This window comes from Oryctolagus cuniculus, chromosome 2 (genome assembly GCF_964237555.1).
Source record: "Oryctolagus cuniculus chromosome 2, mOryCun1.1, whole genome shotgun sequence".
Classification (NCBI taxonomy): domain Eukaryota; kingdom Metazoa; phylum Chordata; class Mammalia; order Lagomorpha; family Leporidae; genus Oryctolagus; species Oryctolagus cuniculus.
This window is the reverse complement of record NC_091433.1, coordinates 86,496,324-86,568,412: the sequence shown is the minus strand read 5'-3', so window position 1 is coordinate 86,568,412 and position 72,089 is coordinate 86,496,324.

The window sequence follows — 72,089 nt, the reverse complement described above, 5'->3', positions numbered from 1 at the left end:
CTGTGTCACCACCTGTAGCAGATCTTATAGCTGACGATCTGCGTCTCTTCCCCTCTGCTCACCTGAGGTTGCTGCCCGCTGAGTGAACAGCTCCCAGCCCGTGATGGCTTCCCAGCTGGAGAATCTGGCTGCTCATCTCCTCTGCTCAAGGGATCTCTCTGGCATTAAAGGAGCAATTTCCTTGGGGAAACACCACAACAAATGGGGAACAGACAAGTATGGTGAGCACGGGCTCCTACTTCTATGTCCATTGTAAGATAATTGTGAGGCATATTCCACCTGGTTTCTCCAAGGGTGTGGTTCCAGTTTCCTACAGCACCTGTTTCCTATCACATGACCTTCTATAATACCGCAGTTTTCACTTCAAGGTCAGCAGAATTTCTCTGCTGCTTCTGATCTCTGATCTCCCCTATTCATGATTTACAGGCACAAAGTTACAGGGTTCATGTGGTTACCTCATGCCCACCTGGCTGAGCTTCCTTTTTTTTTTAATTTAAGGTCAGCTATGGAGTAAATTTAATCTCGTTCCAAAGATCCATTTTGCTCTTTCAGGTGATGCAAACACAGAAGTCATACCCTGTCACATTCATATGATCTGCCCACATTCAAGGGGAGAGAATTCTATGAGGCACACACACAAGGGTACAAGTGGATGCATCTTGATGGCCACCTTGGAATTTTGCCTATCACAGGAAGGCACAGGCTTGTGTTCCTTTTCAAGCATCATTTTCTTATTAATGCCAAGATCCACTTTTTGAAAAAGTGACTTGTGTTCCTTTTCAGCACTCTATGTGGGACATAGTACAACCACTCAGCATGAGTGTCAGATGACTAGAACAGCAAGGTCAGCCCAACAGTCCAGGTGCTTCCAGGACTGTGATCCCATGCGGTCAGGAGCCCCTGGCGGCTGGGAGCATGGACTCCCACAGTCATAATGAGAAGACAGGTCCTGAGAACACAGTGGGGATTCTGAGTGTTTCCATCTTCACAGTTGGATTTGACAACCTAGGTCCTTGACATCAAGGATTACAAAACGAATTTCAAGTGATTGTTTCCTGTGTTAAAAACGCAAGTCTCTTTGTGTTCTGAACCGCCTACACATGAGGGGGGGTGTCTCTTTCTTACTTTGCCTGAGTGTTTGTAGAGAAATTATACTTGAGAAAAGACTTGAGGAGCTATCGGGAAGTTGGAGTCATCAGATTCTCTCCAGAGCTTATCTGAAGTCACTCTATAGAGGTAGTACTGAGAGCATTACAGGAGGGCAGTGGGACTTAAGAAATTGCTCAACCCTCTGGCATTATCTCCGTGCCTTTCAAAAGAGCCGGTGAACTCACCTAGCATTTGTTTAGCTGATCTGGGCTGTCCAAAAATCACCATCTTCTCCACTTAGCGACAAGAGGCATCTCCTTGGATAGCTTGTGCTGACAATTTCCTGTCAGACATTTGCAAAGACAGGAGCCTTTGGCAGAACAAGGGTGACATTTCAAAGAAAGAATGATGATAGGGTGCCTAACAGCACATTCTAGAAATAAACACCTTTGAAAGGTACAGCGGAAATTTCAGAGCATCAGCTGGTATTTCACCGTGGAGTGCTATCCACGGAGCCCTTTCATGTAGCACAACATGAGCTAAATTATGTAGAAGTTGCAAATGCCAAATCAGAGAAAGGTGGATTTAAAATTCTTACTTTACAGCTTTGAATTAGTATGGACATTTCCCATCAAGAAGGACATTTGTTTCACTTGAGTTCTTGGCACAAATATTGCTCTTTTATGAATGAATTGCAGCTGGAAAAATGATGTTCCCCACAGGTGGAAGGAAGGCATTGCTTTTACATTCTCAATAACTAAATGAATATGTATTCGTGATAGCCGTTTTAGAAATGCCTTCCTCTCTGGGCGTTAGGAACTATAGTTACCACTATTTGAAATCGTGGGCCTTAAGTACTGGGAAATCACTTGCCCTTTCTATAATATAGAAAGGAGCAGGAAAGTAAGATGCTGTTAGTGGCTAGATTGCCAGTTTGAGAGGTGCGCTGTAGTGTGATTAAACTCAATGCAGGCAAAGCAGAGCTTTTCGGCTGTTTTCTTCACACCAGAGTGTGGTTCTTTCAGAAGGGCTCCAGCATAGTGTTGGCACTTCCATACTTAAGGATCTTGGTTGCAGGAGCCTTGTTTACCTACTTCCAGGCTGGGGTGAATTCAGGCACAGTGAGCTGACTGTGCCTTGTTCGTTCACGTCAGGAGGTAAATTAGAACTTTGCTCTCAGTCCCAGGTTCAATCTTTGGGAATGTCTCAACTCCCCTGAGACTCAGTTCTTTAACCAGCAAACTCAATTAGTTCCCGTGTCTTATCATTCAGTGCCCCTCCTGCAAATGCCTGTCCTTCTCAGAGTTGAAGCTGAAGCTCTTTGAAGTGCCCTTTAGGGCAAGGTCAGGCCCCGTGTCACTCCAAGTGCACTGCTCCTGGCGTCCTCACTGCCAGCATGTTGGTCTTCCTGCCCTGTTTCCCCTGTGCCCTTCTCCACCCTCTAAAAGCCCTTGTTCATTCACACTGCTTAAAATTACAGCTCCTCTCTGTCTTGCACTCTTTCTCTCTGAAGTCTTTGCTTTATTTTTCTCTCTGAGACTTACTTACCTGGCACAATATCTGCTCTGTATTTTACTTATTTATCTACATGCATGTGCACAAACACACACAGGCATGTGCCAAGATCCTGACTTTATGAGCCATATTCAGAAAGTTCATGTGAAATGCGTGCTATGAAAAAAAAGTGTGTATTTTTGCAGTAAAACTTATCTTCCAGTTCCATTAGAATCCACGTATTCCCTTCCCTCCATATTGACTTTAATAAGCATAAGCTCAAGTGTATGTCCCATGTCCACTGACTCATCCTGGGAAGCAAACTCAAAACCCAAAAAGGGCAGGGGGAAGATTATGGTGGATAGGGAGAGGAGATAAAGGAATTTTCTCAAGAAGTGCCAGCCAGCCATTCTCATCCTCAGCTGTGCCGTTTTCTCAGGGGCATAAGCCCCTGGGGTTGTTGTGTGTCCCTCTGCCATGTCCTAGTAGATATGAGTATCTCTCATGGTGCCAACATGGACCAATACGGGCACTGAGCTGACTGTCTATGTTGCCCTGTGTCCTGTTTCACAAGTCTGTCTCACGTCAGCACTGCTGAAACTCAGGATATGCTTTGATGCTTCTCAGTGGGGAAACAGAAATATTCAGCAATCAATGAATCATTCTGTTGGCTAGTGTGCATTAATCAACACGGATTTAGGGGCCAGCGCTATGGCATAGCAGGTAAAGCTACAATTTGAGTCCTGGCTGCTCCACTTCCAATCCAGCTCCCTGCCAATGAGCCTAGGAAAGCAGTGCAAGGTGGCCCAAATCTTTGGGCCCGTGCACCTGCAAGGGAGACCCAGAGGAAGCTCCTGGATCCTGGCTTTGGATTCGTTCAGCTCCTGCTGTTGCAGTCATCTGGGGAGGGAATTAGCGGATGGAAGACCTCTCTCTCTCGCTCTCTCTGCCTCTGCCTCTCTAACTCTAACTATTTATTTCAAATAAATAAATCTTTTTTAAAGATTTTATTTTATTTTATTCGAGAAGTAGAGCTGCAGACAGTGAGAGGGAGAGACAGAGAGAAAGGTCTTCCTTCCATTGGTTCACTCTCCAAATGGCCGCAATAGCTGGAGCTGCGCCGATCCGAAGCCAGGAGTCAGGCACTTCTTTCTGGTCTCCCACGTGGGTGCAGAAGCACAAGGACTTGGGCCATCTTCTACTGCTTTCCCAGGCCATAGCAGAGAGCTGGACTGGAAGTGGAGCAGCCGGGACTAGAACTGGCACACATATGGAATGCTGGGGCCGCAGGTGGAGGATTAACCTACTGTGCCACGGCACCGGCCCCTCAAATAAATAAATCTTTAAAAAATAAATAAAAACAAGGGATGAGGGTGAGGGCAGACACCATGTTAGGCACTTGGAGTTGCAAAGGAAATAGCGCACTTTACTACTAGAATATAAAATATATTTGAAAATAGCTCCAACTCTATAGCCGCTAAACACTGCAACACGAGATCTGTTTTATAGAAGAAGACCTGGTGTGAGTTCTCTGTGCTCTCCCAACTCCCAAGTACGCGCTTGCTACTTCTGTTTGTTGCCCATACCAACCTGGAACAAAGAACGTGGCACCTCTTTGGTTCTCTCCTCCAAATTCACTCAGTTATCTCAATGAGAAATGCAGGATTATTACAGAGGAAGAAGATGAAGGGTTTGTACCTGACACCCTTCAGCACACAGTGTGAAGACCCAGGGCAGACAGTATTCATTGTGCAGGTTTTTGTGGCTGCGTGTAGCTGACACCACGTCTGGTGTATGGTGGAAGAGTCTCAGTAATACTGATGGATACATGAGCCGCTTAGTAAGTGCATAAATGACTAGAATATGAAAGCGATGTTTCAAATAAATAAATTTTTCCTAAATTTCATTTTTTTTTAAAAATATATATTTATAGATTTGAAAGTCAGAGTTATGGGGCCAGCACTGTGGCACAGCGGGTTAACGCCCTGGCCTGAAGCACCGGCATCACATATGGGCGTCACCCGGCTGCTCCACCTCCAATCTAGCTCTCCGCTATGGCCTGGGAAAGCACCCGCATGGGAGACTGGGAGGAAGCTCCTGGCTCCTGGCTCTGGATCGGTGCAGTTCCAGCTGTTGCAGCCAATTGGGGAGTGAACCAGCAAAGGGAAGACCTCTCTCTCTCACTCTCTGCCTCTCATCTCTCTGTGTGTAACTCTGACTTTCAAATAAATAAATAAATAAATCTTTTAAAAAAAGTCAGAGTTAGAGAGAGAGAGAGGGAGAGAGAGAATCTTCCATCCACTCGTTCACTCTCCAGATGGCTGCAGTGGCTGGGGTTGGGCCAGGCTGAAGCCGGGAGCCAGGAGCTTCTTTCAGGTCTCCTGCATGAGCAGCAGGGCCCCAGGCACTTGAATTATCTTCTGTTGCTTTCTCCAGGCCATTAGCAGGGAGTTGGATCAGAAGGGGCAGCCAGGGCACAAAACGGCCTTGCAGCAGGTGGTTTTATGTGCTATGCCATAACGCTGGCCACAGTTTCCTAAGTTTCTTTGCCTTGATTAATAGAAAAGACTTTTCTTGGGGCTGGCACTGCTGTGTAGAGGGTAAAGCTGCTGCCTGTGGTGTCAGCATCCCATATGGGCTAAAGTTCATGTCCCTGTTGCGCCACTTCCAATCCAGCTCTCTGCTATGGCCTGGGAAAGCAGAAGATAGCTCAAGTACTTGGGCCCTTGAAGCCATGTGGAGACCTGGAAGAAGCTTTTGACTCCTGACTTTGGATTAGCACAACTCCAGCCATTGTGGGAATTTGTGGAGTGAACCAACAGATGGAAGACTCTCGCTCTCTCTCTCTCTTGCTTTCGCTCTCACTTGCAAATTAATTAATTAATTTAATAAAATAGTTTTCTGTATGCAAATCTGAACTTTTAAAAGTCAATATTGGGGCTAGTGCCGTGGCTCACTAGGTTATCCCTCCACCTGTGGCGCCGGCATCCCATGTGGGTGCCGGTTCTAGTCCCAGCTGCTCTTCTTCCAGTCTAGCTCTCTGTTGTGGCCCAGGAGGGCAGTGGAGGATGGCCCAAGTGCTTGGGCTCCTGCACCCACATGGGAGACCAGGAGGAAGCACCTGACTCCTGGCTTCGGATCAGCGCAGCTCGCCGGCCGTAGTGGCCATTTAGGGGGTGAACCAATGTTAGGAAGACCTTTCTCTGTGTCTCTGTCTCACTGTCTATAACTCTACCTGTCAAAAAAAGTAAATATTTAAAATTGTTTTATTTATTTATTTATTTATTTTTGACAGGCAGAGTTAGACAGTGTCAGAGAGAGAGAGAGACAGAGAGAAAGGTCTTCCTTCCATTGGTTCATCCCCAAAATGGCCACTACAGCCGGTGTGCTGCACCAATCCGAAGCCAGGAGCCAGGTGCTTCTCCTGGTCTCCCATGCGGGTGCAGGGCCCAAGGACTTGGGCCATCTTCCACTGCCCTCCCAGGCCACAGCAGAGAGCTGGACTGGAAGAGGAGCAACCGGGACAGAACCGGTGCCCCACCCGGGACTAGAACCCGGAGTACCTATGCCAGAGGTGGAGGATTAGCATTAGCCTAGTGAGCCGTGCGCCGGCCTATTTTTAAATAACTGAAGGAATCCTCTATTAAATTACTTGAAAACCTGATACTTTTTTTTTTAAATAAATATTTAACACTGTTGCATCAATTTAACCAGCTTTTGTGTATTTGGATTTCCTTATATTGGTTGTGTTTGAGGTTAAATTCATATGCATATGATTCATGATCTTACATATCTTCTTAGTTTACAAAGCAAGGTCATACCTCCTTATAAACAGGAAGTGAATTTCTAATGGAAAAGTTCAGGCAGGGGGAAGGAGCCAAGAGTCACAGGGTGAAGAATAACTTTCCCTGTTCTATCAGAGGAACTCTTAGAGCCAGGTATTGATCCCAACACACTGAAAATATGCCCAGAAATTTAATTTGACATTTACAATCAATAGCACCAAGATGTCACTGGAGCACAGGGTGGAACAAAAGATGACTTTAAAATTACAGTCATGAATTTATAATTACATTAATGAATAGAAGCAATTCCTTGAATTAACATTTCCAGCGTCTAAAGAAAACCAGCAGGTTGCTGAAGGAACAGTGTGGCAGGGTCTTGTTTCTCCCAGAGCAGTCTTCACTAACCCATCTGTACCCGGCTCCCTGACTTTTGTCTTCACCTGCTGATGCATGGTCATTTTTTGCTGACACATTAACCATGGCATGCTAAGATCGTGCGCAAGATGAGCTGTGATGGGACTCAGGTCTCATAAAATGGAGCCTGCGCCTGTGTCCACTATTTCTTCCTTCTCCAAAAGTCCTAGAGAAAATGCACTTTGGGTTTTGCCAGATAAATGCTTTGGCAGAGGAATAAAAATCGTGGCACATTGTAGGTGTTAAGGGATCTGTAGTGATGAATGCATGAATCAACCAGGAGTAAGCAGCATCGATAGTGTCTGTGTGAGAGGGCGGTCCACACCGTCATACAGCACACAAAACTGAACACAAAAACATATCCCTAAAGCAAAACAGCTATAATGATGGATTGGAGCTCCTTCAGTTTGCTGGGTTCTTCCTTTCCTTCATAGCACGCTTCTTTTTCTACACTGATTCCCTTGATTTAACTGTCCCCAGAGTTTCAAGCCCTAACCCTTTACTGATGTTCAGCATTACATCTCTGTCTGTGGACTCTTGCTCCCACTTTAATTAATTAGTTTGAGAGAAAAAAAAAAAGAGTAGGGGGTAAGGTGGAGAGAGGAGAGAGAGAGAGAGAAAGAGCTTTTATCTGCTGGTTCATTCCCCCAAATGCCGTAATAACAGGGAGGGCCAAGTTGAAGCTGGGAACCAAGAACTAACTCCAGATCCCCCACATGACTGGCAGGAACGTAATTACTTGAAGCATCATCTGCTGTCTCCCTGGGTATGCAATGGCAGCTGGAATTGAGAGGGGAGCTTGGACTTGAACCAAGGTACTCCTATGAAAGATGTGAGCATCTTAACCAGCAGCTTAAATGCTGAGCCAAGTGCCCATCTCTTTTCCACAAACTTTGAACGTCTCTTTCCTCATGTCTCTGTATCTCTACATCTTTAGACTCCTCATATTTGACATTCCTCAAACCATAGTTGGTGATCCTCCCTTCTCTGAAGTTGCTCCTTTATTCAGTTAAGGAGAACTCCATCCTTAAGACAGATCCATCATTGACTCCCCTCTTGTATCATAAATTACACACAATCTAAAACAATTCTTGAAATCAATATACATGAGTGTAAAAAATCTAGCTAATATTTGCATTTCCTTCTTGCTTGATGCTTTGAGCCATCACCTTTCATTAGAACGGATACAATGACTTCTCTCCTGGTGACCCTATTTCTGCCCTTCCCAATGGTCAAACCTACTCAACTCCATAGTCAAAGCTCCCTTTATAATGCAGGGGGAACCATGCCTCTCCTCTGTGGTGTTTGTGGCTCTCAAAATAAAAGCCAAATCTGTATGATGGTCCATTGGGGCCTCCTTGAGCTGGTTTATCTGTAACTTCTACCATTGTGTCTCTTCAACTCTTTCCCCTTTGGCATTCAATTCTGATTAAACTAATCTCCTTTCTATCATTTGAAAATGCTAAGCATACTCCCAACTCAGGGTATTAGTTCATGCTGCCTCTGCTGCCAGTAAGCCCTCCACCCCCACAGATAATTTGGATTCATTGCTTGGTTCTTTCAGTTTTCTGATCAGGTTTCATTTAATCAGTGAGGTCTGGCCCGAAAGCCCTGCATGGAATGGAAATCACAGGGGCCGCTTCCTCGGCTTCTCACCTCTGTGCTCCTTGTGCGTCTTCGCTGTCTACTTCTCCCAAGCATGGATCGCCATCTGATTTACTCTTTATGGACCTGTTTCACTCATGGTTCATATTTCCCCACTGGAATACAAATCCCATGAGGACAGAAACATCTCAGCTGTTTGCTTTTGTAGCAGGGTATCCAGTGTGTGGATTAACGCTTCAACAAATATCTTGGGGTGAATTTAATGAATTACAGTTATCCTTAAATGCTCAGAGATCTCCTTTTGTCATATTGGCTTGAAGTTGGTTAACATAAACTGCTGATCTTAGATAAAGCAGGAAATATACCCCATTTCTTTTTTTTTTTTTTTTTCTGGAAGACCTGCTGATGTTTTTAGTAAAGAACCCATAAGAGCAGACAGGTGCTAGTTGGTTTCTGCTTCTGAGAAAAGAATGAGATTAGAAATGGGTGATATTCTGTTGCGCTCAGCACTCCATCTGGAATGATGCCAAAAATTTTATAGACAGACAGGTTCAGATGAGGGACACCTGTCCCTTCTGGTCGTAAGCCATTTTGGCTCTTATTCCATCGAGGCTGCTAGAGGGCCTATGGTCAATATCCTGCATCAGGTCTTCCCCAGTACTGAATGAAAACACACAGGAACATCCATGATAGGGGTTCACCTGTTCATGTGTCCCAAATGGAAGTCTGCATAGGTTTGAAGTCCTTGATCCCAAAAAGAAGGTATTTAAACATAGAACATATTTCTAATTCCAGACCAAATATATCTTAAAATATTTATTTATTTAATTGAAAGGCAGAGTTACAGAGAAACAGAGGCAGAGTCAGAGAATGAGAAGTCTTCCATCAGCTGGTTCATTCCCTAAATGGCTGCAACAGCTGGGTCTGGGCCAGACCAAAGTCAAGAGCCAAGAGCTTCATCCAGGTCCCCCATCTTCCACTGTGGGCCATATTCCACTGCTTTCCCAGGCCATTAGCAGGGAGCTGGATTGGAAGTGGAGCAGCCAGGAATAGACCTGGTGCCCATATGGGATGTTGGCCCATATGGGACTAACGTGGCAGCTTAATCCACTATGCCACAGCACTATCCCACACATTTTTTTCTGTACAGAATCATGGTAAAATGTGAGTCAGATTCTTATAAAGGAACACTGAATTTTAGAATCACAGAGGTTTGTCCTTTGCTTGGGTGGCTTGACAATGAAAATTCTCTTTTTATACTTATGTCAATCAAGACCCCTCATCAGCCTCTGCTCCAGGTGCAATGGAAGGTCTACACATGCTCTGTCTTGTCCTATGTTGACTTCACTGAGGATCTCTGACGTTCTCAACACCTTAAGTGTCCTGTTCTTGCAATCCTGACTGCTGGAAAGTCTTTTCACACTGCATAGTACAACCCAGATACTGCCTTGTCCTTAATAGTCTCCCCATTTCCCCTAAAATGAAAAGGAAATTAATTTTTAGCTTCCTTGGACTCCCAGGTTTATCTGTGCCTCTGAGTGATGTTCTATAAGTGTAATTTCTCAACCCTTCTGAATGTGTGAGATCATGGCTGTTAGAGACCACCCATTCTCTCGATTTCCCACTCTCTGCCTACATCCCCCATCCCCGGTGTCCCTCAACAATGCTCTTCAGCTTCTGCTCCTAGCTTAGTGGTTCTCAAACCTCCCAAGGCAGCCTGCTCCATTGTGTGGATTTGTCGCTCTACTGACAACAACTTGAACCGGGCAGAATGTTCCCTCTCCAGTATCAGCACTGTAGCAGGCTTTTGCTTTGTCTGATTTGTTAAAAAAAAAAAAAATTTTGGTCTAACAATAGGAGAGTGATGTCCCACAAAAGGATTTTTTTGTTGACAATTGAGGGAGAAAATGTGCAGCAATTACCAGGAGCCCCGGGGAAGATTAGATGGTTGAGATGATGTTTCAAGAGATTAAAGGATTTTTTAAAATCATCTTTTCTTTTTCAGGATTTGGAAGAGCTTAGCTGCAGTAAACAGGTTTTCTAGAGGTGTTTCTGGGGAAATGGCTGTGGGGCTTAAATCCCAAATCTGTTTTTTGGTGAGTCCTTGGCTCTTTGCTCCAATTGACCTGGGACCCCCCCCCCCTTTCTTTTTAACATCAACCATGCTTTGCTGTAGTCACTTGTTCAATGTTTCTCCAATGCTGACCTATGAACATGGCGAGGTCAGTACCAAGGTTGTCTCGTCAATTACTGTGTTCCCAGGGCCAGCAATTATTTGCAGACTGGATAAAAGCTGGGAGTGAGAACAGTATAAAGTGGACAACTTGGTATTTGGGGAATTAGTGTGTTCGTTTTAAAATGTCTACTCACCAAGATACAAGGTACTCAAGTAAAATTTTATGAGAAAGAATGTTCCTTTTCTGTAAGGTGGACATTCGTAATGCTACAACATAAACTTCATTTGGGGGCTGCTGGTGTGATACAGCAGGCTAAGCCAGCCCTTGCAATGCCAACATCCCATATGGGAGTGTCCATTCAAGTCCTGGCTACTCTACTTCTGATCCAGCTCCCTACAAATGTGCCTGCAGAAGCAGGGGAATGTGGCCCAAGTCCTTGGACCACTGCCACTCACGTGGGAGATCCAGATGGAGTTTCAGGAACCTGGTTTCCACCTGTCCCAGCCATATTGGCCATCTGGGGAGTGAACCATTGGATGGAAGGCTTCTCACTCTTCTCTCACTGTCTCTCCCTCTATCCCTCTGCCTTTCAAATAAAGAAATAGATCTTTTAAAACAAAACACAAAGCCCTTATTTTACAACTTCTGCAGCTATGTTAGAATGAACAAAAGCTTGAGACAGAATGTCCAGAGCTAAAATCGTAGGAAATGGAAGCTGGGGGGAGGCAGTGGTGAGCACTGGGGGAGACGTTCACTAGACGTTAATCTTCTAAATGCTTGCTCATGTTCTCCTGGAACACCATGAGGGAATAGACACAAGCACAATGCTGACAGAAGCCATGGTTTTGGAAAGCTCAATGACGTAATTCATTGCTATCCTACATGGCTGATGGAGAGATTGAATTGCTTGGAGTAACACACAGGTATATGCTGATAATGAAAATACTTTGAATCATTGATGGTGTGAAATGATTAAACAAATATAGATTACTATTAAGCTAACCATCTTCATAACGGACTTATATGGATTAATTGATTTTGTTTTCCCAGATATCTAAGCATTTTTATTTTCATTTTATAGTTGAACAAATTAGAGATTGATTATGTTAAGTGATCGGTGAAAGATCACATAGCTAGTAATTCACAGAACTGCTGTTTGAATTCACTTATGATTTATCCAAAACCTAAGTGTATTTTTATAAATAAAAATATATTTTATTTATTTGAAAGGAAAAAAGGTAGAGAGAGAGACAGAGACAGACAAGCAGACACATGCACACAAATGCAGAGATCTTCCATCTACTGGTTCACTCCCCAAATACCCACAATATCCAGCCCTGGGCTGGGCCAAGATGGCCAGGAACCACAACTCAGCCCCTGTCTCTCACATGGTTGGTAGGGATCACCTAGATGAGCCATAACTTGCTGCCTCCCAGGGTGCACATAACTAGGAATCTGGATCAGAAGTGAAGTGGAGACTAAACCAGCAACTCCCAAGAATGGTACTCAAGTGTCCCAAGGAACATCTTAAGGCTGCACTGATTGCCTGCCCTCTAAATGTATTTTATCTTATCATGCTGGAAATGGACAAGAAACGAATATGTATAAAAACTGAGAGGAAGGCCTGTTTGAAACACAGGAAGATATTTGGTTCTGAAAGTGACAATGGGAGAGAGTGGTAATGAGTATTGAGTAATGAGACAGGCAAAAGAGGTTTCAAACATCTCTCTACGTGGGATACTTTGGTTTTAATGTAGGGAAGGGAAGCTGCTCCTTGAAATGATTGGTGAACAGGATTCCTGCTGAAGATGATTCCTGCTGCAATGTGGGTAACAGGAGACATGATAAGAGGTAGGAGATGCTGAAAGCTCACACAGTGCTGGAGAGGAGGAGAAAGATTCCAGAGACATTTTAGAAATGGCTGGAGAACTACCTCATATTCTTTAGAATTATTAGTACAACAGGGTAGGAAGAAATCTCACCTCCTTCCATGCCAACCAACTATATCACCATGGCACATGGAGGCCACACGGAAACTCGAAGTGATGACCAGATAGCTCTCTGTCTAGAATTTCTAGGTGACCCATGGTGCTGAACCTAAATAAACCATCAGAAGTCACGTAATGCAGCAAAATATGGACGTAAAACACTAACACCTTCAAGAATCCTTCCAGTGGAACCACAGGGTCTTGATAAACTCTGTGTAATTTGGTGTCTAACCAATTTAAAGATTATGGCTTGAGAAGAGAAAATGAAGGAACTTGAATAACTTTAAATATAAATCAACTTGAGAAGCAGGCAACATTTTTCTAACTATAATTGATATGTCACTGAATGCATTCTTTTCAAATAAAGGAACATTTTAAAAATCATCCAATTAATATAAGAACATAATCTTTGTTGTACAAACTGTACAAAGAATTGTATAAGACAAAAAGCTAAAATGTCTCTCCCTTCCCCTCCGCTCATTAACACCAAGATAAACAGGAAATATGGCTTATATTTATTTGAATTTCATCTTTTAGTTTCTTTCTATATAGTAGTCTGCAAGTATATAAAATATCTTTTTAACAATTGCAAGGTGTTCCATAGAAACAATGCATTATAATTTAGTTAACCTCTTCTTTATTGATGGGTGGTTAGGTAATTTCCATTTTCTTGCAGTTTCTAATATTACTATAATAAATATTACTGTATTCCCATCTTTGAATTCATGTATTGATATAAGCAAACACAGAAAAACAAATTTTTCTGGTGAATTCCCACATGTGAATTTCTTGGATAAAATGGTGCCCATATTTTAAGTTTCAATTGAAATAGAAGAGTTGCTTCCCAAATTGATTTCAACTATAAATGTACTAACAAAAAATACATGAAAATACTTCTATCTTCCTACTCTCCAATATTTCTTTAGCAGTGTAAACATTCAAAAATACACAAAAAATTTTGAGAATTGAAACACTATACATAGCACACATAGCATGAACTGTCTGATATTTCCTTATGCCAGCTTCCTCCCTCCCCTAATAGAGATGGCTAACTGTTAAATTTTGTGTCTTAACATTTCAGGCCTGGAAAGCCAAGACACTGTGGCAAAAAATGTCCTATATGGAAGATCTCTGTGAGTGAGATCCCAGCAGAAAGAAGTGGCCATCAAAGAAGAATGTACTTTTCTCTAAAAGGAAGAGAGAACTTACAGTTTGCTCATGGCCTTGTCTAAATACTGACAGAGCTTGTGGATTCAAAGGGCTTCTATAGCATAGGCAGCTCATGTCAAGAGCTTCGGGTGGTCACTGATGTCATACATAAGAGGGTTAATCATTAATTTAACAGCAAGAGTCACTGTGCACGAACTCCCCATGCAGGACCTCTGTCCTCAATGAGTTGTACTATGAGAGTAACTGTAAAACTAGTTCTCAAACAGGTTTTTTTTTTGGTGTGTGTGTGTATGTGTATGCAAATTGTTGAAATCTTTACTAAGTATAGAGTTGGTCTTCTGTGTATAAAGTTAATTGAAAATACATCTTAATGGAGAATGAGACGGGGAAGGAAAGAGAGAGGAAGAGGAGGGGAAGGAGTATGGGAAGGAAGGCAGGTATGGTGGGAAGAATCACTTTATTCCTAAAGTTGTACTTATGAAATTTGTATTCCTAAAAAAAAATAAAAAGAGTTTAAAAAAAGTTTGTGTCTCTATGCATAGAGGGGGGCGGAGCCAAGATGGCGGAATAGTGAGGGCGCGCACCGATATTCCGGGAAAATTTAGTTTAATAAAAGGGGAGTTACGGTAGCCGCAGAAAATAGAACCAAAAAATTGCAGGGGAAACCCTTCTGGATGGAGCAGGCGTGAATCGGAGGACCTGCTGGGAGAACAAGGTCGCCCACCTCGCGGAAGCCAAGTCGCGGGACCCAGCCGCAGAAGCCCCAGGGTCTACGCGACAGTGCTCCAAGGGGAGTGCATGCCAACCAGACAACAGCGGGCAGACTTGGGACGCTCAGGGCTCCGAGTCCACACATCGGCGCTGGAAGGGGAGGTGAGCTCAATAACCCGAGACATTGGTGGGGAAACGGGGGTCAGAATCTAGAGGGGGGCCGGAAAGTGCAGCAAACTCACTACCGGAAAGAAGGAAAAAAAAAAGCTTCCGGGTTTCTCTTCCCCCTAACCTTGCAAAGGTTACAAGGCGGCAAGGCTTGAAGAATTCCCAAGAGACAAAGAGCAGGCCTCCTCTTTGGATTTACATATCAATGGGGGAGAGTTAAGGAACTGAGTCACTACAATTCAGTAGCCTAGGCAACCCAGTGGGAGTCCAGAGGAGCCAAAGACTGGAAGCTAAATACCATCAATGCTGCACAGCCCTGCCCTGCGGTGTTACTTACCCTCTGAATAAATAAAATAAATAAATAAATAAAAAGAGAGAGATTTACCACGCAGAACCTAAGGGTGTCACCTTTGCACACCCTTAACCAGGAAGAACCAGGCAGAGCTCTCAGGCCGCACCCATCTCAAGCCTCCAAGGCTCCTCCAACAGCAGGCAGTCCACTTAACAGGGACACAGTATAAAAAAAAAAAAAAAGAAAAAAAAACGCACAGTGACGCAAGAAGAATTAACTATGCCGAGTAACAAACACAGAAATAGAGGGAGCAAGATCAACGATGACACTATGATGCCTCCAAATAAGCAAAACACCCCAAGCCAAGAGTATGAAGATGATGAGATAGAAGAAATGCAAGATACGGATTTCAAAAAATTTATGATAAGAACATTTAGAAGTTTTCAAAAGCAAATCCTTGAACTACAGAAATCCTTAACGGACAAGATTGAAAATCTCTCTCGTGAAAATGAAATTTTAAGGAAGAGTCAAAATGAAACTCAGAAACTAGTAGAACAGGAAAGTGTAATAGTCAAGAGAAATCAAAATGAAATGAAGAGCTCAATAGATCAAATGACAAACACATTAGAAAGCCTTAAAAACAGAATGGGTGAAGCAGAAGAGAGAATATCGGACTTAGAAGATAGAGCACAGGAAAACATACAGTCAAACCAAAGAAAAGAAGAGGAAATTAGAAACCTAAAAAATATTGTTGGGAATCTACAGGATACTATTAAAAAAACCAACATTCGAGTTCTAGGAGTTCCTGAAGGCATGGAGAGAGAGAAAGGATTGGAAGGTCTTTTTAGTGAGATACTAGCAGAGAACTTTCCAGGTTTGGAGAAGGACAGAGATATCCTAGTACAGGAAGCTCATAGAACCCCCAATAAACATGACCAAAAGAGATCCTCACCACGACACGTGGTAATTAAACTTACCACAGTGAAACATAAAGAAAAGATCCTAAAATGTGCAAGAGAGAAACGTCAGATTACTCTCAGAGGATCTCCAATCAGACTCACAGCTGACTTCTCATCAGAAACCCTACAAGCTAGGAGGGAATGGCGAGACAGGTGCTAAGAGAGAAAAATTGCCAGCCCAGAATATTATATCCTGCCAAGCTCTCATTTGTGAATGAAGGTGAAATAAAGACCTTTCATAGCAAACAGAAATTGAAAGACTTTGTGGCCACTCGTCCAGCCCTGCAAAAGATACTTAAAGATGTGCTACACTCAGAAACACAGAAACATGGCCATCAATATGAAAGAAGGGAAAGGAAGAACACCTACCAGTAAAAGAGCATGGGAAGCTCAAAGCATATACTAGAAAATATTTCCGGGAAAATGGCAGGGCAAAGTCACTACGTATCAATAGTCACATTGAACATTAATGGTCTGAATTCTTCAGTTAAAAGACACCGTTTGGCTGACTGGCTCACAGAACACAACCCAACTATTTGTTGCCTACAAGAAACACATCTCTCTAACAAAGAGGCATGCAGACTGAAAGTGAAAGGTTGGAAAAAGATATTCCATGCCAACAGAAACCAAAAAAAAGCAGGTGTAGCCATATTAATATCAGACAAAATAAACTTTAATACAAAAACTGTTAAGAGAGACAAAGAGGGACACTATATAATGATTAAGGGTTCAATTCAACAGGAAGATGTAACTATTATAAATGTATATGCACCTAATTACAGGGCACCGGTCTATTTAAAAGATATGTTAAGGGACTTAAAGGGAGATTTAGATTCCAATACAATAGTACTGGGGGACTTCAATACTCCACTCTCAGAAATAGACAGATCATCCGGCAGAAGATCAACAAGGAAACAGCAGATTTAATTGACACTATTGCCCAAATGGATCTAACAGATATCTACAGAACTTTCAACCCTACATCTACAGACTTCACATTCTTCTCAGCAGCGCATGGAACCTTCTCTAGGATTGATCACATACTAGGCCATAAAGCAAGTCTCAGCAAATTTAAAAGAATTAGAATCATACCATGCAGCTTCTCAGACCACAGCGGGATGAAGCTGGAAATTAGCAACTCAGGAAACCCCAGAAAGTATGCAAACACATGGAGACTGAACAACATGCTCCTGAATGAACACTGGGTCATTCAAGAAATCAAAAGAGAAATCAAAAACTTTATGGAAGTAAATGAAGACAACAACACAACATATCAAAACTTATGGGATACAGCAAAAGCAGTATTGAGAGGCAAATTTATAGCAATAGGTGCCTATATCAAGAAATTGGAAAGGTACCAAATAAATGAGCTTTCAGCGCACCTCAAGGACCTAGAAAAACTGCAGCAAACCAAACCCAAATCTAGTAGGAGAAGAGAAATAATTAAAACCAGAGAAGAAATTAACAGGATTGAATCCAAAAAAACATTACAAAAAATCAGCCAAGCGAGAAGCTGGTTTTTTGAAAAAATAAACAAAATTGACACCCCATTGGCCCAACTAACTAAAAAAAGAAGAGAAAAGACCCAAATCAATAAAATCAGAGATGAAAAAGGAAACGTAACAACAGACACCACAGAAATAAAAAGAATCATCAGAAATTACTACAAGGACCTGTATGCCAGCAAACAGGAAAACCTATCAGAAATGGATAGATTCCTGGACACATGCAACCTACCTAAATTGAACCAGGAAGACATCGAAAACCTAAATAGACCCATAACTGAAACAGAAATTGAAACAGTAATAAAGGCCCTCCCAACAAAGAAAAGCCCAGGACCAGATGGATTCACTGCTGAATTCTACCAGACATTTAAAGAAGAACTAATCCCATTTCTTCTCAAACTATTCAGAACAATCGAAGAAGAGGGAATCCTCCCAAATTCTTTCTATGAAGCCAGCATCACCTTAATCCCTAAGCCAGAGAAAGATGCAGCACTGAAAGAAAATTACAGACCAATATCCCTGATGAACATAGATGCAAAAATCCTCAATAAAATTCTGGCCAATAGAATACAACAACACATCAGGAAAATCATCCACCCAGACCAAGTGGGATTCATCCCTGGTATGCAGGGATGGTTTAACATTCGCAAATCAATCAATGTGATTCACCACATTAACAGACTGCAGAAGAAAAACCATATGGTTATCTCAATTGATGCAGAGAAAGCATTTGATAAAATTCAACACCCTTTCATGATGAAAACTCTAAGCAAATTGGGTATAGAAGGAACATTCCTCAATATAATCAAAGCAATTTATAAAAAACCCACAGCCAGCATCCTATTGAATGGGGAAAAGTTGGAAGCATTTCCACTGAAATCTGGCACCAGGCAGGGATGCCCACTCTCACCACTGCTATTTAACATAGTTCTGGAAGTTTTAGCCAGAGCCATCAGACAAGAAAAAGAAATCAAAGGAATACAAATCAAGAAGGAAGAAGTCAAACTATCCCTCTCTGCAGACGATATGATTCTGTACTTAGAGGATCCAAAGAACTCTACTAAGAGACTATTGGAACTCATAGAGGAGTTTGGCAAAGTGGCAGGATATAAAATCAATGCACAAAAATCAACAGCCTTTGTATACACAAGTAATGCCATGACTGAGAAAGAACTGCTAAGATCAATCCCATTCACAATAGCTACAAAAACAATCAAATACCTTGGAATAAACTTAACCAAGGACGTTAAAGATCTCTACGATGAAAATTACAAAACCTTAAAGAAAGAAATAGAAGAGGATACCAAAAAATGGAAAAATCTTCCATGCTCATGGATTGGAAGAATCAACATCATCAAAATGTCCATTCTCCCAAAAGCAATTTATAGATTCAATGCAATCCCAATCAAGATACCAAAGACATTCTTCGCAGATCTAGAAAAATTGATGCTGAAATTCATATGGAGGCACAAGAGACCTCGAATAGCTAAAGCAATCTTGTACAACAAAAACAAAGCCGGAGGCATCACAATACCAGACTTCAGGACATACTACAGGGCAGTTGTAATCAAAACAGCATGGTACTGGTACAGAAACAGATGGATAGACCAATGGAACAGAATTGAAACACCAGAAATCAATCCAAACATCTACAGCCAACTTATATTTGATCAAGGATCTAAAACTAATTCCTGGAGCAAGGACAGTCTATTCAATAAATGGTGCTGGGAAAACTGGATTTCCACGTGCAGAAGTATGAAGCAAGACCCCTACCTTACACCTTACACAAAAATCCACTCAACGTGGATTAAAGACCTAAATCTACGTCCTGACACCATTAAGTTATTAGAGAACATTGGAGAAACCCTTCAAGATATTGGCACAGGCAAAGAATTTCTGGAAAAGACCCGGGAGGCACAGACAGTCAAAGCCAAAATCAACTATTGGGATTGCATCAAATTGAGAAGTTTCTGTACTGCAAAAGAAACAGTCAGGAGAGTGAAGAGACAACCAACAGAATGGGAAAAAATATTTGCAAACTATGCAACAGATAAAGGGTTAATAACCAGAATCTACAAAGAGATCAAGAAACTCCACAAAAACAAAACCAACAACCCACTTAAGAGATGGGCCAAGGACTTCAATAGACATTTTTCAAAAGAGGAAATCCAAATGGCCAACAGGCACATGAAAAAATGTTCAAGGTCACTAGCAATCAGGGAAATGCAAATCAAAAGCACAATGAGGTTTCACCTCACCCCGGTTAGAATGGCTCACATACAGAAATCTACCAACAACAGATGCTGGCGAGGATGTGGGGAAAAAGGGACACTAACCCACTGTTGGTGGGAATGCAAACTGGTCAAGCCACTATGGAAATCAGTCTGGAGATTCCTCAGAAACCTGAAGATAACCCTACCGTTCGACCCAGCCATCCCACTCCTTGGAATTTACCCAAAGGAGTTTAAATTGATAAAGAAAAAAGCGGTCTGCACCCTAATGTTTATTGCAGCACAATTCACAATAGCCAAGACCTGGAACCAACCTAAATGCCCATCAATGGTAGACTGGATAAAGAAATTATGGGATATGTATTCTTTAGAATACTATACCGCAGTAAGAAACAACGAAATCCAGTCATTTGCAACAAAATGGAGGAATCTGGAACACATCATGCTGAGTGAAGTAAGCCAGTCCCAAAGGGACAAATACCATATGTTCTCCCTGATTGGTGACAACTGACTGAACACCAAAAAGGAAACCTCCTGAAGTGAAATGGACATTATGAGAAATGGTGACTTGATCAGCATAGCCCTGACTGCTAATGGACAACTTAATACATTATCCCTCATAGTATTTTTTTTTTGTCTGTTCTGCTTAATATGACTGGTTTAATTCTGTAATTATCACACAGTTATTCTTAAGTGTTGCAAATTAACTGAAATGTGATCCCTGTTAAACATAAAAGTGGGAATAAGAGAGGGAAGAGATGTATAATTTGGGGCATGCTCGGGCTGACTTGCCCCAATTGGTAGAGTTGGAAACATACCAGGGGATTCCAATTCAATCCCATCAAGGTGGCATGTGCCAATGCCATCTCACTATTCCAAGTGATCAATTTCAGTTCACAATTGATCATAATGAAAGGACTAAGAGTCAAAGGGAGCACATAAACAAGTCTAGTATCTGCTAACACTAACCGATAGAATAAATAAAGGGGAGAGTGATCCAACATGGGAAGTGAGATACTCAGCAGACTCATAGAATGGCGGATGTCCTAAATAGCACTCTGGCCTCAGAATCAGCCCTAAAGGCACTCGGATCTGGCTGAAAAGCCCATGAGAGTATTTCAGGCATGGAAAGCCAAGGCACTCTGGCAAAAAGATCTCTGTGAGTGAGATCCCAGTGGAAAGAACAGGTCTTCAAAGAGGGAGGTGCCTTTCTCTGAAGGGAGGAGAGAACCTCCACTTTGACTATGACCTTGTCTAAACAAGATAAGAGTCGGAGAACTCAAGGGGCTTCCATAGCCTTGGAAACTCATGACTGGTGCATAGGGAGATTATTGATGCCATAAACAGGAGTGTCAATTTGTAAAGTCAACAACAGGAGTCACTGTGCACTTACTCCTCATGTAGGATCTCTGTCCTTAATGTGCTGTACACTGAGGCTTAATGCTATAACGAGTACTCAAACAGTATATTTCACTTTGTGTTTCTATGGGGGTGCAAACGATTGAAATCTTTACTTAATGTACACTAAACTGATCTTCTGTAAAAAAAAAAAAAAAAAAAAAAAAAAGAAATTATCAATTCCCAACTTGACTCTCACTGGGATTAAACATGACAATAGGTCTGATCTGATTTCATCATCATTTAAAAAAAAATCATCTATTATTTTTCACTTTATGTTACTGTGTGGGAACAAACTGTTGAATCCTTACTTAAGGTATACCAAGCTGATCTTCTGTATATTAAGATAATCGAAAATGAATCTTGATGTGAATGGAAGGGGAGAGGGAGTGGGAAAGGGGAGGGTTGTGGGTGGGAGGGACGGTATGGGGGGGAAAGCCATTGTAACCCATGAGTCATACTTTGGAAATTTATATTCATTAAATAAAAGATAAAAAAAAAAATCCCCCCCCCCCAAAAAAAAAGTTTGTGTCTTAAAATTGGCTTTATTTTTAAAGACTACTTATTTATTTATTTTCATTTATTTGAAAGGCAGCATAACAATGAGGGAGGAAGACATGGGGTGGGGGGAGACGGGGGGGGAGAGTGAGAGAGAGAGAGAGAGAGAGAGGGAGAGAGAGAGAGACAAAGATCTTTTATTTACTGGTTCACTCCCCAAATGGCAGGGGCAAAGCCAGAGGTCAGGAACTCCATTCTATTTTTGCACATGGGTGGCAGGGACGCAAGTACTAAAGCCCTCTTCCTATCTTTCCAGTAGCACCAGTAGGGAGCTGGATTGGAAGCAGATTAATTGGGACTGGAATTGACACATGATATGAGATGTGGAATGTTGATGTCACAAGTGGCAGCTTAACCCATTGCCCCCATTGCTGACCCCTACCTTTATTTTCTTAGGGCAGTTTTTGTTTTACTGAGCAGTAATTAGGGTTCCTACAAAAACCCTGCCTTTACTCTTTTGTCAACAACCTGTTGACTATATTAATGTGAATCTATTTCTGGGCTCTTTGTTGTTCTGTTGGTCTACATTCTTTCACCAGTGCCACATGTCTTGATTTCTGTAGCATTGTAGTCAAACTTGAAATAGGGTAGCTTTAGCCCTATGCTACAGGCAGGCAGTTTAGAGTATGATTATCAAGGGACTGAAGTCAGATTGTCTGTGTTGGGACTTCTGATCCACTATTTCTATAATATTCAGAATAAAGGCACAGGAGTACATGACAATAATAGAACTTTGCTTTTTACCAGGTTGATAAAAATATGTTTTGGTTTAATAGAAGGATTCTAAGAATTTGATTTTTTGTTAATTGCAAGTAAGAATATTAACTTTTCAGTATAAAAACAAACTAATTTTAAATGAGGACAGTATATATTCATTCCTGCTTTAGGTGACTAAAGACTGATCTGTGTTCACATGTGTATTTCTCCTTGTAAAACCCACCAGAAATAAAGATCATATTGTCTATGAAAAAAAAAAAGAAAGAAAGAAGGTAGTATCCATGCTGACTTCTTTCTTACTCATCAATAACATGATGTCTATTCTGAGTTACTTGTATTTCTATATAAAAATTGGAATCAGTATTTTGATATCCAGAATATAACTTGCTGGGATTTTCAATGCGATTGTCCTGAGCTGATATGTCATGTTAGGAAGGACAACATCTTGACAAGGTATATAATTCTTTTTATACATCACCCTTTAATGTTTGCTGCTGATATTGCAAGAAGCACATATCCCACTGCACCACAATACTGGCCCCATCGTAGGCATTTTTTAAAAATTCAATTATGTTTCTAAGATGAACTATGTGATTATGTATAATTATGGCAAATTCATTTTTGCTGTTGTATAATACTCAATTGTGTCAATGTAGCAGTATTTATTTATATCTTCCAGTTATCTGTTCCCAATTTTTTACCACTTGAACAAGATTTTTATTGGCATTTTCCGCATTTTTCTGGTCTAGAATCTCTTGTTTTTAGGTCCTAGGAAGGAATTGTTAGATTTGATGTGTGCACATTTTTACAAGAGCACAGTGTGAGGGAGGATGTTTTTTTCTCTTCTCTGGGTGGAGTGCTGTCCCCTAAGATATACAAGCAGCTCATCCATGCATCTCTGTCTCCGCCTTGATGAAAAGGTCTCCTCTTAGGCTGCCCTCCCTGACAATCCTACAGATAATTATAATCCTAATCTGATCCTTGCATTCTGTACATAGAAGACAATCAATGTTTATAAACATGCAAACTATTTTTTGGAAGAACAGCTTGATTTATTAACTTCAGTTAGCATGGAATTCATGAGAAAGGTTATACAAAGATGAAAGAAAGATTTGTTATGTTCCGAGTATAATTCAATGAAAGCAATATTGAATATGACAAATATTAAAACTTATGAAATCTGTGCTCATTGAATTCTTCTGTGTATTTTCTGTGTTATCTGAAATATTTTATATTAAAAGATAAACAAAAACCAGACAATCTATGAATATTGTTAAAATAATGATTGAAAAACTAAAGGAAAAGATTCAGATATAATCCAAGGGAGATAATCATGTATGTGCGTGTGTGTGTGTGTGTGTGTGTTTCATACATTCCTGGACTCCATGAAGCTGAAAACAGAAAAACAGCTGGGAATATTACGTGGAAGACAAAAATATGTATGTGTGTGTGTTTGTATGAACATTTTCATCAACAACCAGATTGAAGAAATTCATAATTTTTTAGTACACATCAGAAAAGTTCCTATAGCAGGCTTTAGTTATGGTTGATGAATATTACTATCCAGATATGCACTTGACATATCCTCTGTATTGATTCATTTCACTACAGTTTGTTGATCACATACAATATGAAATATTTACAGATACTACGATGAAGTAGTTTATAGATTTTTTGAGAAAGCACATGATTTCTGTTAAAACATTTTTCTTCTAAAAATGACATAGTTTGAAAAGAAGAGAAATCCACACAAATGACTTTACAGTCCATTTTTATCGAGAATTACATTTGGTAAACATTGAAACTAAAGGGTCCTGGAGGAAATTAGCCAGTTTATCTTGGAGTGTGTAAAAACAAAGATATGGACAAATATGTAAGATAATTCTAGTATTTACATAGATACCTTTGAAAACAAAGAAATGTGAGTGTATGATAAAATATCTCTTGGGGGCAAGATATCAATATTGATAACTTTTTGTCAATTTAAGAAAATTAAACAGAGAATAGCTTTAATGGAAACGTCTAACACCACAAAGACAGCTCTTCAAAGAAAATGCCCTGTACAGTGGAAAGGAGGCGACGGTGTTGAACTTCACCTGAGATGACTTACCACAAAGAGCTATGCTTCCCAGTACTTCCTAGATGAGACAGATTCCCTTCTTTCTTATGCATGACAAGGCTGAAAACTGACTCTCCATTTTCCCATTCTTTGCCTCAAAAAGGATGACATATGTTGTTTGTATCCACTGACAAATCTGGAGAACCTAGATACAACATGATTTGACAAACTTTGTCAGACTTCTCTCCTTAACTCTCAGCCAAGCCAGCATTTCCACGAGGAACAATCCCTCATGGAAGCTTCTTCTAAAACTACTGGCCTTAAAGGAAAACAAGTCCTACTCCTCTCCTCTTTCACTCTACCCATTCATCCCACCCCCATATCTGATTCTTCATAGCCTTGTGTACGCCTCCCTATAGAATGATTTCCCTGCCCAACTTCGGAGACATTCCAAACCTGTGAACTGGGAATTCTTCCTATCGCCAATGGTGCTGGGTAACCTGCAAAATTCTCTTTGAGTAAAGCCTTTCCTTACTGAAGTACCCTTCAGATTTGCTTTCTGGTTGACCCCAAAATAAGCAAATAATATTGAAAAAAGGGTCGGTGAAAAATAAGAAATAACAAGGTGGAACAGATCTCGACTAGAAATAATACAGCAATTGTATGTGGTTTACATAGAATGTAGTTATAATACAATTAGAAAGAAAGAACAGAGGGGAATGAATATGGTACTCAATTCAGGAAGTCATGGAGAAAATAAACCCCAAGAAGTAAGAAGCAAGAAAATAGTATACAAAAAGGATATGATGAAATTTAGACAACAATAAACCAGTAAAGAGAGTTAGCAAACGGAAAGCTGATTTCTTCCAAAAGAGTATTAAAATTGAAAACTTCAGCCAGGACTGATGCAGAAAAAAGAGGAAACAGGTTGAAGTACACAAAATAGAGAATGAAAAGATAGAAGTACAAGAATAGAAATTAGAAAGGAGTTAGTAACCATGCAGATTTTTCAATGTATTATGAATTAGTACAAGCAATAAATTTAAAGTAGAGATGAAGTGGATATATTTCTAAGAAATACATACAACTGGGGCTGGCACTGTGGCATAGTAGGCTAAGCCTCTGCCTGCAGTGCTGGCATCCCATGTACGTACCTGTTCATATCCTGGCTGCACCTCTTCCAATCCAGCTCTCTGTTGTGTCCTGGGAAAGCAGTAGAAGATGGCTCAAGTCCTTGGGCCCCCTGCATCCTTGTGGGGAACTAGGAAGAAGCTCCTGGCTCCTGGCTTCAGATCTGCTCAGCTCTGGCAGTTGCTTTCTACTTCCCCTGGTAGTGGCAAATTCCCTCATTAACCAGATAAAAACACAGCTCTAAACTAAATGTGTCAATTGCATAGTCTCCTCTGAGATTGTCACCAACCTCTTTGTTTTAATAAAGCAACTTGTCTCCGTTGAAGTCAGTCTCCATCTCCTTTTTTCCATCTCTCCTTTGTGGGGGTGTGGAAGGTCAGAACCCCGAGCTATTCCCAACCTAAAAATGTAAATTGAAAAAAGTTAAACAGACAAGAAAAACTCAGTCAGGTTGATCATCTCGAACAGTGTGAGTAAATGAGGCAATGTATTTTCCTAACATGTGGATTGCAACAAGGTTTCTAAGGGGTCTGTTGAATACAATAATAGAATGAGTGAATGTATGAGGCCCAGACGCCTCCTGGGATGCAGAGTGAACAGCAGTGGTGATTCCAGAGTGCTGCTGTGATGCTAAAAATGCAGGGGGTGGGAGCTGAGATGGCCAAGATGGCAGTGAGTAAGAAAAGGGGATGGGGGAATTTAAGAAGGAGAAGAAATGACCTGGAGAGCACAGGTGACACATAGCTCTAAGAATGGAAACCCTTGTTAGAAACAAACTTTGAGGAGAGGAAGACGTTCCTACAAACAAATGCAAAATTTCCCCTTTCATGAACTACTTTAATTTCGGGATAACAAAAAGAAGTTTTTTCTTGCTGCCTTTTCATGCACTATATTCTGAAGTCAATTTCCATGACATTAAAAGAACAGGATTATGAAGAACAAAGCAGCTTCTTTGGGGCAACGTTGGAAAGCCCGAGGGAAATCTGAATAAATAAGAAACAGCAGATAAGAAGGGCTAGTTTATTCTTTCCATTATTGAATGACAATTGGCTTTGTATGCACTAGTGAGCTTGGAAAGACAAAGACACTGTTGTGGCAATATCTTTCAGAAAATTGTTTAATAGGTTGAGCATAATAAATTTCAGACCAAATTAAAGTCAAAAGCAGTGTAGTGGCATGGGGTGGTGTCAATTGGGACTTGCTCAATGGGTTCTTATCTCGACATGGGAGACATGGCATATCCATGGCACAGAATTCCTGTGTCTGCACCAGAAGCCAGGGTGCACACTTGGCCTAGATCCCTGAGAAGCTGCACATGTGCCCAAGAGCATGCTTTCACAAGGAAAGCACAGATTCTCCTCTTCTTAGGTGTTTGGGTTTTGAGAACTTTCTTTAGCTGCTAATGTATTCATTCAAGTAAGATCTAAACCTGGGTTGACTTTGTGTTTGTACTTAATGTAGGAAAGGAGAAATATCAGATCCTCACCTGAACTAAGTTCATGGCTGAGGTCTTATGACAAAAGACAGGTTAACAGGAGAAAATCATGCTAATTTGGTTAATATCAATTTGTATGGCCTAGGATCCCCATAATGAAATGAAGATCCATCCAAAGAAACGTGTATATTTTTATGCTATGTTTGATGAAGAGTGAGCAGTAATGGAGAGATATAATCAGCCAATGTGGGTGGGATCCAACAGTGATAAAGTGGGAGGGTTTAGCAAAATCTCTTGTTCCGATCCTTCTATGTCTCTGTGCCTCCAGGAATAAGCATGTTTCTTTCCCCCCAGGTGTAGGGAGGGAGGACATCTCTCAAAGGAGGGTATTATCACCTGCTCCAGGGTACCATCCGGAAGTCCTGTCTAGATTTCATGACCCGGTTCAGAGGAAGAGGGTGAGGGAGGAGAGAGCGACCTTCTTGCTTCTGCAGCTCTGGAAGTTCTTCAGCTTAAATCAACATGCCAAAGCACCCTGCGAGAGGGCGTGTGTCCAGGCTCCCTTGCTGGCTTCATCTTCATGAGACTCTGTCGTCTCTCTCACGACCAAAATGCTCTTCAAGGGATATATTCTCAATTCCCCGGCTTCACAGAAGTCTTAGGTTTCAATTTTTTTCTCTGTAGCATCTGCCCGTTCCCCTTGACTTCTCACAGATATTAAATAAAACATCTTTTTGGGTTTTCTTAATATGTGTAACTTAGATAGGTGTGTGAGGTTAAAGGTTACAAGTTGAAAACTAGAGAGTCTAGAATAGCAAAGATGGTGCTGTGGTCTCAGTCCACAGAAGATCAATTGCTGCTTTCTGCTCTGCATCTTGCTCCTCCTCACCTCTGAGTGAGTCTGCACCTCTTCCTGGTCTGAGAAATCGTGGATACTTTATGCCCCACTTGAACTATATTCAAGCACATCTTCATTCATTTTGCTTCACTTTTTCCCCTGGAATCATTTTTAGGGTGTTCTGCTTTCTGGTACTTAAACTCTACTGTAGATTTACTCTTGATGTCAGAGTATTTAATGTCCGTGACATTAGGTCAAACATTCTTTCTAAAATCTGTGGGTAAGTCAAACATTTGAAACAAATATCATAGATGAGCTAATATATTCAATGGATAAATACACTTAATATATGAAATCTTCACATAAGTTTATAAGAACATCCTTAAGGGCAAAATGAGAAATACCAATGTACAATGTAAAAAATAAAAAAGAGATAATACAAATATGTATTAATGACTCTCTAGTAAGCCAGAAATATGAAAGAAAGAGTTAGATTAACATTTTGTCTATCAACAAGCAATGAACAAAATACCTTTTATTAATGGTAGAAGGTGATTTGAGATGATTATTCTTGTAGATTGTGAAGATAAATTATACAAAACTTCTGAAAACACATTTAGTAATAAGTCTTGTTAACATTAAAAGTATTTATTTCCTTTAAGTAGCTTTCTCCCGTTCATTCTAAGTAAATAAACAGAAATGCTGCAGAAGACTAATGGATAAGCCTGTTCATTTATAAAAGACAAAATAATTTCTAAAAAAGTAAATGTCGATGAATAGCAGAATGGGTAAATTAATTCTGGTTCCACCATATTAATGGAACCACTGAGTATTATGCTCCAAAGAATAATAATGGTGTGCAAAAATACTTATAATATCAACTGGAAATGCAGGGTAAAAAATGTACCATAAAATCTTAAATACATCTGTTCTGTGTCTCTGCGACTTCTGTCCATCTTGTATTTCCTTCAAGGAGCTCATTCAAATGCTCCCTCTGCTTTAATATGGTAAATTTATTTTTCTCCCCGATGAACATTGTCTGGTTTAGTTTGAACTGCTTTTGGCTCTCTCTCTCTCTCTTTTTTTTTTTTTTTTTTTGTATTTTTTTAATGTATTTGAAAGGCAGAGTTATGGAGAGAGAAGGAGAGACAGATCCTCCGTCTACTTGTTCATTCCCCAAATAGCCACATTGTCCAAGTTTGGGCCAAGCTGAAGTCAGGAGCCCGGAATTCCACTTGAGCCTACTACGTGGGAGCTAGAATGCAAGCACTGGGACCTTCTTCCATTGCTTTCCCAGGTACATTAGCAGGGAGCTGGGTGAGAAAGGGAGCATCTGGGACTGCAGGCGGCAACTTAACTTACTGCACCACAATGCCAGCCCCTTCTAGTTTCTCAGGTACCAACACGGGGTCTCAATAGTACAAGTTTTCAATAGTAGGGCTTCAAAGAGCAGCCATCAAATGTTTGCTGATCACAGGCAGTGTGCAAGTGTGCAATTCAGCAATGACGATAAGAAAGAGGGTGGCATTATGCATCAAGGAACTTTAGGATAAATCTGTGTGGTGTGTTTGATGGATGAAGGGTGGAGACAAAACAAATAGGAGAAAGTTAAGAAGCAAGAAATGATATGAAGAAGAAGGGCAACCATAATAATAATGAGATAGTGGCCAGTGCTGTGGCATAATAGTTTAAACCTCTGCCTGCGGTGCAGGCATACCCTATGGGTGCCGGTTTGAGTTCCAGCTGCTCCACTTCCGATCCAGCTCCCTGCTAGTGGCCTGGGAAACCAGTGGAAGATGGCCTGAGTGCTTGGGCCCCTGCATGTGGGAGACCCGCAGGAAGCTCCTGGCTCCTAGCTTCAGATGGGCTCAGGCAGTTGTGGCCATTTGAGGACTGAACCAGTGGATGGGAGAACCAGTAGGTGGAAGACTCCTCACCCTCCCTTCTCTGTCTGTCTATCTGTCAGTCTCTCTCATTCTCTTTTTAACTCTGCCTCTCAAACAAATAAAATAAATCCTTTTAAAAATAATGAGGTAACTAGAACGTGGGGGAGTGTGGTGGTGAGTAGTTTCTTTAGCTAGGGTGACAGAGAACCTTTGAGTCCCAGCTGCCCCTTTTCCAATCCAGCCCTCTGCTTGGCCTGGGAAAGATGCCCCAAGTGCATGGACGTCTGCACCCACATGGGAGACTCAGAAGAATCTCCTGGCTCCTGACTTCAGATTGGCCCAGCTTTGGCCATTCCGGCCATTTGGGAGGGAACCAGCAGATGGAAGACCTTTCTTTCTATCTCTGCCTCTCTCTGTCTGTAACTCTACACCTCAAATAAATAAATAAATAAAAGCTTTAAAAAAAAGAAAGAAGAAATTTAGAATAGTGCACAGGGGCCAGTGCTGTGGCGCAGCAGGTTAATGCCCTGGCCTAAAGAGCTGGCATCCCATATGGGTGCTGGTTCTAGTACTAGCTGCTCCTCTTCCAATCTAGCTCTCTGGTATGGCCTGGGAAAGCAGTAGAAGATGGCCCAAGTCCTGGGGCTCCTGCACCCATTGGGAGACTGGGAAGAAGCTCCTGGTTCCTGGCTTCGGATCAGCGCAGCTCCAGCCATTGTGGCCATCTGGGTAGTGAACCAGCAGATGGAAGACCTCTCTTTCTGTCTCTACCTCCCTCTGTAACTCTGTCTTTCAAATAATTAAAATAAATCTTTAAAAAATAAAGAATAATGCACAAAAAGAATGCAAAGGATGGCATGACTTACTAGTAAGTGATAGAAATAGGAATGAGAGGAAAGAGAATTGGGCAAGAGTAGGTTTCCAAACCATAACTAAAAGGTGAATTTCTGTGATTTTTTAATATAATTGGAAGTTATTGGGATTGTTAATAGCATTAGGAAATATGATCTGAGATATTCCTATGATTACCCAGAAGAAAAACACACTTTGAAAGGCAAACATAAAGAAGAGCTGAAAGAAGACTATAGTATTAGTTCATGCTAGAGAAAATTATGTGTTTGAGTTAAGACTATGACATGGAAATGGTGAAGTGAATCAGACTGAGAGTGTATTTTGAAGTCTGCCCTATAGGACTTGGGATTTACTGATGAATTATATGTGAAAGATGAAGAGAAGGAAGGGATTCAGACTTCTGACCTGAACAATTAAGTTGTTAACACACTATGGGAACATGAAGTTTGTGAAGATTTGGTGACTTGGTCGAATCCACTAGGGAACGATAAATCATGCAAGAGAGAAGATGGTGATTCCAGAAATAAAGCTTGTATAAGATATGGAAATGGAAACAAGGTATCAAATGAAATTTGTTTCCTGAAATTCTTTTTTAAAAAGATTTATTTACTTGAAAGGCAGAGTGACAGAGAGAAAGGGAGGGACAGAGAGAGAAAGAGATCTTCCATTTGCTGGTTTACTCCCCAAATGGTCACAACGGCCAGCCCAGAATGAAGCCAGGACTCTACCCAGTCTCCCACCTGGGTGGCAGGGACCCAAGTACTTGGGACATCTTCCACTGCTTTCCCAGGTGTGTTATCTGGGAGCTGGACTGGACATGGATCAGCCAGGACTTACACTAAAGTGTCCTCTGCTGCTTGAAATATTCTGAAGTTTTTTCACTGAAATGGGTAAAAAGGAAGAGCAATTGAGTATAGAAAGAGTTTCTGGTAGAAATGGTGAAAAAATAAGAAAATCCTCATCTATTTTAATCTAATTTCTTTGTCAAGTCCATGGTTAGGTTTTCAACTGAGATTACAGGATACAAGGAGAGGGAGACTGGGCAATTCGCAGAGAAGAATATGTGAAATAATCATTTATAGAGTGGGGGAAACCAATACAACTAGTGATGTGAGGCAAGTCCTAGTGCTGGTAAGCACTTGTGTGAGAACTCAAGTGGGAAATCTGAAGTGAGAACACTCACGGCAGTTCTAGGACTTGTTTTCATTGTCAATGGACCATGTATGTGTATGATAGTTAAAATGAGATTGATGCTTTGTTTGGTCGGTAGAGTGGATAAAAACAGGGTTGGGGGGAGGGCCAGAGAGGGAAAGTGTGTGCCGTGAATTCTATTCTGGAGGATGAAGAGGTAACAGAAAGTGGAAATGTGAAAGTGCCAATAGACAGAAGGCTTCACTGAGGTAGAACGTTGTAGGAATGAATCTTCTGTCTGCTTCTGTGGATGAATTAGCAAGAAGCTGAATTGGAAGTGGAATAGCTGGGACTGGAGTCAGGTACTCTGATATGGGATGGGGCATCCTAAGCAGCAGCTTAACCCACTATGCCACAACTCACCCTAACAGTTTTTGATTCAAAATTGTTTCATCTTATGAGTATAGCTATTCCTCACTTTTTGGTTTCTGTTTCCATGGTCTGTCTTTTTTTTCTAACCCTTTTCTTTCAGACAATATGTGTTATATATTAATGTTAGCCGTCACAAAACACACCGAACACTGGAGTAAGGGAAAGGGTTTATTGGGGAACACCCAACAGACCGGAGTGAAGGGGCAGTGAAGGGAAAGAGAGAGAAAGTGTAAGAGAAAGAGAGGAGCTAGTGAGGAGAGAAGATAGAGCAGAGAAGAGAGAAGAGGAGAGCAGAGAGCAGGAGAGGAGAGCCAAGAGAGAAGAACCAAGAGAGCACATGTGCAGGAACAGGCCCTTTTAAAACTTTGCCCGAGGGCGGGCAGGGAAGCAGGAGCAGCGAATCCCATTAGGATGGGGGTGGAGCCTGGCTCAGGTAGCTGGGCCATGCGGCCACCTGGCTAAAGCTGCGCCAGTTTCCTAACAACTTGTGAAGTAACTTGTGAAGTAAGCTTCTTGTTGGCAGCATAGAATTTGAGTCTTGTGTTTTATCTATTTTGAGCATAGAATTTAACCTTTATCTTTTGACTATAGAATTTAATCCACTTATCATATTATATATAGTGTATGTTATATACTATTAGATATGTTATTTATATTTTATACAAGTTCAATATTGATAGATAAAAATTAGCTTCTGTTGATTTCTGATTGTTTACTGATAATGTTTGATTCCTTTCTGTTCTCTTTTGTGTTTCTGCTCTGTTATTTACTTTTGTACTGTTCATGAGATCTTTATTATCCTTTTACTTCTAATGTAGGACTCCCTTCAGGATTAAAAAAAAAATAGTAGGGAATGATTGACTTGTAAACCGAGAGTTTTGTGGACTATAATCTTTGATGATTACTTGAGGAGTAGGCATCTGAGGGTGGGATAAAATACAATATTAATGAAAGTCTCAGATTAATAATGTAAGGGTGGTAGATATGGATTCAATGAACAAGATGTTTAATTATAAATAAAGGAAGAGGCATGACCAGATTTGTCAATGAAAACACCAAGAATGGTTAAAATCTGATGATATATGCAATCATAGCAAACTGGGCTTTGAGGTAGAAAGTAGGAGAGGCAGCCCAGAAGCATCTATAGGAAGCAAGAGAGACTCTTGTCCAAATCTCCTGCTCTGAAGTGTATGAGCCACAAGGATAAAGGGTGATCTATACACCTGACGTACACAGATGAAATAGTACCACTGGCATCATTTTAGTTCCAGGAAGAAGATGCAAGAGGCAACTAGAAGTTGCATGTTGAGGATGCATGTGGGAGTAGGGCTTGATGACAAATTCTGAATTCTAGAGGGAACACTAGCAGAGCTTGGGAGAGAAAGGGAGGATGGTGGGAGGTGAAAGGGAGCTCAGAGAAGCTGGAGATGTGAAAATGAGGAATTGTGAGATGAGGCCAGGAATTCCACTGGTGCCCAGGATAGGTAAAGATATGAAACCAATGCCATTGGTCCTAGATGGCTGAGCACTTAGTAACTAGCTATCAGCCTGTTCTATTTGAGGACACACATGTTAAATATGCACAAGTTTAAATATAAATACTTTTCATCACTTTTTGGGAAATCACTAGCTTATAATATTACTTGCATGTATGGGAACTGAAGGAATCTGGCCAGGGCATTGGGAATGCCAAGGTAAGTCATCATGAAAGAGGCAAGTGAGAATCAGCATAGGTTATTGCACTAAGACCAGAAGCACCAAAGTCAACCTGGCTGAAAAAACAAATAAGAAGCAAGAATAAGAAAACCAGAGTGAGGTCCCTAATAATAATAATGAGTAGCATTTATAGAAAAATTACTCTAGATGAGCCTGTTCTGTGAATGTCACCTATAGTAGCTCATTTGCTTTTCAAACAAGCCTCAATAGAGATTATAGTTTACTGAATCTTGCAGATTTGAAAACAGGTTAAAATGGTGAAAATTGGGAAAGGACACCAGTTGTGAAGTAGCAGATCCAGGAATAAAGCAGAGTCTGGCTCCAGTTCTGCCTATCCCACCCTCTATGTTACAACTCAAGGTCTGCTCAAGCCAGAAACTGGAGAATCATCCCAAATCCTAAATTCTTCCTCACTGTGTTGGTCACCAAGTCCCATTGGTTCTAATCTGTAAATAATAGCTTTTATGGTATTCACTTTTCTCTCATCACCATTACCACCACACTGCCTCAAGACTGCTATCACCAGGATTACAGAAATTACTTCCTGTGAGATCTTTCTGTGTCTTCGCTCTGGCCCACCAAGCTGAGCTCCTTGGTGGAACTGGAGAGACCTTTCCAAAGCACAATCTTATTCTGTAACTTTCCTGCTGAAAACCTTATTCTGCTTTCCATTTTCCTAGGCATGAAGTTTGAGAGGTTTTCTATGATTTCTGCTCTGATTAATTCTCCAGCTTTTGTTTCTTCTGATCTATAGTATACCAAATAGACTGTAGTCATACTGGACTTACTTCTGTTCTTCACAAGATGCGTGTTCTCTCACATGCTAGTTATTTTACAAAGTATTCCCTGTACCTGGAATGTGATACCCTGACCCTGTTTCCTTCTCCTAAATGTTAAGATGCTTTTTAGTCCAAGAAGCTTGGTAACGAGGATACCATGACGAGATAGAAGGATTCCTCAGCTAGGTGCTTCTTAGGTTCAAAGGATGAACACTTCCTACATTTCCTTTTTGCCATTTTTAGAGTGTTGGCTTTTTTATCATTTCAGATTCCGAGGCTGTGCCTGGTGTGATGCATGTTGTGATAAACTCCTCAAATCTCTTTGAAATAAAGGGCCTGCTAACTCTGGTTTTGGGAGCTATTAGCAGATAGCCTTTAGCTGTCACCTTCTTGATTAGAGATTGCCACAACTGCAGAGAGCCGCATCATACAAGTTCATGACTTTCTTAGGGTGGTCTGTATTCAATGACTGATCCATAAGGGCTTGCCCATCTTGTCTCACTGAGGAACAATTCTGAAGTGTCTTCCTAGCTCCAGAGTGCCTGGTCGGCTAAGCCATTACATTCAACACTTTACTCCATCAGATAAAGCCTCTGCTCCTTTTCTTTCACAGGTTTGATGCCAAGTGTATTCCCCAAAATTCTGAAGGCTAAAGTTACAGAGAGAGAGGATAATCAGAGAGAGAGAGAGAGAGAGAGAGAGAGAGAGAGAAAGTTTTCATCTGCTGGTTCACTACCCAGATTGCCACAAAGGCCATGGGTGGGTCAGGCTGAAGCTTCATCTTAGTCTCCCACATGAGTGGCAGGGACCCAAGCACTTGGACCATCTTACATTGCTTTTCCCAGGCTGTGATCAGGGAACTGGATTGAAGGTGGAGAAGCCGGGACAAGAACCAGCACCCATATGGCATGACCCCATTGCAAGTGGCAGGTTCATTCAGTAAGCCACATTGCCAAAACCCAGGCTAAACTCTGAGACTCTGCTTCTCAATGGCAATAGCTGGTACCTTGGTGATAGGGACAGTGGCCAGTAGACTACATTTTTTAATTGTTCACCTGCTATTAGGCCAGCAGTAAGGATTCCATTAGCGGTAGAAGATAGCCATGGGCAGAAACTGATGATCCCATTGCTAGAATTTTCACCAGTGCCAAATTGTGTTGGTGAAAGAGAATAGACTACCTGGTATAAATTTAAAAGGTATTTGAGAAAGATAAAATGGTAATTATGAGAACAATAGGACTGGACACCTAATTGAGCTGTGTTAAAAAGGTAATAAAAATCTGAAAGGAATGAAAAGCTGATGGAAAACTGAAGGGAAAGCTAGAGGGCCTTGTTGCAAAAAACACGCAAAGAGGATCTCAGCTACTCCAAAGACAGAGCAGACACGGAAGTGACCAGCCCAGGACTCAATTCTCAGGGTAACGGGCTGTGAAAAGCCTACACTTACAACCAAAGCAGGTCTCTTGAAGACTTCTCAATTCAACCGGGCTCAATTTCTACAGGAGGCAATAGCCGAAATCTCTTGCTCCGTATTTTCAGCTTAATTGAGTTGCATTCTTGTGAGCATCCTATAGTCTTCGCAGTGTGTGTAGTTCAAGAGTGAGCATCAATATGAAGTCAATCTTACAGGCAGCAGTAGAGCAGCTTGCTGGAGTGCATGCTTTTTCAGGGATCTGCTCCCTTCAATTTCAAGCCAGTTCTAGGCAACAGGACTGGAGTTTTCTGCTTGATTTTGAACTATCCAGCACCATGTGCTTTCATAGGAAAAGCAGTAAAACCTTGGCCCTCACTGGAAGGGTCCTTGATTTCAATAGGACATCCATTCAAGGTTCTCCCTGCTTCTGTTTTCCCTTCAGTGACTTCCTCCTCCCCTGTATTTGGCCTATTGCTTGTAACTGCTTCCTAGAGAAGGGTTCACACCATACAAGCTATTCCAGAACCATTAGAATGAGAACTCTCATGTTGGGTTTTGATTGTGAATAGGGAAGAAGTAAAGGATGGTGATGGCTGCCACAGGAGAGCCATCCATCCCCAAATAACATCACGTTGTCTGGCTAAGTACCCAATATTTACATTTTGAACAACTCTGTGGACGTATGATTGGTCTTTCTCAAGCTTCTAGAACAGAATAGACTAACCTGACTTTAGTATATATTCTTTTTTTAAAAAAAATTGTTTATTTATTTGAGAGGTAGAGTTACAGACAGTGAGAGGGAGAAACAGAGAGAATGTCTTCTGTTCGTTGGTTCACTCCCCAAATGGCCGCAACACTGGAGCTGCGCTGATCTGAAGTCAGGAGCCAGGAGCTAGGAGCTTCCTTCGGGTCTCCCATGAGGGTGCAGGGGTCCAAGGACGTGGGTCATCTTCTACTGCTTTCCCAGGCCACAGCAGAGAGCTGGATTGGAAGAGGAGCAACTGGGACTAGAACCGGCACCCATATGGGATGCCGGCGCCGCAGGCAGAGGATTAACCTACTGCGCCACAGAGCCAGCCCCTCTAGTATATATTCTTAGAGTGCCCTGTTTTCCCACTATCCTAACACTCATGGTAATGTATTTAAATGACTCGATTAATATCTGTTTATAGCCGGCGCCGTGGCTCACTAGGCTAATCCTCCGCCTTGCGGCGCCAGCACACCGGGTTCTAGTCCCGGTCGGGGCGCCAGATTCTGTCCTGGTTGCCCCTCTTCCAGGCCAGCTCTCTGCTGTGGCCAGGGAGTGCAGTGGAGGATGGCCCAAGTGCTTGGGCCCTGCACCCCATGGGAGACCAGGATAAGTACCTGGCTCCTGCCATCGGATCAGCGTGGTGCGCCGGCCGTGGCGGCCATTGGAGGGTGAACCAATGGCAAAAGGAAGACCTTTCTCTCTGTCTCTCTCTCTCACTGTCCACTCTGCCTGTCAAAAAAAAAAAAAAATCTGTTTATATAATCAACTCATAGTTCTATGAGGACAGAATCATGTGTCTCATTTTATTTCTGTATTTCAGGGTCTCCCTGGGGTAGATAAATGATGAATATAAATGGATAAGAGTTAATACATGCAGGTAGGTAGGAAAGTCACATAGTTTAAGATTGCAACATAGAACAGAGGGAGAGAAGAAGAGGTTCTGGAAGGCTTAAATTCTGATGTTGCCTTCATCTGCTGAACATAGCTCACTGGTCAGTTCTTGCATTTCTAGCTCTTCTTACGCATGAGATTCTCACAAGGTCCAACAACAAAGCATGCCAAAGCCCAGCCATTGTATGACTAGTATTAAGAAAACACTAGGTGTTCTCACCCACATGGAAGCTAAAAAAGTTTACATTGTAGAAGTAGAGAGTAGAACAGTAGTTCCTGGAGGCTAAGATGGATAGCTGAAGGTTGAATGAAAGGTGCTAGAACACACAGTCACATAGGAGGAACAGCTTCTAATATCTACAACTCAGTAGGGTGACTACAGTTCACCAAAGTTCAATGTATGCTTTGTAAAGAATTTGAGGAAAGGAGTTCAAAGCTTCCCATCACTAAGAAATGACAAATGTTTAAAAGGAAAACATCAATAACCTTGACTTGATTATGAAACATTATTATTTACTACATTATTTACATGTATAAGTTAATCACATCATACCCTTTCACCATACATATGCTTATTATGTGTCAAATCAAATCATTAGAGAATATTGGGGAAACTCTTCAAGACATTGGAATAGGCAAAGACTTCTTAGAAAACACCCCAGAAGCACAGAATCAAAGCCAAAATTGACAATTGGGATTACATCAAGCTGAGAAGCTTCTGTACAGCAAAAGAGACACTCAGGAAAGTAAAGAGACAACCAACAGAATGGAAGAAAACATTTGCAAACTACACAACTGATAAATTGGTAACATCCAGAATATATAAAGAGCTCAATAAATTGAGTAGCAACAAAACAAACAATCCAGTGAAGAAACGGGCAAAGGACTTGAAGAGACCTTTTTCAAAAGAGGAAATTCAAATGGCCAATGGACACAAGAAAATGCTCAGGATCACTAGCCTTCAGGGAAATGTAAATCGAATCTACAATGATATTTCACCTCATTGCAGTTTTAATGGTTCTCATACAGAAATCAACAAATGACATATGCTAGTGAGGATGTGGGGGAAAAGGTACCTTGGTCCACTGTTGGTGGAAATGTAGACTGGTGCAACCACTGTGGAAGACAGTATGGAGAAACCTCAGAAATCTGAATATAGACCTGCCATCCCACTCTTGGGAATTTACCCAAACCAAAAGAAATTAGTATATGAAAGAGTTATCTGTACTCCCATGTTCATTGCAGCATAATTCACAATAGCTAAGATATGGAATCAACTCAGATGTCTATCAACTGTTGACTGGATTAAAAGATTATAACATATATATATGTATACAGTGCATATATATACATATATATGTATAATATACACATATACATGTATACTATATATACATATACTATATGCACATACTATATATACATATATATGTATACTATATATGCTATCTATATACTGTATATATATACTGTATATATACATATGTATATAGTATAGTATATGTATATAGTATACATATGTATATATACATATATACATATATACATATACATATGTATACATATATATACAGTTTATATATGTATATATACACATGTATAGTATAGTACTATATATGTATATATATTTACTCAGCTGTAAAAAAAATGAAATTCTGTCTTTTTCAGCAAGATGGTCACAACTGGAAACCATTATACTTCATAATATAAGCCAGTCCCCAAAAGACAGATATTATATGTTTTCTGTGATCTGAGGTAACTAACAGAGAACCTAAAATGTAGTATATTGGAGTGAAATAGACATTTTGAGAATAGAAAAAAAAATTAAACATATACAAGATAAAAAAAGTAGAGGGTGCAGGTGCCATTGAGGGCTCTTGTGATTTCTCCGAGACACAGGGACCTTGTGTCCTGCGGGGGAGAAGCCAGATATTATTTGATAAGACTCCAAAGTTCTCAGATTCCAAGTTTCTTTGGTAACTTACACATGAACTCAATCAGCCTAAGATAACCTAAATACCTACACGCAAGTTGATAATGCATAAGTTGAGTAATTTTGGCACCAAGCTTTTGTGGTTTAGTCTTTGTTCAGAGTTGGGGGTTGGTAAATATATGCATTTTTATATTATATCATAAAACATTTAAAAATGAGCACTGGGAAATAAAAACACTTCAGTCAGTACCTATAATCTATTATGGCAATTAATCAAACACATATTTTTCAACTTCCTCTTGTTCTGTTGTGTTTTATGACTCTATTATTATTTAATCTGCACAATGAGAGAAATTAATCTTCATTGCAAGGAAAACATTTGGGAGACAGATAAAAGGAACTTAAATGCCAGTCTCCATCTTGTGGTTCAAATCAATCATCAGGAAGATTGAATTATTTTTAACTGTGATGCATTCATTAGGCCTTATTGGAAACATTTTAATGCATTATAGGATTTCCCACACTATCAGAATACCGATCTGTCACTCAAAATGAACTTGTGCAATACTCAGATGTCCTTGCTCTAGCTGCCTTCTCTAATAGGATATACACATTTTCAGAAATCAATGTCGAATTACAGTTACATCTTTACATGGAAGCTTGCAAGTGCCTTTAGAAAGGCATAAATGTAAACTTAGAAGAAATTTTGAATCTGAAAGTAATTCATTAATACTAGAAGGATTCCTGCATTTCTCAAGGGGCTCCTTAAATACAAAGGGGTACTTTTGTTTCTAGATCCAGCTGCTCAGGAAAGTGAGTTATTTCCCTACACCCAGTGCGTTTCACAGTGAGAGGCAGGATAACTATTGACACTCATGAAAATAAACACTCGTGAAAATCAGTGGACTACAAGGCACTTATTAAGCCACTATTATGTCCTGAACAATGAATTAGATTCTGAGGGTCTAGACAGAATTAAAACAGGAGCTCTCTGTTGGCTATCTTCTTTAATCTAGATAGGAAGATTCTGATGGGAATAAAATATGAGCTAATTGCTTAAGTCAGTATATGAAACATTCCAGCAGAATGGTGTGAACATATACCATTAATCAAGAGCAGAAGGGAATGAGTTAGTATTCAGCATGGGCTTCAGGGACCCTGCATATCCAGGAGGCAGGTGAAATGTGCCACACATGCCTAAGTCTTTGCAGTCTAAGTAAGAATCTTGCAGAAAATGTGTAAATGGTTTCACATAGTCTCTCTTCTCTGATGTGCTTGTTAAGCTTGAAAAGTTGGGGCTGGCATTGTGGCAGAGCAGATTAAGCTGCCACCTGCAACACTGGCATTCCATATCTGAATGCTGGTTCAAGACATGGCTGCTCTGCTCCAGATCTAAATCCCTGCTAATGCACCTGGGAAGGCAGCAGAAGATGGCCCAAGTACTTGGATCCCTGCCCCACATGGGAGACATCAATGGGGTTCCCAGATCCTGGCGTCAGCCTGGCAAAGCCCAATCATATTTGCCATTTGGGGAATGAACCAGCAGATGGAAGATCTCTCTCTCTCTCTCTCTCCCTCTCTCTCTTTTTCTCTCCTTCTCTCCTTAAATTGACCTTTCAAATCAATAAAAATAAATCTTATAAAAGAAAAGTCTACCAGGATAAACCTATGTGAAAATGCTTTTTAAAGACTTATTTATTATGTATTTGAAAGGCAGAGTTAGAGATGTAGAGAGAGAGAGAGATCTTCCATCCACTGGTTCACTCTAAATGGCTGCAACCACTGGGGCTGGGTCAGGTGGAAGCCACAAGCCAGAAGGTTTATCTAGGTCTCCCACATGGGTGTAGGAGTCCAAGGACTTGGGCCATTTTCTGCATCCTCCCCAGGAACATTAGCAGGCAGCTGGATTGGAAGTGGAGCAGCCGGCACTTGAACTGGTGGCTTAACCTGCTATACCACAGTGCCAGCTCTGTGAAAGTTTTAATTTCAAGACACATTCTATTTCCTTTAAATTACCTCTGTGGAATGATAATTTTGATCTAGAAAAAGCCTTGGGGTCCCTGTGTGACCTGGGACCAATGACTTTGCTCCTCTGAGCTTCAGTTTTCTTCTGTGAGTGAGCACAAACCTAGGCCATCTTTAAGATCCCTTATGAGCAGTTTTATGAAGAATTATGTCATTTTCTTTGATTAGAAATCAGGTATCATTTGACCTCCTCCCTCTGATGTGTGGATCCACCTCTGCCTTCCCAGCAGGTGCCTTTGCCCCATTTTGCTCGGCACAGGGAATTCCCCCAGCTGCCAAGAGGGGGGAGGCAGATGATGAGATGTGGCTTACTCTACTCTGGCTAATTATTCAGTTCTAAATTATTAATGCCATCCCTGTTCTGCAATCACCTTGAAGTTGTTGGAAACCGAGGAGTACTAACAAAGGACAAGTTTGATGAGGTCGGTGGGAAAGACTCCAAAACATTAGCTACGGACAGCCAAGTCAAAGGCTGGAGCAGGGGAGGTGGGGTCCGAGAAAAGGAGCAAGGACCCAAGTTTAATCTAACCTTTGAATTCTTCAGTATTGAAACCAGGAGAAACATTGCGATTGTGAATTTTTCATACAGAATTAACCCTACAATAGAGTCAGTCTGTGAGGAATAATCAAGAACAGTAGGGTTAGTACTGAGCTGAAACACTGGGGTTTGGTTTATCGCCCTCAAAATTAACCCTCTACAGAAGAGAGCCACCTCAAAGTGGCAGAACATACAAGTCACCACTATTACAGAACTGCTTCTACATACAAGCTCCAGGATGTTCAGAGCCTGGCTTTGTGACCCCAAATGTGAGAACAAACTCCTGATCCAATGAAGATAACCCATCTCTGTCTGACTACAGATGCCTTTTAAAAATAGTAACTAATATTTAGTTACTTATTTGAAAGGTGAAGCAACAGACAGAAAGGGAGACAGAGAGAGAGAGAGAGAGAGAGAGAGGAAGAGAGAGAGAGAGAGAGAGAGAGAGAGAGAAAGGGAGAAACCGTCCATCTGCTTGTTTACTCTGGTTCACTCCCCAAATAGCTTCAACAGCCAGTACTGGACTGGACAGAAGCCAGAATCCACAAATTCTATCCTCATCTCCCACGTTGGTGCAGGGCCCCAAGTATTTGGGCCATTTTCTGTGCCCTCCCAGGTACATTAGTAGGAAGTTGAATCATAGCTGGATACTGCTATGAGTACTGATGTCAGCAAGTGGCAGCTCAAACCCCTGCACCACAGTGCTGGCTTTCAACAATGTATATTTTATTAAACAGCCCTGGGACAGCTGCATAGTCATTTGGAAAAAGATGCAGCTAGATCCATACCTCATACTGCATACAAATTATTTAAATGTAAAAAATCAGCCTTTATAAAAGGAAAACATGAGCCTATTTCTCTTCAACTTTTCGGTAGGAGAAAGCTGTGTAAATATGACTTAAAATGTGAAGATAGTAAAAGAAGAAAATATAATAAATCTGATAATGTTTGAAAAAATTTTCTTAAAGTAAATTCACCCTAAACAAAGTAAAAAACTCACTGGGAAATTGGGAAACAGCGTTTGAACAGACAGTATGTTTAAAATGCAGTGATAGTCTAATACTATGTGAAACGCTTAAAACTCAGGGAAAAAAGGAACAAAAACTTATAGAACAATGATAAAATATGTGGAACATTGCAGACATTTAAAAATTGTTCATATATACACAAATGTAAGAGTGGCCACAGAGGAGACCTGGATGGAGATTCTGGCTCCCGGATTTAGCCTGGGCTAGATGCAGCTGTTGCAGACATTTGAAGAGTGAATTAGAAGATCTCTCTCTCTCTCTCTCTCTGCCTTCAAATAAATACATACATAAAATTATTTTAAAATGTGCAGGTATCTTCCTTATAACGACAGAGATGCAAGTGGAAGCTATACTAAAATATCATGACTCATCAATCAAGCTGGCAGTTTTTTCCCAGTGTGACAATATATCCTGTTAATGGGGTTTAGAGAGCAGACATTCTCATTAACTGTTGTGGGGTCCAAAATGGAAAATCCCTTCTGGGAATGAATTTGGCCGTATCTAACATAACAACATATTTTCAATTACCTTTGACCCAATAATCCTACTTCCAGGAATTTATCAGGAAGATTCACTTTGAACAATATAAAAGTACATTTTTTACAACTTAGCCCGTGAAGTATTGTTTATAATTCCAAAGCATTAGAAACAGTGGAAATACCTCACCATGGGAAGGTACATGGATAAGCTATGGTACCTCTGTTTACACAGTGGGATGTGATGTACAATTTAAAATAATGAAGGCTTCTATTAACAGATGTCGAGGGATTTCTAGGATATATTAAGTGAAAAAGAGCAAAGTTCAGAGATCTGTAACATGTTAATTTTGTGCAAGAAAGAAGTGAACATAAGATAGCATACATGTATCAGTCAACTCATCTGTAAATAGGAAGTAGAGAAAGAGAAAAGTCAGAAAAACTGATATGAATTACCCATTTCAGGTGGATGGGATTCGGGTGAAAGATGGAGAAATCAGAATGCAGTAGAAAAGGCTGAGGAGGGAGTGATTTTCTAACATATAAATTTTTGAGGTTAGCATTGTGGCATAGAGGGTTAAACCATTGCTTGCAATGCTTGATGGTGTTCCATCTCGGAATGCTAGCTGGAGTCCTGCCTGCTCCAATTCCAATGAGCTCTCTGCGGACACACCTGGGAAAACAGCAGAAGATGGTCCAAGTACTCGAGCCCCAGCCACCCATGTGGGAAATAAGAGTGGAGTTTCTGACTCCTGGCTTCAGCCTGGCCCAACAGTTCCTGAATTTTGCAGCCACTTAGGGAATGAGCAAGAAGATGGAAGACCTCTTCCCCCACCCCTTGCAAATAAATAAATAGTCTTTAAAAAAAAAAGTATGAAACTTTATATAGCTAAGGCTATAAGTACCATGTTAATGTCTCATTAATAGATTAAAATCAACAAGCATGAGTATTGAGCTCAAAATAGAATCAAAGCAGAAGCAAATGATGCTACCTATCACATGTGAAAAGCATACCTGCACTGCAAGAGTTGCAGGGTGTGGGAGCTAGAGGCTTGGAGACCATTCACTGTAAGGCTGAAGATAGCAACTGTATATAAATATTGTTCTCATGAAAATAAACCTGTTCACAGGTTAGAGATTCTGAGAATGCTTTAATGTATATTCTGGGATTAAGCAAGTGAATATCCACATATATGGAAATGTACACACACACACACACACACATTCACACACAATGTTACAATCAAAAACATGCTGTCAAGAGCCATTCAAATGCAGAGAAATTTATGGCTCTAATTGTGGGCACGTGGTCAGGATAAAGACGGGGTAGAGTTATAAATACTTTGAATATTGCTAGAATATATAAATGAGCTGATGAGTCTAAAATTTATTTAATCTGACAAGCAGAAATCAGACAAATAAGTTAAAAGAAGAACGTGATTCACAGGTCACTTGGTTTGGAGGTGTTGGGAAAAACAGAGATGAAAGGGAAGCTGCCAAGCGGGGTCCTTATCCCTGATCAAACACAGCCTTCTTGCTGTGTATCTTGTTTCTCCACGTGGAGCCCATTAAAAAGAATGCTACTCAGCTAAAGGGGAAAAAGGCATGAAAACGACCAATACAAGCCCAAGGAAATGTCTTGCTAAGAATCCTGAGCTACTGAATAAACCAATGAACGTGAAACTAAAACTTCTTGCCTGATCTGTGCTATTTCAACCTATGACCAAGCTAAGTAGAAGCTGAATGATGACTTTGGAAGAAGCCCAACTAACAAGTATTCACTGTATAACAGGGATGCATCCAGTACTCCCTAGAATATGCAACACACGTGGGAGGTACAGGTGCAGTTCAAAGCATGGCTCCAGCCCTCAAGAGTGTAGAACCTTACAGAGCAGAGAAAACGAACGCTTGTGACAAAATGTGAAAACAATATACCATGCCTGAGGCACCCAGTACCCAACTTGATGAGCTAAAAATAGATTTCAGGTCTTTGTCAAGTATCAATCAAATGTCAGCTCTGAGTAATGAGAGAGCCAGCGCAAATGAGAACACTGCACTCCACAGAGCAGTCTAAGTCCTTGCCTTGCCTTTCAAAGGACACGATGAAGGCAAACGCCACCTGAGAGCCAGCCAAGGACATCAGCCTTAGTAAAGACACATGTGAGAAGGAAAGGAGGAGAATCTAAGGCTTACTGTTTAGTCATCTTCCATCGCATGGATGCCTCATTACAAAAGTGTTGCCTCCCCGTCTGTAGGTACTCAGGAGGCACTTCCCAGGATCTGACAGTTGGTGGGCTAGTTCCAAACAAAGGCACAATGGACCAGAATATTTGGTGATCTCTCTCAGGGTCTGTTGCCAAATGCCCTGACAGCAGAAGCAGTAGGCTTCGATCAAGATGGCTTCCAGCCTAAAACCTCCTCACCTGCTTCTGAAGAAAAAAGCACCTTCCACACTGTTCCCCGCTCTGAGAGCCCAACAAGAAAGCAGAAAGCACGCAAGAGTTTATGACAGGAGTAGGCTTTTTTTTTTTTTTAAAGAAATCTGTATGTGTGTTCTGCTATTAATTTTTCTGTGGGTGTGAGAATAAATATCCACATATATGGAAATGTACACATATACACACACATTCACACACAATGTTACAATTAAAATCACACTGTCAAGAGCCATTCAAATGCAGAGAAATTTATGGCTTTAAATGTGGACACGTGGTCAGGATAAAGACAGAGATGGGGTTATAAATACTTAGAATATTGCCAGAATAAATAAATGAGCTGATGAGCCTAAAAATTAGTTTAATCTGAGAAGGGGGTTGTGAAAACCACAGTTTATAGCTGGCTACTCAGAAATACAGATGACTATCTACTGTTAGGGTTTAGTGTTTAAAATGAAGAATAATCTTATGAAACTGAGTGCTTTATCTATGTGATCTGCAGCTACCTCTATTTAGAGTCAGAATTTAATTGAATCGTTAGACACCTAGTTGGTATCTGTTGGATAACTGCAAAGTATATAAAAATATACCTTTTTCAAGACACAGAAGCCTATTTGAGCAGTTCCACATCACCAAATCTCAGAAAAGTTGGGCAATATGGCGACACTGTGGCATAGCAGGTGAAACCACAGCCTGCAGTGCCTGAATCCATACAGGTGCTACTTTGAGTCCCGGCTGCTCCACTTCCAGTCCAGCTCCCTGCTGTGGCCTGGGAAAGGAGTAACAGATGGCCCAAGTGCTTGGGCCTGTGCACCCACGTGAGAGACCCAAGAAAGCGTCTGGCTCCTGGCTTCAGATAGACCCAGCTCCATCTGTTGCAGCCAGCTCAGGAGTGAATCAGCAGATAGAAAACTTCTGTCTCTCTCTCTCTGCCTCTGCCTCTCTGTAACTCTGCCTTTCAAATAAATAAATAAATTTACAATAATAAACAACAATAGAAATAAATTATAGCCTATAAAATAAAATAAGAATTCCTGAGCCCATGTTGATATTAAATATTCCATATTCCATTATTCTTATGTCAACATGGATCCTTGGGGACAAAAATAAGCCTGCTTCTTACCATAGAACTGTATCTCATAAATTTAGAAGGAATGATAAAAATAGAATGTCACTGTTTGTGAGTGTTTAATATATTAACATGCCTGCCTAAAATATTGGAGTGCCTGAGGTCAAATTCCCACTATGCTTCCAATTCCAGCTCATTGCTAATGCATACCCTGGGAGGAAGCTCCTGACATGTGGGAGACCCAGACTGACTTCTGGCTCTTGGCTGTTGCCCAGCCCAGCCCCAGCTGTTGTCATTGCATTTGGAAAGTGAACCACAAAGACAGAAGATCTTTCTGTCTCTGTGTCAATCATCTCTACAGTATAAATGCAAAGGATTATAGAAACTACTATGAACAACTGTATGCTAGCAAGCTGCAAATCCTCAAAGAAATGGATAAATTCCTGGGAACATTTAACCTAACACAAGAAGATACAGAAAAGCTAAACAGACCCATAGCAGGAAATGAAATTGAAGCAGTAATTTAAAGTCTCTCATCAAAGGAAAACAGAAGATTTACACCTTTATAGAACATTAAAGAGGAACTAACTCCAATAATTTTCCAACTATTCCAAAAAATTTAAAAAGATTGAATTTTGCCAAACTCCTTTAATGGGGCGATACCCTGATGTCAAAAAGATACAACACAAAAAGAAAAATACAGATCACCATCTTTGATGAACATAGATGCAAAAAGTCTCAACAAAATACCAGCAAACCATATCCACTACCACTTTAAAAAGATCATGCGACATGGTCAAGTGGGATTTTCCCCTGGGATGCAAGGGTGATTCAACATATGCAAAGCAATGATCATCCAAAATCCCATCAACAGAATGAAGAACAAAACCATGTAATCATCTCAACAGATGTGGAGAAAGCTTTTGATATATTCAACACCCCTTCATGATAAGAACGCTCCACAAATTAGGTACAGAAGGAACACACCTCAAAATGTTAAAAGCTATATATGACAAACTAACACCAATATCATATCTACAGAAAAGAGCTGAAAGTGCTTCCCTTCAGATCTAGAACAAGACAAGAATCTCCGCTCTCAGTATTCTTGTTCACACAGTATTGGAATTATTAGCAAGAGCAATTAGGGAGGGGAAAGAAATAAAACCATCAAATTGTACATGAGGAAATAAAACTGGCCATGTTTGCAGGTGACAAGATTTTGTACGTGGGAAACCTACACACTCCACTAAAAAGTCCTTAGAATTCATATATTGATTCAGTAATGTCACAGGATACAAAATCAATATACAAAAAGCAAGAAATCCAATTCAGAACAGTTGCAAAATGTTTAAATATTTGGGAACAAATATAACCAAAGAAGTGAAAGACCTCTTCTGTACATGAGCAAATTTGACATCTGTTCATTTTAGTACTGCGTACAGTCCTTGCTTATATTACTGCAGAACTACGGTTTCTTTACATTTTATGTGTTGAACTCTTTATTTGATGGAGCATTAAGTCTTTGATTATAATGTAAATTAAAATATGTTATATCGAAAAGAAAGAATATAATTGACATTGAACATTTTTCCAAATAATTGTTTATAGCCCTTGCCTATTTTCCTGCTGAAATGTGGTCTTTTTATTTTTGTGTGTGTGTTGAACTTTTTATTTTGCAGAGTATTAAGTCTTTGACTATAATGTAAACTTAAAATGTTACCTCAAAAACAATACATAACACATTATATTTAAAAAGGAAATTATAAAACACTGATGAGAGAAATCATAAGGGCATACAAAACAAGAAATGCTTTGATGATCATGGATTGGAAGAATTAATTTTACTAAAATGTCCATAGAACCTAAAGCAGTCTACAAATTCAATGCAATTCCTATCAAAATATCAATGACATTCTTTATAGAATTAGAAAAAAGCCATCCTAAAATTCATATGGAACCACAAAAGTCCAAAGTAGTCAAAGTGATCCTGAGCAAAATAAAAAAAGAAAGAAACAAGTTGGAGTCATCAGTACACCTGATTTCAAAGCTATAGTAACTGAAACATCATGGTACTGGCATAAAAACTGACACACAGATGAAGTGAACAGAGCAAAGAACCAGAATTTAATGTATCAACGCAGTCAACTGATTTTTCAAAAAGATGCTAAGAATACACCTTGGAGACAGGACCTTCTCTTCAATAAATGGTGCTGTCAAAACTGGATTAACATATGGAGAAGAATGAAATTAGATCCCTACCTCTAACCATAAACAAAAATCAACTCAGGATGAATCCAAGACCAAACTGTGAAACCGATAGAAGAAAACATAGGGACATAAGACATTGGTGTAGGCAATGATTTCTTGGATAACACTTCAAAAGGATTGGCAACAAAAGAAAAAGAGGATTATATCAAACTCAGAAGCTTCTGTACGGCAAAGGATATCATCAATAGAGTTATCTGACAAAGGATTAATATCCAGAATATATAAGGGACTCAAAACACTCAACAACAAATAACAATCAATCAATCCAGTTAAAAAATCGGCAAAGGAACTGAATAGACACTTCTCAAAATTATTAAAAGATATTCAATATCAGTAGCCATCAGGAAAATGCAAAACAAAATCAAAAAGAGATGTCACCTCACTCCTGTCAGAATGACTATTATCAAAAAGATAGAATGTAAGAAATGCTGGTGTGGAGGTGGAGAAAGGGGAATTTTTTACACTTTCGGTGGGAATGCAAATTAGTTCAACCACTATGGAAAGCAGTGAGAAGATTTCTCAAAAAACTAGAAATAGAACTGCTGTGTGACCCAGTAATCCCACTACTGGGTATATTTCCAAAAGACTCACTGTGTCAAAGAGATACCTGTTTTACCATGTTTATTTTGGCATTGTTTACAATAGTCAAGATATGGAATCAACCAAGGTTTCCATCATCAGATGAATTGATAAAGAAAATAGAACACTATTTGGCAATAAAGAGAGGAGCAATCCTATTATTTGCAGCAAAATGGATGGAACTGGAAGACACCATGTCAAATGAAATAAGGCCAGCACAGAAAGACAAACATCACATGTTCTCCCTGCGATGGGAGCAAAAACCAGCAAAGACAACAACCAAAAAACCCTCAATCTGAACTCAGAATATTGGTTACTAGAGGCTTTATCGACTGAACTGGTCTTCATCAAAATGAAAATCTTTGGCTCTGTGAAAGACTGCCCAGAAGATGAAAGTGTAAGCTACTGTGCGGGATGACCTGTTTGTGGGCTGTGTATGTGACAATGGACCAGTAAGATCCTGAGTATGTAAACAACTTTCAACACACAGAGAAAAGTAATTCTCTGAGAATATGATCTAAAGACATGAGAGGTACCTTGCCATGGAGGATTTGCTCATGGCACAAAAGCACAGGAAAAGAGGCTAAAGTCATTGACCATCAATTAAATGAACATTAAAACCACAGCAGGATACCACTGCTGGCCTGTTTTGAATGGTTAGAATAAAACATAATGACAATATCAAATGCTGGTGAATATATGGAAAACCCAAATACTCACATGTGGCAGACTGGAATGCAAAATCGCACAGCCACCATGAAAAACTAGTTGGCAGTTTCTTAAAATACTAAACATGCAACTATCAATTGCCCTGCTGGGAATTTGCATCCAGGAAATAAAAATGTATGTTCACCTGAAAACCAGTATAGGAGATGTTTATGGCACCCTTATTCTTAAACTCCAAATAGAAAATTCTTGAAGTAGCAAAATCAGATCATAAAAACAGAAAATGTTTCAGTGGCTGTCGAGGGTTAAAAAGATGGTAGGAGAAGAAGAGAGAGTGAGTGTGTCTATAAAAGGACACATGAAGGTCTCTCACATGGACAGAGTGTTCTGCAGCTTGCCTGTATCAGTGCCCATGTCCCAGTGGTGATATTCTACTGTAGTTTTGGAAAACTGAGAATCCGTACCAGTTTAATGTCGACTAATAATGGGTATGCAACGTGAGATCCTCAATTTAATCCTGGATCAGAAAATAGAAAAAAGAACATTCATTGGAAAATTAGTGAAATGTGCAGGCTTGCAGATTAGCTAGTGTGATGGTTTCAATGGTCATTTTCTGATTTTTCATAAATGTATTCAATTTGGGGAAACCTGGATAAAGGTTATACTGATATTCTTGTATAGTTTTTTTGTAACATTTTTGTAAGTCTAAAGTCATTTAAAATAAAAAAAATCAATAATTTCGATAGCTTTAAATTATAGATTGATGTTACACTAGTAGATCAGAAAAATAGGCTTACCATGTGTTTATTGCTTGGTGAAATCTAATATGTAAATACTAACTGTCCTTTAGCATGGCAGTGAAAATTTCTCACTGGTGCTGGATAACTCCCTTGCCCTCCTCCCCATCTGTGCCCCCCACCAGCCTCCCCAAATGGCTACAAAAGCCAAGGCTGGTCCAGGCCAAAGCCAAAAACATGGAAAATCCATCTGGGTCTCTCATATAGTCAGCAGAGGCCCAAGCACCTTAGACAGCATCAGCTGCCTTCCCAGATGCCTCAGCAGGGAGCTGGACTGGAAGTGGAGGAGCCAGCGGTGAAACTGGCTCTCCAATATGGGGTATGAGCATCCCAGTGGCAGCTTAACCCTCTCCACCTTAGCACTCACCCCAGGTTTCCACTTAATATCTTACAATGGGAATTCTCATGCAGCATACTGTTGGGGGCAACAAACCATATTTAAACCAGGAGCAAGGTTTTTCTTGCATGACAAAAAAATCATATTCTCCTGAAGAACTGAGTTATGCAGGCTCATAAAATAAATTTATAAGGCTCAGAGTGGTTCTAATTTGTATCCTCGCAAACCTATTTGAGTTTCTTTCTTTTCTTTCGGAAGAAAACTCCCAGTTCTGAGTGGGCTGCCGTTGTGACATGAGCACACAGCGGCTGTTTAATACATCCCGGCCTGACAGTGGGAGAATCGCATCCCCTCCGCCTGTCATCTCCATGCTTCGGGTTCATTGATTTTCCACTCTGCCTCCCTGTTCTGGAGCAATAGCACCAAAGGCAGTGCAGTCTCTACCGCAGTGGGAGCGGCATAAATATTAGTGATAATTGTATGGTACAGTAATTGCAAATAGCGGTGATTAATTCTTACAATAATGGCTGTCCTAAGAACAATTGATTTCTCTTCCAGTCATGCCCAAGTTTCCCACGAGAAAGCTTTAAGATGGTTATTATTATTATTAGTTTAAGCTTGGGAGAGGGAAGGGAAGTGAAAGGAATGGTGATTACTCTGGAGTTGTCAGCACTGATTCTTCATTAGTGCAGGAAGCAAGGGCATCGGGCATCGGCGGCTCTCCAAGCGGTTATCAGGAATCAACCTGCCTCTGGAGGCAGGGAGAGTCGCCACTCGCTGAACGTGGCTCACACACTTACAGCCAGAATCTCCTTAGAAACACAGAGACAAAGCATGGGAAGGGAGAGACCAGTTCTCACTCAGGCGTAAGCCCTACCCAGCATGGTGTGGTTTACTTCTGAAAGCCTTCTGATTCAGCTAAGCATTATTATCTCCATTTATCTTATGCTACTGGATAGAAATATGAGGCAGTAAGTGCCTCTTTCAGATCACCGTACCAGTCAGTGTTGGACCTGGACCTTAAATAGTCACGACTCCCACTTTTATGATCAGATTAAGAAGCTGTACCCAAGTTTCAGAACCAGCTTCCCTCACTGCCTCCCATCCCTCTTCTTGGTTGAGCCAGATGTTAGGTCACCCCAGACAAAATTTAACACTGGGTATTCAGTACTCAGCTACAATCAATTGTTTAATAATACAATAACTTGCAAATTTATCTCAGTGTCAGACATCAGAATTCTATTTGTGTTACTCTTCCAGTTGGAGAAAACAATTCCTAAATGTATTAACTAGGATCAAGTTTTCCCATCTATTGCTGAGGTGGGTCATTTGATTCTGAAATTATATGTCTGAGGAGTCTTCAAAGAGTGCACAGAAATGCATGTTATTAAAAACTACGTAGGGTTTTAACATTTTTACACAAAAATAAATTTAATGTTAACTCCATTTTCCATGAACTTTTGGGGTCCCCTTATCCATGCATGCACAAATTAAGTAGCACAAGTAAGATTTTTAAGTGTTTACTCTATATTTAACATTTAATGGTCTTTGATCTACACCTACATATTTGTCCTTCCAAACACACATATGCTCAGGAACTGGCATTTTTCTAATCTGTTACATTCTTCTAACCTTTGTGAAATCAGGTGTGTATCCTTATATTCTCAGCTCATTGCTACATCTTTGCCACCTGATGCAGTGTCCAGTACAGGGTCTGGAACATTTACATAAATAAACATTTGCTGAATGGATAGCCGAGTAGCCGATACCCACATCAACTCCATGTATTTCAAGTGTGTTGGCACTGACTTCTGTTTTGGAGAGGGTAGGTGTCGTGTTTATCTTGTCTGACTGCATTCCTGTAGGAAGCAGGTGTATTGACTGTATCAGTTAGCTATTGCTGCATAACAAATTACTCCGAAGTGTCCTACTCTGCAGCACCAGACATCTCACACGGTTTTGTAGGTTTAGACTCTGGTTGGTCCAGCCGCGGAGTTCCTCAGGGAAGCAGCTGGCATGGTCACAGTCACGGAAAGTCCACACAGAGCTGCAGCATTCACTTCCAGCTCACTCACATGGGTTTTGTAGATCTCCATTGCTCGCCTGTGGTTGCCCAGAGACTTCAGCTTCTTGCTTCTTCTTCTTCTTCCTAGTGCTGTTCATAATTTCACTTACAACACGACTTCATCCAAAGCAAGTCGTTTGAAAGAGAGCTGAAGATCAGATAAGCAACAATGCACGCAAAATAGAAACAGTGATCTTTTATAACCAGATCTTGGAATAACTGTCATTTGAGGGGCAGAGCACACACACCAAGCTTGGTTCAATGGATGTGGACAGGACCACATAAGAGCATGACTATCAAGAAGCAGGAATCATTGAACACCTCAAGATTTGGTTACCATATTGGCAACATTTTATTTAGCACCTTCTACTTCAAGCATATGCTGCTGGTGAATTGTTTTAGGTGATGAGGGTAGCACTTTAATTAGGAAAGAATGATCTAAGATTTGAGAGCCTCCATAGTGGATTTTGTGTTCAATTCACTTCCTAGACTTCGTGTTCATCATAAATACAAAAGCATTCGGGGTAAAGTTAAGAAGGGGCAGACAAGAAGAGGACAATTAAACAAAGTAAGAAACAAATGTCAATTTGCATTCCTGTCACATAAGCAGTCAGGATACTCAGCACTGTATACAACTTTAATTCTTCTTTTGAACAGGAAAATCCTGTATTCCCACGAAAAGCTGAACAGGCCAGCTGAGCAGTGTGAGACAGGTAGTAGGGATGGTTGATAAATTAGTAGGATGACTGTATAATTTATTGTCCAAACCAGGACACTATTCAGAGCAAAAAGGAGCACTATTAATAATTATGCCAAGACAACAAACATAAATTGAGACTGTCCAGGGCAGTCTGGGACACATATTCACCCTGTAAATTAGAGCCATTTATTTTGGGCCATTTTTACTGAGAGGAGCTTGGAATATTGAGTTTGGTAAATAGTCCCTTGAAGCTTGCCTTTTGTGCTTTGCACATGCATATCCCACCCAGAAAAAATAATTGAGAAAGAAGCAAGCAGCGGTGTGCTGTTTCTTGACAAAGGACAGCCTCTTGGGGAAGGGTTGATTTGTAACCACGTTGTCTAAGAATGCATGTCCCTCTCAAGGAAATTACCAGTCATTAGGGATTTGAGCAAATCTTTTACTGCAGTTTTCTTCATATTGGTTGCAAATAGAGAGTCTGTTTAATTTTACAAAATTTCTTTTCATATGCATCTCATTAAAGTATCTGTTGAGTCCATCATGTTCTGATCAAGTTAATTGAATAGAAAAAAAATTTAATGGTCCTCTATTAGATTTTCCTGGTTAATGTCATAGGCATCCATTGATTTTTTTTTAATTAGAGATTTTTGTTAATGGATTTGCACAAATTAAACTCTGTCTAATAACTAGTGCTCCTCTGGCTGCTCTCAGAACACTTGCTGGGATGTTGGCAACCCCCTTGATGGAATTTGGGGGAGTTTGCCTTTTTGACGACAGGTTTTTACAGAATTGTAAAATGAGATTAGAATGCCTGCTGATAGACTTTGTTACTCCATGAAATTTTCCTCCTCTTAAAAATAATCCTATGACCCTTGGGGAGACAAGTATATAAATAGTAACCTTCCTTTGCACCCAAACATTGAATATTATGTCTAATGTGCTGGAGCCCAGTGGAATGGTTGGAACTAGGTAGAAAGTAACACTCTTGATTTCCTCTGGCTGCAGTAATAAAAGGAGGATCAATGAAGAGCTGGCTAGCCCGGAGTTTTAGCAGGGCCATAATTAGAAGAAACAATTGCATCTAAGGCAATTAAGTACAGTCTATTCCCCATGTTCCTCTGTTTTTCCACTCCCAAAATGCCAACATAAAAGCTACAGCAATTTTCTAAAGGCCCTGAGTTAATCTTAGAGAGACTTTTACTCAGGTTTATAATGTCTGGTCCTAGGCTGGATGTAGCATGGTGTGGATGCTGACAGTTTAAGAGGGTTCAAGGTCAGAAAAGAGGTCTTACAGTAGCATTTATTTCCAGCAAATCACGTAAAATTCATTCTGTACTTGAGTCTGCGGTAAGACAAAGGGAAGCTCCAGGGTGAACAGAGTCAGCCTGCGGTCTGCCAGGAAAGCCAAGGCGAGGCAGGTGGGCAGAGAGCGGGAGGCCTTCACTTTCCCAGAGTGACCAGAGTGGGCTTTTTCACAGTACACCCATCTCTTCCTGCCATATCTGCATTTTTTCTTTTTGTAATACTAAGAGCTAATTTTATTGAACTCTTTACTAGGTACTGTACTGAGTGTTTTTTTTTTTGATTTTTTAAAACTTTTATTTAATGAATATAAATTTCCAAAGTACAGCTTATGGATTACAATGGCTTCCCCCCTCCCCATAATGTCCCTCCCACCCATAACCCTCCCCTTTTCCACTCCCTCTCCCCTTCCATTCACATCAAGATTCATTTTCGATTCTCTTTATATACAGAAGATCAGTTTAGTATACATTAAGTAAAGATTTCAACAGTTTGCTCCCACACAGAAACATAAAGTGAAAAATACTGTTTGAGTACTAGTTATAGCATTAAATCTCAATGTACAGCACACTAAGGACAGAGATCCTACATGAGGAGTAAGTGCACAGTGACTCCTGTTGTTGACTTTACAAATTGACACTCTTGTTTATGGCATCAGTAATCACCCTAGGCTCTTGTCATGAGCTGCCAAGGATATGGAAGCCCCCTGAGTTCACCAACTCTGACTTTATTTAGACAAGGCCATGGTCAAAGTGGAAGTTCTCTCCTCCCTTCAGAGAAAGGTACCTCCTTTTTGATGACCCATTCTTTCCACTGGGATCTCACTCGTGGAGATCTTTCATTTAGGTTTTTTTTTTCTTTCCCCAGAGTGTCTTGGCTTTCCATCATATCTGCATTTTTTAAAAATTTTTATTTTTTAAGATTTCCAAAGTGATTCAGAGAGAAAGAGAGAGAAAAAGAAAGAGATCTTCCGTCTGCTGGTTTACTCCCGAGATGGCCACAGTGGCCAGGGCTGGGCCAGGCTGAAATCAGGAGCCCAGAACTTCATCTGGGTCTCCCACACGGGTGACAGGGCCCAGTGTACTTGGGTCATCTTCCACTGTTTTCTCGTGTGTATTAGCTGGGAGCTGGACTGGAAGTGGAGCAGCAGGACTGGAGCCAGCAGCACTCTGATGTGGGATGCTGGCATCACAAGTGGTGGCTTAACCCACTGCACCACAACACTGAACCCCGCCATTTCTGTCTCTTTAAAAACATTTATTTATTTATTTTTGTCAGTTTGTTTGAAAGAGACAGAAAGAGAGATAAAGAAAGAAACACACACACATAGAAAGATGTTCCACCTGCTGGTTTCACCCCCAAATGCCCACAACAGCTGATGCTGGGCCAGGCCAAAGATAGGAGTTCCCAAACTCAACCCAGGTCTCCCTATGTGTGGTAGTGAGTCAAGTACCTGGTCCTCCACCTGTTGGCATCCAGAGTGCACATTATCAGGAAACTGGAATAGGAAGCAGAGCTGAGAATTGAACCCACGTACTCAAGAGATGCAAGCATCGCAAGCAGTGTATTAACCAAGGCATCGACCCCCCCCCCATCCCTCTTCTTACCATTCTTCTTTTCAAAAAGGAGAAAGATCCTCTGGTATCACTCATCCTCTGGAACTCAGAATATAGGAGAGCTGCCACAGGTCACCTTCAACTCCCCACCCGAGGCAGCCTCCCACTTGCCAATTAGTCCAAGTGGTAGAGATTTAACTCAATCTCATCTCCATTCTGGGACAAAACTGTTAATCCATTACCTCTTACTCCCTAGAAGCATCTACAGGAATAAAAATTAGGATGTCTCCAAAGACAATAACAAAACCCACTCACTTTTGCATACTGCCAAAAAACACCCCTGTATTTGTGTCTTCCAGGCATTGCACCCCCTCTCTGTTCCCACCTACCCTTTCATTTCCTAGACTGCCATAAAATTCCCTGGTATACCACTGTAAAAGTCCATCTCAGCTTTTTATCTAAACACTGGCAGTGTTTGCAATAGGAAGAATGAGATTAAGGGATTGACATATATTGCCTTTCATTGTTCTTTAATTGTTTCACATTCTGACAATGTAGTCATGCAACTTTCTCATACATTTCCTGATACTGACCTCCCCAGAAACTCTCTGCCTTTCTGAGCTCTTAGCTTTCCAGAAGTATCCATTAGGATTGTTTTTGGAAAAAGTCACATACTAACAGTCACCATGTTTATAGCACTTACTACACGCTATTCACTATTCTAAGCCCTTTACATATGCTAACTCACAGGAGGGAACTTCAACATGCTCGTGGAAAAATAAAAGCAAAAGATAAGTAATATGTTGAAAACATTTTGGAATTTGTGCATAATTTTTAAAGATGCAGAGAGATCAAAAGCAATGGTGGATTAGAAAAGAACTGGTTCAGACCGGCGCCGTGGTACACTAGGTTAATCCTCTGCCTGTGGTGCTGGCATCCCATATGGGCGCCAGTTCTAGTCCCAGTTGCTCCTCTTCCAGTCCAGCTCTCTGCTGTGGCCCAGGAGGGCAGTGGAGGATGGCCCAAGTGCTTGGACCCTGCACCTGCATGTGAGACCAGGAGGAAGTACCTGGCTCTTGGCTTCAGATCAGCGCAGCTCCAGTCATTGCGGCCACTTGGGAAGTGAACCAACAGAAAGAAGACCTTTCTCTCTGTCTCACTTCCTCTCACTGTCTGTAACTTTGCCTGTCAAATAAATAAATAAAATCTTAAAAAAAAAAAAAAGAAAAAAGAACAGAACTGGCTCAGGACTGACACTGTGGCCTAGCTGGTAAAGCCGCCGCCTGTAGTCCCAACATCCTATATGGGCACAGGTTCTAGTCCTGGCTGCTCCACTTCTGACCTAGCTCTCTGCTATGGTCTGGGGAAGCAGTAGAAGATGTCCAAGTCTTTGGCCCCCTGTACCTGCGTGGGAGATCCAGAGGAAGCTCCTGGTTCCTGGCTTCTGATCAGTCCAGCTCTGGCTATTGTGGCCATTTCAGGAGTGAACTAGTGGATGGAAGACCTCTCTCTCTCTCTCTCTCTCTCTCTACCCCCTCTCTCTTTCTGCCTTTCCTTCTCTGTGTAATTCTGACTTTCAAATAAATAAATAAATATTGAAAGAAAGAAAGAGATAGAGAGAGGGTGGGAGGGAGGGAGGAAGGAAAGAAGGAAGGAAGGAAGGAAGGAAGGAAGGAAGGAAGGAAGGAAGGAAGAGCCTGGTTTAGAAGGAGACATCTCTGAGCTGCCATTTCTGTCTCTTTAAAAACATTTATTTATTTATTTTTGTCAGTTTGTTTGAAAGAGACAGAAAGAGAGATAAAGAAAGAAACACACACACATAGAAAGATGTTCCACCTGCTGGTTTCACCCCCAAATGCCCACAACAGCTGATGCTGGGCCAGGCCAAAGATAGGAGTTCCCAAACTCAACCCAGGTCTCCCTATGTGTGGTAGTGAGTCAAGTACCTGGTCCTCCACCTGTTGGCATCCAGAGTGCACATTATCAGGAAACTGGAATAGGAAGCAGAGCTGAGAATTGAACCCACGTACTCAAGAGATGCAAGCATCGCAAGCAGTGTATTAACCAAGGCATCGACCCCCCCCCCCCCATCCCTCTTCTTACCATTCTTCTTTTCAAAAAGGAGAAAGATCCTCTGGTATCACTCATCCTCTGGAACTCAGAATATAGGAGAGCTGCCACAGGTCACCTTCAACTCCCCACCCGAGGCAGCCTCCCACTTGCCAATTAGTCCAAGTGGTAGAGATTTAACTCAATCTCATCTCCATTCTGGGACAAAACTGTTAATCCATTACCTCTTACTCCCTAGAAGCATCTACAGGAATAAAAATTAGGATGTCTCCAAAGACAATAACAAAACCCACTCACTTTTGCATACTGCCAAAAAACACCCCTGTATTTGTGTCTTCCAGGCATTGCACCCCCTCTCTGTTCCCACCTACCCTTTCATTTCCTAGACTGCCATAAAATTCCCTGGTATACCACTGTAAAAGTCCATCTCAGCTTTTTATCTAAACACTGGCAGTGTTTGCAATAGGAAGAATGAGATTAAGGGATTGACATATATTGCCTTTCATTGTTCTTTAATTGTTTCACATTCTGACAATGTAGTCATGCAACTTTCTCATACATTTCCTGATACTGACCTCCCCAGAAACTCTCTGCCTTTCTGAGCTCTTAGCTTTCCAGAAGTATCCATTAGGATTGTTTTTGGAAAAAGTCACATACTAACAGTCACCATGTTTATAGCACTTACTACACGCTATTCACTATTCTAAGCCCTTTACATATGCTAACTCACAGGAGGGAACTTCAACATGCTCGTGGAAAAATAAAAGCAAAAGATAAGTAATATGTTGAAAACATTTTGGAATTTGTGCATAATTTTTAAAGATGCAGAGAGATCAAAAGCAATGGTGGATTAGAAAAGAACTGGTTCAGACCGGCGCCGTGGTACACTAGGTTAATCCTCTGCCTGTGGTGCTGGCATCCCATATGGGCGCCAGTTCTAGTCCCAGTTGCTCCTCTTCCAGTCCAGCTCTCTGCTGTGGCCCAGGAGGGCAGTGGAGGATGGCCCAAGTGCTTGGACCCTGCACCTGCATGTGAGACCAGGAGGAAGTACCTGGCTCTTGGCTTCAGATCAGCGCAGCTCCAGTCATTGCGGCCACTTGGGAAGTGAACCAACAGAAAGAAGACCTTTCTCTCTGTCTCACTTCCTCTCACTGTCTGTAACTTTGCCTGTCAAATAAATAAATAAAATCTTAAAAAAAAAAAAAAGAAAAAAGAACAGAACTGGCTCAGGACTGACACTGTGGCCTAGCTGGTAAAGCCGCCGCCTGTAGTCCCAGCATCCTATATGGGCACAGGTTCTAGTCCTGGCTGCTCCACTTCTGACCTAGCTCTCTGCTATGGTCTGGGGAAGCAGTAGAAGATGTCCAAGTCTTTGGCCCCCTGTACCTGCGTGGGAGATCCAGAGGAAGCTCCTGGTTCCTGGCTTCTGATCAGTCCAGCTCTGGCTATTGTGGCCATTTCAGGAGTGAACTAGTGGATGGAAGACCTCTCTCTCTCTCTCTCTCTCTCTCTACCCCCTCTCTCTTTCTGCCTTTCCTTCTCTGTGTAATTCTGACTTTCAAATAAATAAATAAATATTGAAAGAAAGAAAGAGATAGAGAGAGGGTGGGAGGGAGGGAGGAAGGAAAGAAGGAAGGAAGGAAGGAAGGAAGGAAGGAAGGAAGGAAGGAAGGAAGGAAGGAAGAGCCTGGTTTAGAAGGAGACATCTCTGAGCTTTGAACTCAAGATAGACACCAGCGTTCCTCATGGGCCAGAGAGAAGCAATCCCTTCTCATTGGGACTAGACTAGAAAGCAGAGCAACCTTGTCATCTCATGTGGAGATCCAAGGAGAATCTATAAGAAACCATCCCAGAGAGTTCTTCCCCTCAACTTCCATAAAAACACACTCAGCTCCTCCCCCTATTCAGATACCATTTAATGGAAGTAAAAGGGAAAATGAAATCTAAAAGACTGAGCCGTCACCTGATGAGATAGACTCATTCAAACTGAATCAGTTGCGCTTGGGAGGAGAACTTGGTGTAGAACCAAAGTATAAACCAGAGGAAACTCACCCCTCCCAGGAAAGATGGCAAAGTTATTTAGCAAGTGAAAGGCTCCTTGCTACTCACTGGGGTGGGGATGGATACAACAGCTTGATGCTACAGAGAAGATATCAAGATCTTTTTCTTTGTACATCGAAGTTGTTCCTGGAGGCAAAGTTGAAAACACACTGCACAGGCACATGATCTGATGTTTCTCCTCCCCAAGCTAAGCTCCCTAAGATTAGGGAGTAGTGAGTCTTCGCATGTTGGGCTGGCTCAGCTTACAGTAAGGCACAGTGGGTACCCAGAAATAGCAGTTGAAATGCGGTCCAGGTTTCCAAAGAAAGGGAATGCATCTCTCTAGCGCCTTTCCCAAGCCAGTTAAGAGGAAGAAAATCACACAGAGTATGGTTTTCTTTCTGGGAGAATTTCCTTCTCTTGCATCTGTCTTCTCAGTAAGTGTTGGTTTGGGAATCAAATCTGGCCTACTGCACCCTCCTCTGACTGTGTATCCCAGGGGGCAGCTCCAAAACAAGACAGGTCAATTAGTAGCGCATCTAATTTTTATAATTTCCAAAACTCTTCATGACTATGAGGCTATTATAGGAAAATCAAGCCCTAGCAGCTGAAGTCATTCAGCACGCAGTTTAGCCAGGGGGGGAGAAACTAAACAGAGTTTACCTAGATGCAAAGTGTGGAACTTTTCCTTTCAAATGATTTTCTAAGAAGTCAGCCTGAGGGGCCGGCACTAGGTGTAGTTGGCTAAGCCTCTAGTTGTGGCTCCGGCATCCCATATGGGTGCGGGTTCGAGTCCCGGCTGCTCCTCTTCCAATCCAGCTCTCTGCTTATGGCAGTGGAAGATGGCCCAAATAGTTGGGCTCCTGCATCCATGTGGGAGACCTGGAAGAAGCTCAGGATCAGCCCAGCTCCAGCCCTTGTGGCCATTTGGGGAGTGAACCAGTGGATGGAAAACCTCTCTCTCTGCCTCTGCCTCTCTGTCAGTAACTCTACCTGTCAAATAAATATATAAATCTTAAAAACAGAAAAGAAAAAGAAGTCAGCCAGAATACTAGAACTCTTATTCCTCGGACTTTCACATTCCCTTGACAGCGGCCAGGGGAGAGCAGGCTTACCCAGGAAGGAGGAAAGTGTCTGTGCTGGGAAGGTCCGGCCTTCATCCCACAGCCTTAGGTGACTGGACATGGAGAACCAGAGAGAACAGAAGAGAGAACTGAAGAAAGAGGAATGAAAACAGTGTCTCACATGATCTCTGTCACTTAGGGGACAATAAGGGAGTGTTTTATTGGATGAATGAAGATTAGAAGTTGGTACGTATTACAACATAACAGCTACCTTGTTTTGTATTTTGAATTTTATTTAAGGTTTACAGATGTCATGTATTGCATATATACAGATTCGGGAACACAGTGATACTACCCACCCATCCTCCCTCCAGCCCCTGCTCTCACTCTTCTTCCTCCTTCTCTAGTCCCATTCTTATTTTATACAAAGATCTACTTTCATTTAACTTTATACTCAAAAGATTAATCCTACACTAAGTAAAGAGTTCAACAAACAGTATGAAGAGCGGGAGCCGCGGCTCACTAGGCTAATCCTCCGCCTTGCAGAGCCGGCATACCGGGTTCTAGTCCCGGTTGGGGTGCCGGATTCTGTCCTGGTTGCCCCTCTTCCAGGCCAGCTCTCTGCTGTGGCCCGGGAGTGCAGTGGAGGATGGCCCAAGTCCTTGGGCCCTGCACCCCATGGGAGACCAGGAGAAGCACCTGGCTCCTGGCTTCGGATCAGCGCGGTGCCCCGGCCGCAGCGCGCCAGCCATGGCAGCCATTGGTGGGTGAACCAACAGCAAAGGAAGACCTTTCTCTCTGTCTCTCTCTCTCACTGTCCACTCTGCCTGTCAAAAAAAAACAAAAAAAAACAAAAAAACAAAAACAAACAAACAAAAAAAACCAAATAGTATGAAGAAAGAAACACTGTTCCTGGACAGTCGAGACTGAATAAGAAATAGACACCTTCTTAAAGAGTTGAGAGTAAATAGATTTTTAAATATAAATCACACCTTATATTAAATGTTGCTAATGAATTATACCGAGTAGTTACTCTTTAATAAGGAAAATGAAGTCTCTGATGAATCAATTTTGCAAATCCATGATTTAATTTGTTCCTTTAAAAAAAAAAATACAGTCTATTAACTGATCTAATCTCCAATCAGGAACCAGAGCCTGGGAGAATTTTTTGCACACTTCATCTCGGACCAGTCTCTGATAATATCTTTCCTTGCAAGACATTCACTTCCTTTGTCAGTCACCTGGAACTAATCTGGGTTAGAATTTGGGGAAACTGCTTCGTCTGTGATCATCTGAAATTCCCCATTATAATTCCTCTGCAAAGAAACCTGACTAGAAATCTCATTTCACTTTAGAGGAATTCAGCAGAAAGCCCCGTTTATTGCCACTCCATTTACTGGGTTGACAACCCACAACCTGCCTCTACTTGGGAGTAAAGGTACCCACAGGATGTTCAAGTTCTAATTGGCCTTGTCAGGTCTCCTCTCCAGAATGCAAACTTATTGCCTCTTACTCAAGCCTGGTCAATAAGACCCAGAAGGTAATAATCACGGCTTCTTCGGGAGCAGCCAGTGATTAACTAGAACCCTTGTAAAAGCTACAAAGAAAAGATGTATGAGAGCATGCAGCCCTCACCCACGCAGCCCAACCTGCACCCTCAGAATTCAGAATTCCTCGTGAAAACCCGTGAGGTGGGGCTTTGACAAGTACTTGGCCTCTCCAACTTCAGTGTGCACGTGTGTCGCCTGAGGACCCTGTTATAAATGCAGATGCAGAGACCAAGATGCTACATTCCTGGCAAGCTGTATGGTGTTGCTCAGAGGGCTGACCTGTGGTCTTGAAAAGCAAGGCACTGGCCGATGCTGTGGCTCACTAGGCTAATCCTCCGCCTGTGGCGCCAGCACCCTGGGTTCTAGTCCCAGTTGGGATGCCGGATTCTGTCCCGGCTGCTCCTCTTCCAGTCCAGCTCTCTGCTGTGGCCCTTGAAGCAGTGGAGGATGGCCCAAGTGCTTGGGCCCTGCACCCGCATGGGAGACCAGGAGAAGCACCTGGCTCCTGGCTTCGGATCAGCGCAGCACCAGCCATAGCGGCCATTAAGGGAGTGAACCAGTGGAAGGAAGACCTTTCTCTCTGTCTCTCTCTCACTGTCTAACTCTGCCTGTCAAAAAAAAAAAAAAAAAAAAAAAGGCACTAGCAAACGGGACACACACTCAGAATCCAAAAAAAATTTAGAGTTCAGTCTCTTAGCTGTTGTTTTCGCCCCTCATCGCTCTGTGTAAACAGCATAAATGTCATTGAAAGAGCACTCAAGTTCAAACAGTTATGGTGATGGGAATGGGAGAAAAAAAAAGAACAAATTTTTTTTTGGCCATCTAATAAACATTATCCTTCATGTGGGACCCAATGATGCAGAATTCTGTGTTCTTGCTTTTGGGCTAAATCGACTAAAGGTTTGACGTTCAGGGAAGTGGCTTAACCTTTAAAAAGCCACTGGGAGAATGCCACTGGGATGGGCATTAATCAGAAGCCTGAAAGAGCATAATCCTGAATGACTTCCCTTACAAAGCAATAATAAAGGATCACCAGTTTTCATTTTGTCCCCGTTTAAAGGAGCTCAAACTCTTTGCATGCTTTATGCCAAGAACTCTCACATTACTAAGCGATAAAACAGAAGACAGATACTTAATGCTGTCAAGCCAGAGGCATGCGCTATACCAATGAAACATGAAGTCAATGTGCAGGAAGACTAGTCCACCTGCTAAGGCCAACAGACAAGGTGTGAGTGGATGATGTGCACCTAAACATCACAAGGCAGACTTGGAGATCCTCTCGTGAAGCAATTATTGCGTGAAAACAGTGCTGGGGAGTAAACCAGATCAGGCTTGCCCCACTGAGTCCACAATGGAAAGAGAAGGACGAGTTGAAGCCCCAAAATGGGGATTGATGCATGCTGTAGGTCATAGTTTGCTACTTACTCTTGCTGTCAAGAATTTAAAAAGCAAAAATAAACAATCTGAAGAAAGAGCGGATTGAATTCAGAATTATACTAAAAAAAAAAAAAAACTCGATTCCCATAGTAAAATATCATCTATTGAGATTAAATGATTCAGCCTTGTGTCTGCCTATTTATATTGAACAAGAGACAACGAAAGGCCAGAAGCATGGATAAGGCATGGATAAGGCTTTAAGTTTGAGAAGAGAATTCTATCAGCAGCCAGGGAATGAGCAACCTACTCCAAGGCTGGCTATATGTTCTTGCTTAGGGATTAGGACCCTGGAAACACAACAGCAAAACATGGAATCAGTAAAGCTATGAGACAAATTGGAAAACAAAGCATTCAGACCACTGACAAAGAATATGACACTATACAGATATTGCAGAAAACAAATTGAAGAATAAATCACTTACACTATCAAAAATATCAAAGAAATATAATTTCTCTATAATAAGAAATTAAAGGAAAGTAGTGAAACAAAAGATTGATATTTGATATGAAAAAGAGGCTTTCTGAAGAGCACACTTTTTAAAAATATAGGAAAATAAAGTAAAAAATTTACAGCTATAATCACAGATTTAATGTCAGCATTAAAGAGCATATTTGACTGTATCAGAAATTAAATCGGTATTTTGAAGGGCAACCATGAAAATATTTTATAATTCACTGGAAAAGAAAAGAGATAAAAATGGAATCCATGATGATATAACCTGATACTAAAGTATAATGATCTAATACATAGATAATTGGTGTTTCTGAGAAAGAAAAAGAATCAGACACGAGCAGTAATTCAAAATGTGATAGACAAAATCTTTTCTACCTTGAATGAAGTCCTAATTCTGCAGATTAAAAATACCCATAGATACATGTGGAATATAAATAGAAGACTAACTTCCAAATTTAACCTTATGAAAATTTTGACTTTGAAGCATAAAAAGAGATGACTATAGATTTCTGGTCTGGCTATTTTGCTTCAAAATTTAAAATAATCAGGCCCGGCCTTGTGGCATAGTGGGTAAAGCCACTGCCTGCAACACTGGCATCCCATTTGGGCACTGCTCCACTTCCGATCCAGCTCCCTGTTAATGGTCTGAGAAAGCAGCAGAAGATGGCCCAAGTATTTAGGTCCCTGCACGCACACAGGAGACCTGGAAGAAATTCCTGATTCCTGGCGTCAGCCTGGCCCAGCCCTGACCACTGTGGCCCTCTGGGAAGTGAATCAGCAGATGGAAGATTCTCTTTCTCCCCCCCCCCACCTGTTTCTCTTTCTCTCTATATATAACTCTTTAAAATAAATAAATAAATCATAAAAAATTGAAACAATCACCAGTTTATTATGCTCACAGATTCTTCGGGTCAAGAGTCTCAAAAGGACTCAGTGAGGGACAAGTGGTGTAAAAGACAAAATGGACCCAAAACTACAAGCACGATACTGGTCAGAGTTTTGCACCAGGCAGAATGTTCACTAATGAAGATTGCGGCAGAATGAAAGGGGGCTGGGATTTCAGAGATACAGAGGCATCTGTGAGCTCCATGGCAATCATGAGGAAGGCCTGGAGGTCTTTTCTTGGGCCATTTTGGGGTCCCTTGGATTTGGTTCTTTTCTGGCTCCACTATCACTGCCTTCTGAGAACATGGGGCTCAGGTCAAGTTCAGTGCCATCAATGGCACCCATATCTGGGAATTTAGAGTATTTGGTGGCTGGAGATGACTCTGTGCCTGGAAGCCAGACTCATCTGGAGGATTCTGTGTTCACACATCTGGTGCTTTGGGGACCTCGAGGGCTGTGAGGGCAAGCGGGAGCAGGGTCTCTCTGTGGAGCCTGGTGGCCTCAGAGGGTCAGATTTCCCACACAGCAGTTTGCAGCTCCACATGTGAGTTATCCAAGTAAACTAAAAAGACACTGCATTTCCTTTGTTGCCCAAGTTTTCTTAGTCATATGGCATTATGCCAGTGTATCTGGTGCTTCAAGCCTTAATAAGCCTAACTATTTTTTTTAAGATTTTTATTCATTTACCTGAGAGGCACAGTTATAGTCAGAGAGAGGGAAAGACAGAGAGAAAAGTCTTCCATCCACTGGTTCACTCCCCAAATGGCCACAATGGCCACAGCTGAGCTGATCTGAAGCCAGAAGCCCGAAGCTTCCTCGGCGACTCCCACATGGGAGCAGGGACCCAAGGACTTGGACCATCTTCTACTGCTTTCCCAGGCCAGAGCAGAGAGCTGGATGGGAAGAGGAGCAGCCAGGACACGAATGGGCACCCATATGGAATGCTGGTGCCGCAGCATGGATTATTCTAGGTGTGCCACATGGAATTAACTCGCTTCATCCTCACAATGTCGGGATGAAATGGATACAGCAAATGGGGAGAAACTTGCATAAAATTACACGCTCCTACTCAGTATCACTAGACAAAGCATTCTGCCCGCCAACTCGGAGCTACTACGGAGTGTTTGTCACGTTAAATAAGTGCTTCATTTAGAGGACTAACTCATCATCTCTCAATCAGCAGCAACACTGTACTCATATTTTCAAATAATTTGTTAAGAAGTAATGAACATGGTGGAGGTAATTATCTCGGTTGTGAAAGTCAGACATCTGTCAAGTTTCGTTAGAGGTTCTGCAAATGCCAGGAGACAGCAAGCCTGGTGAGTGAGAGAACAGAAGGTGGTGGCCGGGGGGGAAAATGGTGCAAGGAACCGGGCTCAAAATAGCCGGAGGTGTGGAGCCCATAAGTGGAGGGGGGCAAAGTCTCCTCAGGGTATCTCAAAAAAAGATACATTTGTAGGCTCTGGCAGTGTCATGGATTGTTTAGCTGTGCTGCTTCTCACATCCAAATAGCTGATCATTCTGCATTTTCATAAACTTGTAATTAAAACATGGTAGAGACTACTGTGTAAAAAACCTTTCTGTCTCTTGAGCCGGCGCCGTGGCTCAATAGGCTAATCCTCCACCTTGCGGCGCCGGCACACCGGGTTCTAGTCCCGGTTGGGGCGCCGGATTCTGTCCCGGTTGCCCCTCTTCCAGGCCAGCTCTCTGCTATGGCCAGGGAGTGCAGTGGAGGATGGCCCAGGTGCTTGGGCCCTGCACCCCATGGGAGACCAGGAAAAGCACCTGGCTCCTGGCTCCTGCCAGGATCAGCGCGGTGCGCCGGCTGCAGCGGCGGCCATTGGAGGGTGAACCAGCGGCAAAGGAAGACCTTTCTCTCTCTGTCTCTCTCTCTCACTGTCCACTCTGCCTGTCAAAAAAAAAAAAAAAAACCTTTCTGTCTCTTGCCATTTTTTAAAAAAAATATTTGATTTATTTTATTTAAGAGGTAGAGTTACAGATAGAGAGAGGGAGATAAGAGAGAGAGGTCTTCCACCTGCTGGTTCACTCCCCAAATGGCTGCAATGGCTGGAGCTGGGCTGATCTGAAGCCAGGAGCCAGGAGTTTATTCTGGGTCTCCATGCAGGTGCAGGGACCCGAGGGCTTGGGCCATCTTCCACTGCTTTCCCAGGTGCATTAGCAGGGAGCTGGATTGGAAGAGGTGCAGCTGGAACTTAAACTAGTGCCCATATGGGATGTTGGCACTATAGGCAAAAGCTTGGCCAACTATGCCACAGCAATGGTCCCCCTGTCTCTTGCCTGTGTCTTTTCTTCTTTCTGCCCCACCCCCTTCTGATTCTTCTGTGGTGTCCTCTTTTTTTTAACCTATTTAAAAATCCATAAGTATGTTTGCCACGCTTTCTTTTTTTTTTTTTTTATTTTTTTTGACAGGCAGAGTGGACGGTGAGAGAGAGAGACAGAGAGAAAGGTCTTCCTTTGCCGTTGGTTCACCCTCCAATGGCTGCCGCGGCTGGCGCGCTGCGGCCGGCGCACCGCGCTGATCCGAAGCCAGGAGCCAGGTGCTTCTCCTGGTCTCCCATGGGGTGCAGGGCCCAAGCACTTGGGCCATCCTCCACTGTACTCCCTGGCCACAGCAGAGAGCTGGCCTGGAAGAGGGGCAACCGGGGCAGAATCCGGCGCCCCTACCGGGGCTAGAACCTGGTGTGCTGGCGCTGCAAGGTGGAGAATTAGCCTAGTGAGCCGCGGCACCGGCCTTGCCTCCCTTTCTTCTCCAAGAAATTGGCTCTTGGAAGTCAATACCAACTAATTGAATGAAAGAGGAAGGATTTGAAGGGGAGAGGAGAAAAGATCTGTGAGGAGCTAGCTGTCAGGACTTGGAAAGTCACAAAAGCCTCCCAAGACTGCCCCACCTTCCAGAGGACATTCTCTGGTTTCCCCTGCCCTGCCTCAAATCAGAGCAGATGCCTCGCCGGGTGGCCATCTGTTTGGCCATGTGCAAGGGCATCCCATGGCTTCCACATGAGATCTATTTGTCTGCTCTAACGGAGTGCCAGATTGGGTGTATGAAGAGTCTACTGTCCAAGAGGGATCTGCCATCATCCATTTATTTCCTACTTGCTCCCTTTCCTTTTCCTGGTATCTATTTTTAAATAAAAATTGTGCATTGTAGAGAATTGCTTGGCTCCTAAAATTTAGCCTCTGGGAGAGCAGGCAGTCTACGCCAGAGAGCAGGAAAGAGAGGCTGGATCAAAAGTACTAGAAAGAACATTAGTTTTTAATGAGAGACGAGTCTGGGCCTGGGACCAACAAAATAATAACCCCTCCCAGGAACACGTGGGGTTATCCCTAAAATCTTCCAGTTTTTCAGCGTTGCTTCTTTCTTGTCACCTTCCTTGAACCAAAGATTGAACCAGTGTCTATGTAGTGGCATTTACCGGGCAGCCCTCCTGAGACCTCTCATTTCAAAACAATTGGGATATGCTGTCCAGGAGCTCTTGGTAAATGCCACCCTGGCTGCTTGAGCTTAATTGTCTTGTTAAGAGCTCACTGCATCTAAAAATGCAAATTTTTGGTTTTGAGCTTTTTATTGGATTTGATAAGCCAAATGATTGCTGCTTTATACTGCAAAGAGTTGGCGGGGGTTCACTGTGGAAGCTCAAAATGAGCAACAGGGACACAACCACCTCCCTGATTCATCTCACAGACCCCTCTTGCCCACTTGTGATTCTTTTCCTTGAATTTTCTTTTTCCTGTTGTGCTCCTGGCTCACTGTGCAGCTGAGGAAGATGAAGATGAATAGCACTTTGTAGGCAGTCATGTAGCAGGGCAGAGCGACTTGCCCCAAGACTGGTGCTTATTGAATCTGGGTGCTAACCATTATATGGCGATTTTCAGATGTGTGGGTCACATTTTAAGGCATTCCACATATACATACACACATCCATATTCATGAACCTATTTGTTCTCTTATCATACTTTCTTTTCAATTCTATCCTGCTCTATTGTAGTCTATTGCTTTCATTTTCAATGCTGATTGCAAATCAGTTAAAACTCAATAAGGAATCTTTACTCAGTTTAAAAACAAAAGGAAAGGAAGAACATTCCATTAGCTGTCGGTCCTCCTCAAGGTATTCCTGAGTTTCATTAAAAGCCCATGTGAGTGATGGGAACCACCGTGCTCCTAAAGCAGCCCTCTAGCCCCAAGTGCTAATTATAAAGGGTCAGCCCCGAATCAGATAAAGCAGCAGGATTGAGAGTGTGCCGTGGACTTTGCGGAAGAAGTCATGCTTGGCAACAGAATATGTCTCCTGGTGAGTGGCACTCTGTTTAAAAGGATGCCAGCTACCAAGGACATTTTCTGTTCACAAATGCTGGTCCTCCTCCCATCATCTCTGCTCAGACCCTGAGACCCATGGGGGCCTTGCAAGCCAAGAGGACCTCCTGTTCAATGCCAGTCACTGTGATAATTTTTTCTCACTACAGAGTTAGGCATCATTACATTTCATAGCATTCTTTTATTGCAGACAGATCTGTTTTACCGATTCCTGCTTGTCAATCCATGAGCATCCCTTGTCAGGAATAGTCATCCATTAATCTGGAGCCCAGAGCATTAATGTCAAACATTCTATCTAAAGACCAGGATGGTTCACGGGGGAATTAGAAACCCCTGGGGAGAAGGAAAGGGTCAGAGAGGGGAAGGAGGGAGAGAAAGGTGGAACAAACGTTGAAAGCCTTCTCTTAGGAGCACAATGGCAGACATTTAATTGAATACTAACAACCCTGTAAAAGAGGGCAATTAATCCTATTGATAGGAAAGTGATTTTCGGGAAGGCAGGGCTAGAGTTGCCTAGCTAGTCTGTGTAGCTGGTCAGTGGTGTGCATTCAAATATGGGCTGTTTGGCTCCCCCGGAATCTGCTCTTCCATGTAAGCAAAGGTGAAATGGGGGAAGTGGGGTTTACTTTTTATTTGTGGTTCTTATCATGCATAAATGTATTATTAATGCAGGCGTATGTAAAGTACATTTTATTCAGAAGGTGAGAAAGCAAACACACATATGAGCATAGGTGGGGCGTGGGCCACAGAAAAGTGGTGGCGGATGGGGTGTAGAGAGAGGGCATCAAAGCACCTCCTCCAGTCCTGGTCATCAGAGAGAGGTCTTCTCAGTTGTCAGTCTCTTATGAGGTCCTAAGGGGGAGTGGTTGTTTACAAGGTGCTTCCTTGCCAGATCCCAGGTGAAGG